The following is a 72,089-nucleotide window of genomic DNA, read 5'->3' as shown; positions in this document are numbered from 1 at the left end:
GGGCTGAAGGCAGGGGGAGTGATGCATTTTATTAGGCTACTTTCACACTTGCGTTCAGAGCGGGTCCGTCTGATGTCTGCCCAGACGGATCCGCTCCTATAATGCAGACTTGGGGTCCGTTCAGAACGGATCCGTCTGCATTATATTGTAGAAAAAATTGTAAGTGTGAAAGTAGCTTCAGTAGCTTAGTCTCATCTTCAAGCGGATCCGTCCCCATTGACTTACATTGTAAGTCTGGACGGATCCGTTTGCCTCCGCACGGCCAGGCGGACACCCGAACGCTGCAAGCAGCGTTCAGGGGTCCGCCTGCTGAGCGGAGCGGAGGCTGAACGCTGCCAGACTGATGCATTCTCAGCGGATCCGCGTCCACTCAGAATGCATTAGGGCTGGACGGATGCGTTCGGGGCCGCTTGTGAGCCCCTTCAAACGGAATTCACAAGCGGAGCCCCGAACGCAAGTGTGAAAGTAGCTGGGACTGTGCAAGGAGGGCTGGAAGGCAGGGGTGTGATATTATTTACATAGGACTGTATGTTGGAGGGGCTGAAGGCGGGGAGTGATGTATTTTACATGAGACTGTATGCTGGAGGGGCTGAAGGCAGGAGAGTGATGTGTCTTACATGGGACTGTATGTTGGAGGGGCTGAAGGCAGGAGAATGATCTATCTTACATGAGACTGTATGCTGGAGGGGCTGAAGGCAGGAGAGTGATGTGTCTTACATGGGACTGTATGCTGGAGAGGCTGAAGGCAGGAGAGTGATGTGTCTTACATGGGACTGTATGCTGGAGAGGCTGAAGGCAGGAGAGTGATGTGTCTTACATGGGACTGTATGCTGGAGAGGCTGAAGGCAGGGGGAAGGTTGTATCTTACTTGGGACTGTATGCTGAAGGGGGGCATAATTATTATTATAATGCTACAGAGGGGGCCATTTTAATATTAATAATATTAATACAGAGGAGGAAATAATAATAATAATATAGAGGGGCCAGTATATATTATAATTATACAGAGGGCATTATAGTTATGGGAACTACGGGGGAGATCTGTTATCTGAGGATGATAGTAAAGTGAGAAATCCCAAACATTTTCTGTGAAACTCTACAGAGACGAGAGGCGGCTGAAAGAAGGTGTCATGGCGGTCCTATCTCCGAATGAAGATGCTGAGGAAAGTCTACATCACAGGAGAGGTCACTGGATGTAAGAGGTATGGTGCGGTCTTCTCCTGTATTTTTCATAGCAATGTATGTTATGTCCATACAAATATCTGTTTGGGAAGGGGGGGGGGGGTGGATATAGAATTTGGGCCACACTGCCGACGCCTGTCCCCAGACTTCAGGTCACACTGCGTGTCCTGAATTCTGGGGCTCACACCCATCTACTACATCATCTGTACTCAGAGTTATCCCTGTGTTACCTGTGGTGTTACATAAGACTGCAGATGACATCTACTGCATTATTTGTAAAAAGGGGTGTGGTCACAGCTTGGGGGTGCAATACTTGGCTTGCCCCGGGTGCTGGCAACCTACGCTACGCCACTGGGCTGGCAGGTGGGCGGCCGCGCAGCCATATCGCGCCGCTCAAGCTGCTTGTAAATTGTCCATCATGCGCCTGCTGCCCCGTCTGTCTGCTCCTTCCACTTTATGAATGAAGCAGGCAGGCGGGGCAGGAGGCATGACGGAGGGAGAGATGTCACGCTGCGCACAGCAGCAGAAGAGCGGGCAGCGCGGCTCTAGTTCGGCTGCCCACTGTGAGGAGGGGTGGAGTGGTGAAGAGGCTGCCGCTCAGGAGGAACGAAATGTCCTGCAGCAGAAAGGTAGGAGCTGCCCCCGGTGTGTGCACTGCACCGGCCCCGCCGCAAGTGTCCCTGCCCCCTTCCTTCCCCCCACTAATACATTACTTACTGGAAGGCACTTATGGGGGATATCTGTGGATGGCTCACTTATGGGGGATATCTGTGGATGGCTCACTTATGGGGGATATCTGTGGATGGCTCTTATGGGGGATATCTGTGGAGGGCACTTGTGGGGGATATCTGTGGAGGGCACTTGTGGGGGATATCTGTGGAGGGCACTTGTGGGGGATATCTGTGGAGGGCACTTGTGGGGGATATCTGTGGATGACACATATATAGCATCTTATGCTATATATGTGTCATCCACAGATATCCCCCATAAGTGCATCATCCACAGATATCCCCCATAAGTGCGTCATCCACAGATATCCCCCATAAGTGCGTCATCCACAGATATCCCCCATAAGTGCGTCATCCACAGATATCCCCCATAAGTGCGTCATCCACAGATATCCCCCATAAGTGCGTCATCCACAGATATCCCCCATAAGTGCGTCATCCACAGATATCCCCCATAAGTGCGTCATCCACAGATATCCCCCATAAGTGCGTCATCCACAGATATCCCCCATAAGTGCGTCATCCACAGATATCCCCCATAAGTGCGTCATCCACAGATATCCCCCATAAGTGCGTCATCCACAGCTATCCCCCATAAGTGCGTCATCCACAGATATCCCCCATAAGTGCGTCATCCACAGATATCCCCCATAAGTGCGTCATCCACAGATATCCCCCATAAGTGCGTCATCCACAGATATCCCCCATAAGTGCGTCATCCACAGATATCCCCCATAAGTGCGTCATCCACAGATATCCCCCATAAGTGCGTCATCCACAGATATCCCCCATAAGTGCGTCATCCACAGATATCCCCCATAAGTGCGTCATCCACAGATATCCCCCATAAGTGCGTCATCCACATTACATCCACATCTGCAGACAAGTTTAAGAAAAGTAAAAAATGATAAAGATAAAATGAAATAATAATCAAGATCCAAATAAAAGAAAGTACATATAAAAGTATTCAAAAACACACTCTGGGCCCATGCCCACGAATGTAAGGGCGCCGTGCCTGTGCTGCGGACCGCAAATAGCGGTCCGTAATGCACGGACACAGACCATGGGGCAGCTGCATGAGGATCGCGGACCCATTCACTTGAATGGGGTTCGCGATCCGCATCCGACTGCCCGCACCGCAAAAAAGTAGCACATGCAGAAGTGAATGGGTCCATGATGCGGGCTGCACACGGCCGTGTGCAGCCCGCATCATGGACCCATTCACTCCAATGGGTCCAGGATCGGGGATATGAGTGCTGCAGTGTGCTTCCGTGGTGCTTCTGGCTGTGCCTCCGCACCGCAAAAAAGTAGTGCATGCGCCCGGATCCTGGACCCATTGTAGTGAATGGGTCCTTGATGCTGGCTGCACACGGCCGTGTGCAGCACTCATCATGGACCCATTCACTTGAGCATGCGCTACTTTTTTGCGGGCACAAGGTCGTGTGCATGAGCATAATAGTCCTCACTGGTACTGTTGATGCAATATTTTAGGTTTTAAAAATGTGGCTCTCGAAAGAAATTCCAATCGGGGTTTTGGCGATATTTGGCTCAGTTGACAAAAAAGGTTGCCCACCACTGGCTTAGGCCAATGATAGAAGAATTCCTACAAAAGGGAATCCTGGAAGAGGTGATTTCACCCTACAGCACGCCCGTGAATCCAGTGACAAAGGCAGATGGTGCTGCCCGCTTTGTACAGGATTTAAGGGCCATCAACAACATCATTGTGCCTATAGCCCCTGTTGTACCTGATGTCACTTAATTATTATCTGCCATTCCAGCAGACGCTGTTTGGTTCAGTGTGATAGATCTGAAAAATGCTTTCTTTTCTATCCCAGTTGATAAGATAACCAGACTACTTTTTGCTTTTTCCTTTGACAGACGCCAACTGACCTGGTGCAGAAATGCCCCAGGGATATGCTGATTCACCTGTAGTGTACAGCATAGTCCTCCGAGCGATGTTAGAGTCATGGTACATCCCCCCAAGGTTCTGTGCTGCTACAATATGTCGATGATTTATTACTGTGTAGCATGTCAGCGGAGGCCAGCATTCAGGATGGTTTATCACTGTTATAATGGTTGTCAGGATGTGGTCACAAAGTGACACTTAAGCAAATGCAATGGTGTAAAATGCAGGTTGAATACTTGGGCTTTGTCCTCACAAAAGGTGAACGGAGAATCAGCACAGAAAGAGTCCAGTCTATTGCGGGTTTGGTCGCCCCGCACACCAGGAAAGAAATGTTATCTTTCCTTGGTATGATAAACGGTAGACAATGGATTACTGATTGCTCCCACTATTGACAATGTTTTGAGGCAAGCCACTCTGGATGGAAATCCAGATTTGATTAAATGGTCTTCTGAAATGTACAATGCATTTGATTATCTGAAATGTTCGCTCATGTCGAGTCCAGGGCTGGGCCTCCCTGACTATAATATGCCCTTCCACATGTTTGCACGCCAAAATTGTAAAACCATGGCGGGTGTACTGACACAAGAAAACGGAGGCAAGTTGCGTCCTTGTGTGTTTTTCTCAAAGGTAATGCCCACCTCTGTCCAGGGGATGCCGGCATGTCTGCGTTCTCTTGCAGCCTGTGCTATGATGGTAGAGTCGGCAAATTCTTTCACAATGTGACATTACACCATTTTGCACACCACTCATGATGTTGTAGGCCTACTCAAGGACATCCGCACTCAACACAGCAGGCAGCTGAGCTTATTGCACTCACTAGGACATGTATTCTACATGCTGATAGACCTGTCACCATTTATACTGAGAGTAGGTACACACATGGGGTAGTGTGGGACCATGGTATGATCTGGCAGAGGAGAGGATTTACGGCAGCAGATGGTAAGGATCATGTCTCACAGGGCAATGCACTGGCAGTTAAGATGGCAAAATGAGTGGCCAAAAGCAACCTCACAGGTTTGTATAACCATTGGGAGATGCCATGTTTGGCACCTCCAACCCCTGAGATGTTGCAAATGCTTACTGATCTTCAGTGGTATGCCACTGAACAGGAACAGCAAGACTGGTGTTATCCAGTATTGCAGAAAAATCCTAAGACAGGATTAGAATTAGTCTGCAAAGAGGGGAAGTTATGCATTTCCCCAATACAGTGCTTCCATCTTAAGTAGCACATTTCCACAGAGTAGGACATAAACAGCATTGAGATACTCATGGGTAGGCCTTTCCCCACACCATGGGCAAGACGCCCCCTGGTAGTACAGGAAGGGGACTTGGACCTGATCAGGGAGGAGTATGTTACTAATCTGATCAAAGTCCTCAGTAAAACTGAAGAATAAGTTGCTTGTAAGTCTCCTTCTCTTTCACAGGAATCAACCCGTCCATTCCGGATAGGCGACCAGGTGATGATCAAGATCTTAAAGAAGGGAAAGGAACCAGGAAGCTTCACCTACGGACCACCCACCGAGGTAGTCGTGATCACCAGAACAGCAGTCCTCACTGAACAATCGCCCACGTGGATCCACGCCACAAGGATTAAGTTGGTGAAGAAAAGAGAGGTACTAACGGGGGCAGATAGCCCTGACCTCCAACGAGGCCCAGAGGTACTAACGGAGGCAGACAGCCTTGACCTCGAAGAAGATACAGAAGGGGTACTAACGGAGGCAGACAGCCTTGACCCCCAACAAGATGACGCAGTCGGGAAATTCCTCGAGATGGCTGAGATGTAGTGCCTTAATAATTGTAATTTTGTGTCTCCTACTTACTGTCCCATGGCTGTGGAACAGACAGATATACCTGGAAACAGAATGCAGAGGGGAAGACAGTCTATGCAAGACAAAGGAGAACTTATGGCTGTACCTGGCCAAAACTCTGAACTTAACTGACTTTTGTCTCCAAACCACTTTATCGGCATCTAACATTTTGGAGACATGTCTGGTAGCGGTCCCCACCCCAGTAGCTGTATGGACGGGGCTCCTACGTTCCCAATGGAATGACGCAGATATGGAGGATCATGATGTTAAATATGGATATGTAAATCCTTATCATGCTTGTTATGACTGTCCTACATATGAGACTCTGCAAAGTAATATGATAGAAGTAATTACAGGTCTTGTCACAGCAGCAGAAATATGTTATAACTTCTCCTGTAATGAGACACTATTGCCCCCCTGCATACAAGCAAAAATGCAGAACAAGACTAAACCAAATATTTGTGATAGAGATTTAGGTAGTTGTAAAAAGATAATATCAGGAAAGAATATGCAATGTAATATTACAAAAACAGTACCATCCCTAGACAAACATGTACCTCTACCAACAGGATGGGTATTGGCCTGTGGGAATACTAGTCACACATATATACCGGCCAATATTACAGAGGGACCCTGTACAATAGCCAGGTTGACATTAGCAATGATACCACTATTCCCAGCAATGCAGACACGACACACGAGAGACACTTCCCTACAGTTACCAGAAAATTGTGATTATAATGTGAATCTCCTCTCTAGATCAGAATATATGAGTTTAGGGGTATCTATGATAGGAGTACCAGGTTTGGCCATATATAACCACAGGACAATATCAAAACTTGCCTGTTTTATGGTAAAACAGATAAATGTCACTAGTACAATTCTGCAAGATATGCTGCTGGATATACAATCGTATGAAAAGGCTATCTTGCAGAATAGGGCAACTATTGACTATTTATTGCTCCAGCATGGTATAGGATGCTCAGCGTTCGCAGGGATGTGTTGTTTCAATTTATCAGATCACTGGAATAAAAGATAAAATAGGCCAATTAGAAGAGATGATAAAACATATAAAACAGGATGTTGACCAAGGTTGGTGGGACTGGCTTTTTGGCTGAATACCTGACTTTGGTCAAATAAGATATGTTTTAGGAGTGGCATTTGCCGTGGTCGCTGCAATAGTAGGTCTCTGCTGTTGTCTGCAGTGTGTGCCCTCCCTTCTAGCCATATGTCAAAAAGGTGGCCGAAAGAGGGGTACACTCGACATTCCTCTATACTCCGGTAGAGGTAGAAGAGGTAAACCCAACCTCAACAAAGCCTGAGGATTATACTCCTGAAGGGTATATGGAATACCTAAAGGCTTATAAGCAAACCAAGGAAGAGCAGAGAAAGAACCATATAGTATATATATATATATATAAGGTTCTAAGAGGGGATTTGATGGGATATATGTGACTCCATTTTGTCTCATTTAGCCACGTGTATTACATTTGGTTAGTGCACTACAAAACCTCCCTTCCCCCTATGGAATGTGAGACACTTCCTTAAACTGTTTCAGGAAATCCATACATGTTGAAAGTATGAACAGTCCAAGCCATAAAAGGACATCTGGCTCAAGTGTCTGCTAGCTTATGTGTATATACCTGATTGGTCAAATGCTGTTACTAGGAGTCATCTATTATGTTAATGCAGAGCTTATGTGTGACCATACTATAGGTCAAATACTAATGCTAACATATGATTGGATGTAAAGGAAGCTCAAGCCCCTCTATTAAAACTGTTTGCCAGCTGTGAATAAACCAGAATTGATTGGAAATAGACATGTGTTCATCTGGTCAATCTAGTTCATTCTCCCGGTACCGGTAAGACTTAATTCAAGCTGGCCACTGAAATCATGCGTCAGGGACACACCGTTAGGCAAGAGAGTAAATTTTCCTAACAGTGATCTCATGGAAACTGAATTACCGGTAAGAGCAATTCCATTTTTTTGAATTACTATAAACTTCAGCTGCCTTCTAATGAAGGCCTTCTAATTTTTTTTATTCTTTAGGGAAGGGAATTAGCCGGGTGCTGTCATAGGCTCAAAGAAAACCGATTACTCATTTTTCCCCCTTGCCAATGACAGCACCCATGGAGATATAAGCGAGATCTATCTAGGGTGGGACAACGGCCTGAAGCACTTTGCGGCTAAAACTCAGGCCTTCATTAGAAGGCAGCTGAAGTTTATAGTGCTTAAAGGGCTTCTGTCACCCCCCATTGTGCAATTTTAATTAGCCGACATTAGCTATTTGCTAATGTCAGCTGAGTGCAATCATACATGTCCTACCTTTGTCTGTGGCTTGTTTCTTGTAAAAATCATACTTTTATCATATGCAAATTTCTTCACTACCAGCAAGTTGGACATGTACTTGCTGGTAGCCGCCGCATCTGCCCCTTCTAGACACGCCCCATCTCCTCTTAATAGACAAGGCCAGCGAGCGCTCTCATCCTCCCGCTGGCCTGTCTGCTGCTGAATTCCCGCGCCTGCGCCGTAACGTTCCTCGATCGGCACAGGCGTACTGAGTGAAGGACGCGCGCTTGCCAGCTCCTTCCTCGGTGCGCCTGCACCAATTACGTCACACTACACCCGGAAGAGAAGACTGCCGGCATCAGCAATAATCGACAGTCTTCTCTTCCGGTGTAGTGTGACGTAATCGGTGCAGGCGCACTGAGGAAGGATCTGGCAAGCGCGCGTCCTTCACTCAGAACGCCTGCGCCAATCGAGGAATGTTACGGATCAGGCGTGGGAATTCAGCAGCAGACGGGCCAATGGGAGGAGGAGAGCGCTCGCTGGCCCTGTCTATCAAGAGGAGATTGGGCGTGTCTAGAAGCAGCAGATGCGGCGGCTACCAGCAAGTACACGCCCAACTTGCTGGTAGTGAAGAAATTTGCATATGATAAAAGTTAGATTTTTACAAGAAATAGGCCACAGACAAAGGTAGGACATGTATGATTGCACTCAGCTGACATTAGCAAATAGCTAATATCGGCTAATGAAAATTGCACAATGGGGGGGTGACAGAAGCCCTTTAAAAAAGTTCTTGGAAAAGGACTTGAGGTGAAGAGGGTGGTCCCTCTTTTAAAGCGGTTTATGGTTCCTGTTTACTGTCCTGAGGACTAGGAGGCAGTCTCTCAATGGGTGCTGTCATAGGCTCAAGGAAAACCGATTACCGGTAAGTGTAATCTCATTTTTCTGATTTTAACTTTACATTATATATACATGATTTTACATTACATGATATCTTCTCTTGGTCAATATGATTACAGCAATACCAAATACTTCTTGCATCATCACATCCCAAGGCCCCAGTTGTGTGAGGGCTTGAGTTCTTTTATTTTCTTCAGGATGACTTGTAGGTTTCATTGGTATCATTTTGGGGGTAAGTAACACTTTTATATCACTTAAAGGGGTCTTCCCATCTCAGACAATGCAGGCATATCGTTAGGATATGCCCCTTTGTCTATCAGGTGTGGGTCCTACACCTACACTGGAAAGGTGGTTGTCGGAGGACCGTTTCTGGGGTACGGCCACAGCCAAGCGCTATCCTAGCGATATGCCCCCATTGTCCAGCCCGGGCATGCGCACTGCAATGTGTATATACTTACCTTTCTCTTGCTCCGCTTGCCTCCAGTCTCCCTGCTTGCTTCTGGTCCGCCGGCGCCTGCGCACAACATGAAGCGATGCCGCTCCCCACAATGGGCATCGCAGTGCGCATGCCCGGGCCGGCGGTGAACTGCGCACGCGCCGGATCTCGGCCGGTACTTGGGATGATGAAACAGACTTATAGGGTGGGACCAGCAAGAGGCTGGGGAGGGGTAATATGAAAAGAAGGCAGAGCAGCCTGGGCACCTACAACAAGAACCCCGCCCCTGGGCACTTGCGAGCCCTCATTTGCATATAGATAAAACTACATTTTTTCAGCCGGTGAAAGTCAGAAGAATACAACAAAGGTACCATTGAAATCTTGTGTAGTTGTGCTAGAGCGCCATGTACGGTAAGCAGTTTATATTGTCAAATTGTCAAGGAAACTGATCTTGGTCCCTTGACCTGATGGAGCGTAGTAGAAGTTGAGTCTTTTCGGACGGAAAAAGAAAAGTCGAACCTACATCCTCAGAAGAGGAAACCTCCTCGACTGACATAACCTCCTCAGACATAGAGACAGGACCAGGAGAGGCCTGTCTAGGTCTCTTACCAGGATTAGTAGAACTACAGGTAACAGCAGTCTCCTAGTCAATTGCACAAAGATATAAGCAAACACTGAAAGAATAAATGCTTGGTGGTCATACTTACTGCAAATGCAGCTAGAAGCTCTTTGCAAATATAATTGATCAAAAATATTTCGGGCCCATCTACCGGTCGTCAAGGTCGCTTCTAATCAGATGGGTCCTACTCTAACATGCCAGAGACCGCATATTTTATCTCCGAAATGGAAGTGTCCATAAATTCCTTCATCCAGGAGAACATCTCACAGACTGTAGGCTCCATACTAGGAGGCATGGGCCGACACCCAGGGCAACCGTGGAATTCATATGAATCTGGCAGTGGAGTGCCACAACTAGAGCACGCAAGATGCCTCTGTTTTTGAGTGGATTTTCCATGTCCGGAACCTGGAGATGTCATGATGACGCAAGTGTAGCACACTAGCAGAATTTCGGCTGACCACCTGAAGTGCAGCTCCGAATGTGACTGGAGTAACACAAGATACCTCTGTTATTAATACTGCCACACTGAGCTAGGCAGACTGGCTTAAATAGCCAGAGGGCGGAGCTAACCTCCTACCCAGAAGTTAGGTCAGAATGCAAGGCCTTACACAGCTGGGGCGGCCTTCTAGAAACTTACTACTAAGTAAAAATCAAATATAATACAACTAGTCGGCCCCGTCTCCTGTCCTCAGACACACAAGAGGACAGGAGGTGCAGAAAAAACTCTAGCGGCAAAAGAAGGCTGCGCGCCCGACCGGAAGTCGTCAGATGACGCACTTCCGGTACGCCACTAGAGCGCTGGCCGCCCGAAGTATTAGAACTCTGGAGCGGTCGGCAGAGGAACCGGATGCCCCTATCCCCTGTCCTAAGACATCGAGGACAGGATCGAACCTACCCAGACGCTCTCGAGCTTCCCCACAGAAAAAAACAGCGGCCGCAAACGCCGCACGTCCACCCGGAAGTCGTCAGATGACGTCCTCCCGGACAAAGCAGGAGCGCCGGCCACGGGGTTTATGGAGAAGCAAGAAAAATCCCAGATGCCGAATGGCATCACACGAACAGGGGCCTGGACCCAAGGGCATCTCAGCAGGTATTTAAAAAGGCAGTAACTTAGTAAATTTAAGAGACTCCAGCTTGGGAGTCTCGCCTGTCCCAAGCTCACAGGACAGAAAAAAAGCACCTCCTGCTAGTGTGGGGAATCGAATATAGGGGTGGGTTTAATTAATTAATTATTGATACTTGGCAGTAACTTTCTTTCAACAAAAATTCCGCCTGTCCTGACAGGGGAGGAATCCCCACTTGCTGCTGGTTAGGACGACAGGAAAAGTTCTATATCCTCCAGGATAAGACATCTGTCTCTTCTGAACCTAAGAGAAAGAAAAAATACAAGGAGGCTTCACTGGTGTCAGGGTTTTAGGGGTGGACCTGGCATGTGATTGGTTGATTAATTTAGTTTTTTAATTAAGCTTGTTAACCTGTTTTTTCTGGTTGTACCTAGGGGAATAAAACCCATATGTAGTTTGTGCTGCCGTAGGACAGATAACAACAATCCCTAAATAGAGCACAGATAAAAGATCAAACATCTCTATTAAAAACCATCAAAAACAAGAAAAAAACTGAATAAATGCTTACCTTCTCCTTCCAATATAGCCCCATGTCTGATGCTGTCAGAGCCTCTATCAGAAAAAATTGGCATGTAGTAGAGAATGACCCCCTATTAGTCAAAGTTGCAAATCAACAACCACTTATCTCCTTTAGACCTAGGAAAAATGTGCCTGACCTCCTGGTAAAATGACAATATGACAACAAATTAGCAAAGGGACACAACTGGCTCCGGGGGTACATTGGCGGTCGTTAGAGATGAGCAAATTTCTTGTTATGAAATTCATTCAAGCTTTGTTTGGTGGTAAAAGCAGAATTGCGTTACCACAGACCATAACGCAATTCTATGACGGAATATTCCGTCATAATAGAAGTCTATGGGCTGCAAAATGGATCAGTCCCGTTTCTATTATGCAGGGAAGTCTCTACCGGTCGTCTTTGCGGTCTGATGCGTCTGTAAAATGCACGGAGAGATGGTAATACGGAGAGAACACGCCTACAGAAGGAGGCAGAGATCATCATAAAAACTAAAGCCCTGGGACCTTTGGGTCTGTACGACAGGAATGACATAAGTGCGTTCCTGTAAATATGGAGTAGACACGTGAAAAAAGAAAAAAATGATGTATACAGAAGTATTTGTCTTTCTGAAAAAAGTCGCACATTTTTAACCCTTACTGTCCATTCACACGTCCATAGTGTATTGTGGATCCGCAATACACCCAGCCGACACCCCCATAGAACTGCCTATTCTTGTCTACAATTGCGGACAAGAAGAGAACATGTTCTATTTTTTTCCAGAGCCGCGGACCAGAAGATCGGGGGCGCGCTCCGGAAATGTGGATGCAGACAGCACACTGTGTGCATCCATTCCTGCCCTATAGAGAATGAATGGGTCCGCACCCGTTCTGCAATTTGCGGAACGGATAACGACCCATTCTACGGACGTGGTGTGAATGGACCCTTATTTGAAGTATTGTAGGAAAGGGTGTGTTTTCGTGCGTTTTATAATTGCGTCTTAATGAAGTGCTTATAAGGGATGTGACACACGTGTTTGTGTGTCTGTAGATCAGACGAACTGCACGCCAGCACGAAACAGCCGTCACCTATATGTCCATGTCTCCATGTACCTGCATTATGAAATAAAGGAAAGATTTTAACTCTCGGGGTGAGTGCCATGTGACCTTTGTCTTCTGTACATGGACTGACAGTATCCGTGTTTTGCGTATCCGCAATTTGCAGACCGCAAAATACATACGTTCATGTGCATGAAGCTTAATACTGAACTACGGGCGTTGCCTGACATACCATGTGTACATGCAGTTTCATTCTCATGTGATTTTGAATTACAAAAAATCCAACATATTTCAAAAGTTCTGTAACTGAAAACAGTTATATTGTGATTTCACTTGGAGGATTCAAGTTCTTTCTGTTGCTGTTTTGGTGGTTGGATCACTTTTTCTTACAATGACGTCTGATTCTCTATACAAATGTCTTTTGATATATCTTCTGCAAAAATAACAATATACAAAAAAATGAAACTTGAGATTTGAGAGTCTGAGATTTAAGGGAGTGACTCATAAGCCCATGAGCAGGGACGCTGGCTCCTTTAGGCCTCATGCACACGACCGTTGTGTGTTTTGCGATCCGCAAAACACGGATGGCATCTGTGTGCGTTCCGTAATTTGCGGAACGGCACGGACAACCATTAATATAACTGCCTATTCTTGTCCGCAAAACGCAGACAAGGAATAGGACAGGTTCTATATTTTTTTGTGGACTACGGAATGGAGCAACAGATGCGGACAACACATGGAGTGCTGTCCGCATCTTTTGCGGCCCCATTGAAGTGAATGGGTCTGCATCCAAGCCGCAAAAACTGCGGCTCGGATGCAGACCAAAACAACGGCTGTGTGCATGAGGCCTTACTTGAAGTCAGCCATCTTTCCCTAATTCCATCACATGATGGGCCTGCAGGCTTTTCATAAACAGGAGGAGGGATCATGGGGACTGACTGCTATTTAGTGCAGCTGTGACTTGTTGAGCCCAGTTTAAATGCTGGTGCACAGGTCCCTGCCCAGCTCATTCCCCTTCCAGGATGTTGCCAGTAGTAGTGGAAGGTTTGGTGGTGCTCTGCCTGGTCTCCAGCATTCAGGCAGGAAAACGTGAGTGAGGGTCTAACATGGTCATTGTCATGTGTCAGTGTATACAGTGGGGGGTTAGCAGCAGTAGAGCTACAAGATCCAGACTGTACAGATGTAGCAGAGCTAAAAGGAGCTGATGATGCCACTGAAAACTTTTGGAAAAAGTCTAAATAGTTTACCATGTTTACTTAATGGGGTAACTATCCCTTTTAGCTCTGCTACATCTGTATATTGATGACCTACACATTCAGACTGTGTAACTGATATATATGTTGTGTAACACCTGTGCTTGCTAAATGCTAATATACTGTGAAGTGTTAAGTCCTCTGTTTTAAACTATGTCTAAGTATTCAACTTCTACAGAATGTTAGTGTGTACCGTGTGTATCTGCTGCAGGATTTCTGTTACATCAAAATCTCTGCTGAAAAGGCTTTAATTTTGTTGCATAACTTTTCAGTGCAAATGCTGTGGGTTTGTTACAATGCAGAAGGTGAAACTGGTAAATGGTGTAAACTTATAACTTGCAGCACAGGTTATATACAGGTTCTGCTGCGGAAATGTTATGCAGCATTTGGATTGGTTTTTTTTTTTTTTTTTTTTTTTTTGGTGAACAGAACCAATGCTTCTCTTTACTAGTGCTGTGAGTCTGAATATTCTCCCCTTGCTGATTTAATAGCAGGTGGAGTCCAGCAATCTTACTACATGGCCATGCACATTGATTGGTTGAACAATTCCTTAGCTGCAGCTATACATGTGTGGCTCCATCTGGTATCTGCACAGACGGATCCGCACCTATAATGCAAACGCTTGTATCCGTTAGACTTTTTTTTTAAAGAATGCAAGATCAAACTGATCTGTCCTGACTTACATTGGAAGTCAATGGGGGACGGATCTGTTTTCAATTACACCATATTGTCAGTGAAAACGGATCCGTCCCCATTGACTTGCATTGTAAGTCAGGATGGATCCGTTTGGCTCCGCATCGACAGTCGGACAAACTCTGCAAGCAGCATTTTGGTGTCCGCATCCAGAGCGGAACGGAGCCAAACTGATGCATTCTGAACGGATTATCCTTATCCATTCAGAATGCATTCGGGCACAACTGATCCGTTTTTAACTGTTTGTGAGCCCTGAAACGGAATTCAAAACGCCAGTGTGAAAGTAGCCTTAGTCCATATTGGATGTTCAAAATAGTCATAAATGTTCTATGAAACCAGACAATGGCTGAAAAATCTTTCTGGGATCATTATTGGACTTCAAATCTTTGGCCAGACATTGCAGATAAGGAAGTTGCACAAAATGGCAGTCTGTTTCACTACTTGTGGTCAGACCTATGATGGGGAAACTGAACACTATTATTCGATGGGGTTCATCTGATGGATCTGATACTTCATTTTCATTCGGTTTCAAAGATGGAGCTGACCATAGATGAGCAGAGCTGTGGTAGCATTGTGAAGGGCCCCTAACACGTACATGGTTAGTGTTGCACCACGTGTAGTATTAGGACAAGTAGCTTTACTGTCCAGTATCTGAGCTATAGGGGTAGTATACAGGACATGGAAGCTGCAGCTCCCTCCATAGAACTGCTAACTACATAACATGCTGAACTCGCAATGTCTTACTGGCAAAGAACATGGGGAACATCTAAGTCCATGCATGGATCCAGCTATCATCTACTTTGTAGAACACATTGGTTTTGCAATCAATATCTATTAAATCCCAATATGTAACTTAACAGGGTTTCAGGATGTAATGGAGTTTGGAAGGAAATCTGGCTCTAGAGGTCCCGGCAACCACATAAATGGCTGGTCTCCTGATACCAACTCGTGGAATGAGAAACTGTACCCTGCCTGGAAGTCTGGGGATACAAGATGGGAAAACTGCTGGAAAGGTATTACTTCAGATATAACTGTAATAAAGTGCATGTGACTTAAAATCTTGCTGACTTCATATGTTTGTCTAGGTGGCAAGGTTGTGGCATTGTTGACCAGTGACAGTCCTGCGCTGATAGGGTCAAACATCACTTTTGCTGTCAACCTGCAGTTCCCCAGATGTCAGAAGGAAAATGAAGATGGAGACATTGTCTATGAAAGAGGGTGTGGAAATGGTAAATACAGTGAGACTACAGAATGTTGTAGATGTGTAGATGACATCTTACAAGGTTGTCTATTTAGTTTCCTCCAGCTTCCCAGACCAATATGTGTATAACTGGACCAAGTGGATAGATTTCTGTAACGAAGGAAACTGCAGCTTTGCTAACGGCTTTCCAGATGGCAGACCATTTCCACATTCCCCTCGCTGGAGGCGACACAACTTCATTTACATTTTCTCCACTCAAGGTATGTTTCTTGTGTAGTGCCTGTAATCTACTTGGGGTGCTTTACACCTACAGGTATCTGACCATCTTCTGTCCAATGAGGACTATTACAGTAAAGATCAAGGCATGAACAGATAACCTATCCATGGCTGTAACTTAAACTGTACTGGAGTGTCTTACTTGTTGGGGATCAAGCAGAGATCTTTATCTTGCTCTATGGCAGAAAGTAAATACTCAATGCATTCCCTATGGGCGGTACTTTTGTGCAGTAAAGTGTAGGTGTAGCCTCAGTGTTTAATAAGACCTTCTGCCTGTATTTTGATACAGTTCTTGAAGCAAAAACCAGGATTAGTGATGAGCAAACTTGTGTTTTTTCAAGTTCTGCGTACAGGTTTGGGTTATCTAAGAATCCCGTTATGGATTCCACTACCACGGACCATACTGGAATTCGATGACTGCATACACTACGGAAGCCTGTAGGCGGGGTCTATAGCAGGGATGAGCAACGTTTTGGTACTCCCGTTGCTGTGAAACTGCAACTCCCAGCATGCAAACATGACTGGCTTGTTAGAACTCCACAGAAGTGACACTCATTCTGCGGTTATAGTTTCTAAACGGATGGAGTGCCCGAGGTTGATCCCTGGTCTATAGGTTCATTCACTACAAGCTTGCACTAATATATAAATTATAATGACTTTATTCACACTAAAGTGTTTTGATTGGAGCTTCTATGGACTTCAGGCATAAAAAGATCATCCCCTGTTCTGTTTAGAGCCACACCTGGTTTTGGCTCGCATCACATTTCTGCCTCTGTTTTGGTCAAAATGGTGACTTCCAGTTCACTGTATTCTGGGGGCTTCAATGGGGTTGTCCATCCATGACAAATCGCTTATCTACAGTATAGGTGAGTATAGCGGGGTCTGACCACTGGGAATCCCCCTGATCACAAGAATGGGATGAATCCCAGGGTCGTCTAAGGTGCATGGGTGACTGTCTGAATGGAGAGCTGATCACTATGGATGAGTGAGTTGACTTCTGATGCGTCATCTGAAGTCTATTCCCATAAAACTTTGTAATACTGTGCGGAGCGGGAGCTCCATACAGTATTAGAATGTATTTTCTCCAATAAGCCCAAGTTATTACTTCACAAATTCTTGCAAGACTTTGATAACTTGGTGAATTACTGTAAAAACCTTGACGCTTAACTCTGGTTCAGTTCCAAGGTATCACTTAGAACCAAACCAGAGTTCGATATCTACTTTTACAGTAATCAATTCAGTCATTGCAAATAGTCTTGCAAGACTTCATGAAGTAATAACTTTGGCTCATTGGAGCAAATATAAAGATTTGTGCAGGTTGACTCCAGATGAAAAATCCAAAATCCATCCCTACAGTCCATGAGTGGTGCTTTAAGTCAACAGGTTCTCCAGCAGACTCTGACCAGAATGAGGTCCAATGTCCTGTGGACAGGTGAAGTTATGGTGGGGATACCTTTTAAGTTGGATAACCATTAAGGACTGAAAACAGCTTTGATTATGCGTTTATGAAATGTGCAAGCCATTGCACATGTAGATTGAAAAATGGTGTTCTCTCTTGTCAGGCCAATATTATGGAATGATTGGGAGATCGTTTACTACTCTGTCCATTAAAACTACAAACATCACTGCTGGAACGCAAATGATGGAGGTCAAGGTTTTTAGAAGAGGTTCTCATAACCACTACCCAGTTGCTACAGCAAGCAGCATTTATGTTGTAACTGGTAAGCTATGAAATCTATGTAAAGGCACCAAAGATTCAGCATTTGAACAGTGGCGTGTGTTGGTGGCTGCTAGAGATGACTGAATTAGATTTTTGAAATTCGTTCACACTTCGTTTACTGGTAAAAGGTGAATTGTGTTATAGATTCCGTTAACACGGACCATAATGCAATTCTATGCCTTTAGAGGTATTCTGTTAATTATTCCGTCATAATAAGTCTATGGGGGCTGCAAAACAGATCTGTCCCGTTTATGCAGGAGGGGACTCCCCTGCATAACTGAAACGGGGATGGATCCGTTTTGCAGCCCGTAGAATTCTAATATGATGGAATCCCTGCACGTTCTGAGTTTAGCTGTTAATTACTGATAGGACTGCCTCCTTGACTCCAATGTCCAGGATGAGAAATAATTTAATTATTCATCATAACTTGGTTATTATCCAACATTCATATGCTGATAAGCTCACACAACTATCATTGACTTCCCTTTTATGCTCTTCCTATGCTTGACTCATCTGCTTAGGTCAATTGGTGACCGGCAGCTAATTCTATACGAGTAAGCATACAGGGAAGACTTACTGATGGGACCACCCAAATGACACCTGAACAGAAGTTTAAATGCACAAATTATAGGCGTCACTTATTAACATGCTCCTTTTTTGGCATAAAGGTCATTTGTGCAGCAAACTGACTATTCCCTGCTCATGCCAGGTCTAAAAGGGGGATGGGGTAGAGGGAGGACTGGCAGGCCCATCTCATTAATTTTCTATGCCTGTTTTAGGGATAGAAAATGGTCTAAATCTAAGCCATCAAGGGAGCTGGCATAGATTTAGACAGATGGTGGATACACATACTATGTAGAGGCCAGCACCTACATGCATTAGGCATATCCACTGCCAGTGCAAGGGGTATTAAGACCAGTGTCTAAAATGCCAGTCTTAAACACCCTGCATGTTTTGCTAAATAGTGTCCCACAATCTGCTTGGCTCTAACGTGCTGCCTGCAGACTTTCATGGTGACACGTTCCCTCTAAACTTGACTACTTTTTATTTTTTAATAGATCAAGTTCCATTTTATGTGAACCTTACACAGAAGAATGACAAGAATTCCTCAGACAGCATCTTTATTAAAGATTCACCAATCAAATTTGACATCCACATCCATGATCCAAGCAATTATCTCAAGAATTCTGAATTGACATTTGATTGGGACTATGGTGATGGGAATGGTTCATCTGTTTCCAATAACCCTGTCTCTAGTCATATTTATACCATGCTTGGAAGCTTTAGGGCTAACTTGACCATCAAAGCTGCCATTCCTGATCCGTGTAAACCTGTTACACCCACTCCAATCTCTACACAACCTCTACCAACCACCACCAGTACTTTCACCACTTCCAATTCTACAGGTGAGTTGTATAAAAACAAATGTATCTAAGCTTGATATTTTATGATTAAAGGTGTTTCCTGGCCCCTGATATTAATAACCTACCTCAGGATAGGTCATTAATATTAAATCTGTGAGGGTCTGACACCCTACCCCAAGCACTGAATGGTACAGGAATAGTAGTTGTGCCAGGTTACTGCAGCCCTGCTCCTACTTACTTCAGTGGTAGCTGAGTTGCAGTAATCCAGCATAGCCACTACAGAGCTGTGCTTGTTCTATTCAAAGTATTGGCTCTAGGGCCAGAGGCTGCCGGGAACAGCTGATTGGCAGAGTGGGGTGTTGGAAACTCAACGACTGGATGTTGATGACCTATCCTGAGGATATGTCATCACTGTAAGGAGCCTGTAAAACCAATTTAAGCGTTGACCCATCCTCAGGTCATTAATAGCCAATCAGCTGTTCCCTGCAGCCTCTGGCGCTAGCACTCTGAAAGGAATGTGAAGCATGGCTGAGTGTAGTGGCTGCGTGGTATTACTGCAGCTCAGCTACCACTGAAGTAACTTGGCACAACCACTAAGCTTCCTGTTCCATTTACAGTGCTAGTTCTAGCACGGGGGTGGGGGGTGCAGGGTGTTGGACCCTCCCTGATCTATCCAGAAGTAGATCAATAATATCAGGAGCCTGGAAACCCCTTAAGGTTTGCTTAGGAGATGCACAAATAGTATCAGGCAGTGGGGTTGATCTTGTGTCCATAATGTGTGTGGGAGGGGGGGCGGTTTGACGGTGCTGTGGGTAATCCTCTGTACAAAAGTAAAGTAAGCCATATGTGCAGGGGGACTTATTTTTATTTTTTACACCCCCCCCCCCCCCTCCCCTTGCAGATAACTCAACAGAACTACCACAGTTTGACTCTGAAACTTTACCACTGACAACTGAAATGCCAAACATTACCACTGTTTATACAGCCATTCCATACACCACTTCTACTCCTGGTTGCTTCATATATAGATATGGTTATTACAGCACTAAGATTACAGTTGTAGGTAAGTTGTCGGTCACTTATACAGCTAGGCTTAGAATGTACTGTGCCTAGAATCTGACTTGCTCTTTCCAACTTCAGATGGTATCCTTGAGGTCAACATTGTTGAAATGACAAGCATCCAAGTACCCACATATCAGACTGAAGGCTCTCTTGTTGACTTTGTGGTGACTTGCGAAGGAAGGTATGTCTTGGCAAACAGAAGACAAACTCCCTGTAAAACTGATGTTCCCTGTGTTTGATAACCTTGTTCCTTCAGTCTGCCTACAGATGCCTGCACGGTAGTCTCGGATGCTAGTTGCATGATTCCCCAGGACATGGTTTGTGATGAAGTTCCATCTTCTGATCAATGCTTGCTGATCCTAAGAAGAGCATTTGAGCCAGGATCTTACTGTGTAAATATCACACTAAGTGATGGTGCAAGTTTGGCTCTTGCTAGTACGCTGGTGTTTATAGATGGTGGTAAGTGACACCCTATTGGTTTTCAGTGTCCATAGGATTGACAGCCTGAAGTAGCTCACACTGTAAAAGCTTCCAATATATGTTAACCCCTATCGGGCACATTTCAGGGTTCTACAAATTTAATACAGCAAATTGCTGTCTCAACTGTTATGACCTCTTCTACACATGCAGATAATCATCTTTGATATAAGGGATGAGCATTTGTAGAAACTCTTGATCCCAATAATTGCCCTGTGCAAAAGCTATTGGCGTTCAGGTCTTTCAGCTAGCTCCTAGGATCAGTTTCTGTGCAGCAGATCAGCCTGTGTAAACTGGATCTGCTGCCAAAAAATGAATGTATGCTACAGCCAGTGTTTGTGCCCAATCACTTGTCCCCCATACAGCAGAGGTGGTTGCTGTATGTAAATGCATCTTACCTCCACTGATTATTGGGTAATGATCAGGAACATCTGGCTCATTCAATTACCTGAAACATGGGTCTATGTGAAAGGGTTCTCTGGGAATGATTTTAAAATGGCAGCCTGCAACCTGTCCTAGAATGTCAGGTAGACTGGTTGCCTGGTGGGTGAAGGGCGGGGGCCTTACTACACCCTTCACCTTTGTACAATAGATGGTAATGATGTGATCCTGCCTATATGCTATCATGTCCGACAGAAGAACTCACTAATACTTAGTATAAGTAAGTGCCAGAGCGTAGTGTAGTGAAACCCCCCCCCCCCCCCCCCCGTAAGTGGAGGCAACCAGTGCTCCTCACATTCTAGGACATGATGCTGCTAGCCATTTTGGAGAACCCTTTCAAGTGAGTTTCCCCTCTTCATATTCTAGACAAACATTCACAACAAGGAGTGACAGTGCAGCTTGTTAGTCCAATCTGCTTCCTCTGACTACCCTCTCCCAACCATAAATTTTATCCTTAACTTTCAAAAGCTTGACTTGAAGATGGTCACTTGCATCCAACTATTACAGTTGTGCAACAGAACTCAAATAAGGTATCAAGACATAATGTAGACTTCCTTTTTTCCCCCTGTAGGTTCTAAAATGCAGCAGACTGTTTCCGCAGTACTTGTTCCTCTTGCTTTGGTTGCACTTGTTGCTGTGGTGATTGGTATTACCCTTTACAGGTAAGTTAGTACTCCTGCATTCATTTAAAACATGGTTTTGGCTTTTCCATTTGACATCTTAGTATCTCTTTACAGCTCAAACTCTTTCTTCCAACCAGCATTGTGGCTGGTGGCAATATTTTACTTCTCTGGCCAGGAATCCTGGGGCGATAACCAGAATTTTATTGAGGTGTTCTAGAGATTAGCCTGCACAGTGTAAACTTGGATTAAAACATCTAAACAAATCACACTAGTGGACAATTCTGGGTAGTCTGGCCCACCTTTTAGTCTAAGTTTATACCACTTAAAGTTGACTAACTTTCCACTGTTTTTTGTTTGACAAGGGGGCATAGCCTTCCAATGTGGTGCAAAGCATGTATGCCAGTCTGATTTGGTGGATACTGCACCAAAATATTTCTAAACCTAATGAGCCAAATTATCTTTTTTATTTTATAGAACAAGGTCTAGGTGCACTCACATTAGTAAATACAGGACAGTTCTTTCATGTGGGGAGCCCATACGTTATAACTGGCTATAATCTAGCAAAACTTCTGGGCACAACTGCTGCATGTAATATTTTTGATCCTATCAATTTAAGGAAGAACTTGGTATTAAGTAAACTGCCTTTTATCATCTAGGAAATACAAGGAATATAAACCAATTGCAAATGCTTCAGATGGAAGAAGTGATCAAGGAATCATTGTGTACTTCAGTCAGATCAAAGATGTTCTCTTCAAAAAAAGCAACGAGCGTGATCCTCTTCTGAAAAGCAAGGCTGCAATAATATAATTCTTAAAACTGTCTGCCATGTCTTGGTATGCTGCTGCTTGGTCCTTCATCTAAGTCCTAAACCTGTAGTAGAAATACTTGTTAATAAAGTGTTTCCTTTAACTGGTGTCGTGTCTAAAATGGGTAATGGTTACAACCTGGTCATTCTTGCAGTCAGAGGCTGTCTGGAACACAATGTTAATATACATTCATCCCTCCTCCAATTCTTTTTGATCATGGGTCTTGTGCTGCATGTGACCAGCAGAACTGTAGATTTGATAAAAAAATGTTTATTACCCAAGAGTAATGGATTTGTTTGCAGCACCCTCATGATTCAAATCTTCTGCTCTATAGGACAGTCTACTTCAAAGAACGGGAAACGCTTGTATTAAAGTGCCTAATTTGTACTAAGAACGTTCCTCACACATGTGCAACCAGTAGCCTTAAATGCTGCAGCAGGATGGGATTGATTCACTTAGTTTACTGAGGAAATCTTCCCAACATTTTACTGTGGAGCTTGTTTGTGGGAATAACCAGCTCTGTCTGTCACAAGAGGGTTTTGAATTTTGTATAAAACTGTCTTTAGGAGTTGCAGTAATTCATAGATCCATTTATTTAACATAGCTATATTTATAGCTTGTATATGACTTTGCAATATTAACCCCTTAGTGACCATCCCTTCTCCAATTCATGGGTCTTGTGCTGCATGTGACCAGCCCCTAACCCCTTAAGGTTAGCATTTTTTGCAGATCTGACAGATCCACAAAAACGCTAGTGTGAAAGTAGCCTTCGTGACCAGCCTATTTTGGGCCTTGCTGACCAATATTTTATTTTTTTGGCGGTTTAAGTTGTAGTTCTTAATGGTGTTTTAGGTTACACATCTTTCCCCCTCACCTATGACAGCACCCATGGACCGCTCTAAAAGATGGACCACCCTCTCCACCTCAAGTCCTTTTTTCCATAGCATCACCATGACTGCATACAAGGAGATTGACCTCTGTAGGGGCAGGAACAGAGGTTTAGATTCCCCCCCTCCCTTGAACACCAGTGTTTCCTGTCCCTACAGAGCACATGGCAGAGAAAGGTCTCCCTGTATGCAGGAAGATGAAGTTTCCTTTTTACCTGGATTCTTGGACTGTGTTGCACCATTTGGAATCATGGTGTCCTTCCGCGGTCCAGTATGAACACTGGACAGGGGGTGGATCAGGAGGGCTCACTCCAGTAGATCTAGAGCCTGCTCCTGGGGCAACATCTCCTGCCTTGCCTCTGGTAGGTTAAGCCGGGTTTTGCGCGCCTGGCACTTCATGTGCATAATGATGACGTCACTTCCAGCGGACAGTGACGCAGGGCAACATGCAGAATTCTGGCTGACATAAAGGGGGCTGTTCTCTTAAGGAGCCGGATGCTCAATTGCAGCCATCGGGAAGTTCACTTATTGACTTTTCATAATGTGTGTTGGTCAGGGAGTCTGCTTGCTTCCCCCCCCCCCCCCCCCTCTCCTTAAACCATGTTATATTATAAAATGGGGTAGATCCCTATTTATATGAAGTGCCTCCTGACTTATTTTTACTTTTAGGTCTTCCAAGGAGGCACAAAAGAAGGTTAAGTAGTCGCTCAAATGCATTTCTTGTAACATACGGCTTCAGGATAATTTCAGGTTTGCATTACTAGTATCGTTCGTGAGGAAACTCCCTCACTAAGGAAAGCATTTTGAATGATACAGGAAGAAGCAAAATCTTCCTTGTCTCAATTGTCTACTACTCCTGGGAATCCTCCTCCCAAAAGGAAAAAGGTTATCTCCTTCATCCTCAGATTCTGAGGACCTTGTCGATGATGCTTCCTCTTTTAAAACTGTGGAAGACGAGGGGGCTTCTGAAGCAGAATCCTCTAATAGAAGATTTTGTTTTTCTATGGGCGATATGGCAGATCTGTTGAAAGCAATCATATCTATTATGGGGGTAGAGGAAGTGCAGAAATCTCGCTCCATTCAAGATGAAATGTTTTGGGGTCTATGAGTAAAAAAAACTTGTGTATTTCCTATCAACGAGTATATGAAGGATATGGTTTTAGAGGAATGGTCAGACCCTGAAAGACGCTTGGGGCTATCTAAAGCCTTCAAAAATTGTCTACTATTTGATCTGGTGGAATCTAATCTTCAATGAGATTCCTAAAATAGACACACGTGGAAAAATTGAATAAAAAAAAAATCATTACATGGGATGCCTCCCAGTTAAGAGATTCTATGGACAGGAAGGCCGACATTCTGTTGCGAAAGTCAGGGGAAGCAGCAATGTTCAACCTTAAGTCCAACATCGCAGCAACGTCTGTGGTCAGGTCTATGTTCTTTTGGCTAAACGAGCTGGAGGATCATATCAGGGATAAAACATTGCGAGAGGAAATTTTAAATTCTATACCCCTACTAAAATCTTTTCTAGCAGATGCTTTGGCCGAATCAGTGAGGTTCTCTGCCAGAGACGCAGGTCTCTCCAATGCGGCCTGTAGAGCACTCTGGATGACGTGTTGGTCAGGTGACAAAACATCAAAAATTAAGCTCTGCTCCATTCCATTTTTGGGAGAATTTGTCTTTGGTCGAGTGCTGTTATTAACTGCCTGAATAAAGTACGTTTAAAAGCATTTTTATTAAATATCGAATAAAAATTGGTTCTCCACCACATTCAAAAATCATGCTGGTGGTGCGAGTTAGAGTCTGGAATCTGGTATAAATATGTACCAGCTCTGCAAATCTCACATCCCCACAAATATCTGTGAAGAGTATAGGGGCTGAAAAAAAAGCCCACACATAAAGTGGTGTGATGGGAGTCCAGGCCACTATACTGGGTCTGTACTACTACAGTATGTGACTCCAATGTAGATTTGAGTAAAAGGTACAACCACTGGTGGTATGATTTAAATGGACCCCCACCCCCACTCAGTTAGCGGCTCAATGCTGGTTTATTAAACTACTACTGAACATAAGGTGCTCTGTATTGCTCAACGCGTTTCTCTGCAGCTATTAAGCGGTATTTTTGAATTTTTTTGGAATGTGGTGGACAACCAAATTTTATTCGATATTTAATAAAATTCTTTTAAACGTACTCTATTCAGGCAGTTAATAGTGTCATACACCTAGTACGCCAAATAGTTATCCATTTAACAGTTAATCACTTTGGTTCAGTGCTGGACAATTTGTACAAAACAAAGAGCAAGGATTTAACAAGGTAAAAAAAATCTCATTTTATTAATTATAAATCACATGAACATTACAGGTGAGACTCAAAAGGGACAGAACAGGGAGACTGGGCCACAAAAGGGCTCTGCAATGTGGAGAATCACAATGGGGGATAATGTGACCATATACAGCAGGTAACAGACAATTAACAGAAGCTGTGAATATTGGAGTAGTTGCTGGTGCAATTGCTGTCCCCTAGTGTTGAACAACTACCTAGCTCTTATTCACAGCGTCCAAGCAATGGATGCTGTAGGGTGTAATTGGACAGTGCAATACTACTCATAAAGATGGCATATAACAATAACTGTAAATCACTAGTCCCACCCTAATCCAGATACCATGTTACCTACCCATGTTGCTGCTGAAAAATGGTGACACGGTTTCCCCACTGCTTCGACCTCAACACGTGTTTCGCCACGTAGGCTTCGACCAGGAGGTCTCCCAGTGCTGGACAATATCTTAGAGAAGGCCTCAGACAAGAAAAAGAGTTTTCCTGAAATCAGAATCTGTAAGCGTAGGTACCCCTTTCATTCCTCCACAAGTTAAGACAGGTCATATAGGGGAAAAGGAAAGTCGGGGGCGCTGGAGCTACCCTAAGGCTGTTAGAGGAAGGGGTTTCCTCCCCTCCTCTCATTCGAAACCTGGCGAAAAACAATGATGCCAGAGTGGGAGGGAGATTGCTAAATGTCCTTACGTCTTGGGAATCAATCTCCCAGAATCCCTGGACCAAGGAAATTGTAGGCACGGGATACAAGATCGAATTCTCTTCAAAACCCCCAAACAGATTCTTATCAACCCGGCACCAGGAAAAGATCTGGTAGGGAGTACAGAATCTTTTAAAGATAAATGTCATAGTCCAAGTTCCTTCCCCAGAGCAGGGAAAGGGTGTCTACTGAAATCTCTTTCTAGTAAAAAAAAAAGAGGAAGGGCTCTTTCCGTACAATAATAAACCTAAAGTCTCTAAACAGATTTATCACTTCTAAAAAATTGAGGATGGAGTCCCTAGCGTCCACAATACCATTGATGGGGAAAGACGCCTTGATGTGTACAGTGGACTTGAAAGATGCTTATTATCACGTCCCAATCCATGTAAGATCCCAAAAATTCCTGCTATTTGGCATCAAAGACAGCAGAGGTCTGGTTCCTCATTATAAGTTCACAGCCATTCCATTTGGAATTGCTTCCGCTCCAAGGATTTTCACCAATTTAGGGCTCTTTCACACCTGCGTTATTGTCTTCCGGCATAGAGTTCCGTCGTCGGGGCTCTATGCCGGAAGAATCCTGATCAGGATTATCCTAATGCATTCTGAATGGAGAGAAATCTGTTCAGGATGCATCAGGATGTCTTCAGTTCCGGAACGGAACGTTTTTTGGCCGGAGAAAATACTGCAGCATGCTGCGCTTTTTGCTCCGGCTAAAAATCAGGAACACTTGCCGCAAGGCCTGATCCGGAATTAATGCCCATTGTAAGGCATTGATCCGGATCCGGCCTTAAGCTAAACGTCGTTTCGGCGCATTGCCGGAGCCGACATTTAGCTTTTTCTGAATGATTACCATGGCTGCCGGGACGCTAAAGTCCTGACAGCCATGGTAAAGTGCAGGGGGGAGCAGTATACTTACCGTCCGTGCGGCTCCCCGGGCGCTCCAGAGTGACGTCAGGGCGCCCCAAGCGCATGGATCATGTGATCGCATGGATCACGTCATTCTGGAGCGCCCCGGGAGCCGCACGGACTGTAAGTATACCGCTCCCCCGATCCCCGCTCCTACTATGGCAACCAGGACTTTAATAGCATCCTGGGTGCCATAGTAACACTGAAAGCATTTGGAAGACGGTTCCGTCTTCAAATGCTTTCAGTACACTTGCGTTTTTCCGGATCCGGCGGGCACCTCCGGCAACGGAAGTGCATGCCGGATCCCAACAACGCAAGTGTGAAAGAGGACTTATTATTTTTTTTTTATAGTATCTTTTTTATTAAAGTTTAACAAAAAGCATAATAAACACTCCAATTGCAGGCAAACTACAAATAAGTCAAGTACATTGATTTACATGGGATTAATCACAACAGCTTCCTTTAGCCTTTACTCAGGTCAGAAGCTGATATCAACTTAATAATGTGAATAACACCCAATAGATTGTCTTGGAATAATAAAGAGTACTGCATTCATACACACCTTCATCGATCAGAACAAACATCACTGCCTCTTAGGGTATCAGTGTTTGAGCTCCAATCCAAGGATCCTATATCTTCATGAAACGCTCAGGGGTCCCGCGTCTCTCATATATAAACTTATATGATTCAAGGTCGGCATGGACTAGTTGTATCCATTGTTGCACCGTAGGACTCTTAGGGGGTTTCCAATTAAGGAGGATAGTTTTCCTAGCATAAAACAAAAGTATTCTGTATAATTTCCTACCAAATTTGGTGGGAACAACCTCATTAGCTATCCCCAACAGACTCGTCAGCTCAGTGCAGACATTAGGAAAGCCTAGTTTATCATTAATATAAGCATGAATCCCCTCCTAGAAGCTATAAATGACTGGACACTGACAAATCATATGTATTAGGCAACCCTTTTCATATCCACATCTCGTACATTGAGGGCCTGGTAATTTACCCATTTTAAATAATCTCTCAGGGGTGTAGTATATCCTGTGAAGCCACTTTGCTTGAATTAATTGATCTCTAGCGCTTACCACTGTGGATCTGCATGTATGGCTAAATTCTTTGATATGCGTATCTTCTAAGTTTTCTACATCCCTTCTCCACTTGACAAATGAGTTATCAAGGGGAGAATCTTGTAACATCATCAGCGATGCATAGAGAGCCGACACTGGTTTGACCAAAGGAACCCTCCTGACCACTGCTTCCACAGGGCCACATTCCAGCTTTAGTGGTTCTCTGCCAAACTGAGCATGACAGGCATGTCTAAGCTGAAAGTATATGTATAGACTGTGTTGGGGCAGATTCAATTCCTGTTTAACCGACTCCATTTACTGCCGCAGCCATCGATTAGGTGTAGTGTTCTGCAGAACCAGCCACTTTCCTATAAGCCAAATTCGTAAGTGCTTCATAGGACCCCATCAACGCTGCCTCCAACACTACCGCCGGATTACTCGAATCTGCCCGCACCCACCCGCCACATAGCTTAATTGGACAGCTACATAATATATGTATAGGTTGGGTAAAGCAAGACCCCCCGCAGGTAAGAAGCCTGAAGGGTGCGTCTCCCTATTCTGGGAGAGGATTTGTTTCATAGAAAGGGAGTGATTACTCTATCCATGGTAGTAAAGTGCTTCCTAGGAAGCAGCGTTGGGGCAGCCCTATATAGGTATAACAGTTTTGGGAGAAGAATCATTTTTAGAATATTGATACGCCCAATGAGATTTAAGGGTAAGTTTTCCCATGCTTCTAATTTTTGAGTAATGTATTGCATTGTAGGAACAAGATTTAAGTCGTAAAACTTTGCCACTTCTTTGTGAACAATAATCTCCAAATATGTAAATTGCTCTACAATCTGAAGCTTAGTGTTCAATAAAATTCGAGTTGGGTTAAAGCCATCAATTAAGCTTAGACTTGACTTGGCCCAGTTCACGCGAAGACCCGAGAAGCTCCCAAAATAATCCACCACACTCAAAAGGGTATCTAAGGACTTCCTTGGATCAGCTAGGTATACCAACATATCATCAGCATATAATGAAAGCTTTTCTGTTGTTCCAGCTATTTCCCAGCCTTCTATACCTGAGTTAGAGGAAATGAGTATCGATTGAGGTTCCATTATTAATGCAAATAATAAGGGGGAGAGAGGGCAGCCCTGCCTAGTGCCTCTACCTAAGGGGAAGGAATCCGATGTGTATCCATTTACCCTGACTCTCTCCGAGGGGGATTTATAAAGCATCTGTAGCCAGCGTATAAATTTCACGGGGAATCCCATTAGGTGTAACACCGCCCACATAAATTCCCACTCTACTGAATCGAAGGCTTTTTCATTGTCTAGGGAAGCGAGAGCCCTCATACCTCGATTATCATGTTTGACCTGAAAATTAGTGAACAAGCACCTTAGATTAATATCGGTAGTCTTCCCCGACATGAACCCCGACTGATCTACCCCAACCAAGGAAAGAATTACCACAATCTTAGAGCCAGTATCTTGGCAAAGATTTTGACATCAAGATTCAGAACTGAGATAGGTTGATAAGAGCTACACTGGTCAGATGGTTTTCCCTGCTTATGAATTACTACTATTGTTGCCTCCAAGAAAGAAGGAGGTAGCGAACCTTGCTCCAGCGCATATCTCAACAGCTCCCCTATTCTGTTGACAAGGTCCTTAGAAAAGCGCCTATACCATTCAGCTGGAAATCCATCGGGTTTTTTTGGTTGCTAAAGAATTAATGGCTGCTTCAATCTCTGGGTCTGATATATCGGCCGCTAGGGCCTTCCTGTCGTCCCTATCCAGAGAGGGAATATTAATATCTGCTAGAAATTTGGTAATCTCTCCCGAAGTGCATGTGGTCTTGGGGGCATACAAGTTCGCATAGTAGGAGGCAAACTGCCGGCAGACATCTCTAGGCTCCCTGAACAATATCCCTTGATCATTCAGGACTCCTGCTACTACCGTTTGCTGGGTCTCAGATCAAGCCAGATATGCCAAAGCTCTACTACACTTATCACCATCTGAGAAGATGGATAGTATCTGATTCAAGAGTTTCTTCTGAGTATTCTCAGTTAAATGTAGAGTAAACCTACGTTGTGCATCTAGCCACATATTTTGTTTCTCACTACACGGATCTAGTATAAATAGCCTTTCTCTATCTGCTAGTTTCATCTCCAATTTCGACTGCTTGATATTCAATTCCTTTCTGTGTGTTGCTATTGCAGCAATCAGCGCCCCCCTCATTACTGACTTAAAAGCATCCCATTCGACCAGGAGATTCGTAGGTCCTTTATTTTCTATCCAATAGTTTCCCATAACATCTAGGCTATCACTCACCACCGGTAAGACCTCGAGCCACATGGGATTCAACCGCCATTGCTTATCAGCCGAAGCCAACTGCTGGGACAGAATCAGAAGGAGGGGGGCATGATCCAAAACACCTCTCGGCAGATACTCACAAGACCTGATGTACGGAGATAAATCTCCACTGACAAAGGCCAAATCTATACAGGATAGTGAGCCAGTGGAGGCCGAATAGCACGAGAATTGTGTATCTGTGGGATGAAAATAACGCCACGTCTCTATCAGACCATAGGCATTAGCCCAACATAAAAGCATATTGTTGTGAGAGGCCTGGGGAATCAATCTGTCTCGTACTGGATCTAGAGTGGCGTTGTAGTCGCCCATAATAATGCAGGGCGTTGCTGGAAACATTGCTATTTTATCTATAATTAAATCTAGGACTTCTGCGGAATGGCGGAGGGATATAGAGACCCACAATTAAATACTGCAGCCCTCTAACACTAGCATGTAGAATCACATATCTACCATAAGGGTCTAACTGTACGGAGAGTATTTGAAACGGAAGACTCTTAAAACATAAACTCCTCTAGCGTGATTTGAGTATACTGCATGATATGTGGGGCCTATCCAAGGACGTTGCAAAGCAAGTACTTTCTGACCCTGAAGGTGCGTTTCTTGCAATAACACTATATCTGGGTTATACTTCTTCAGATAATTAAGAACTAGAGACCTTTTAATCTTATTATTAAGACCCCTAACGTTCCAGGAGAGTAGCTTAATTAACGCCATTTTTACCACCAGAAAAAGAATATCCAAAATCTCAGTCCAATGAAGGTACACTCACACACACATACATACCACATCAAAGATCCTTCCAATACAAACGCCCACTTTAACCCACCCCTCCCAAACCTTCCCAACCCACCCTTCCCAATCCTTCCTAACATGGTTGAGCCTGAAACCCTTAACTAGCAAACTCTCGGGTATGATAGCCCTACCCTAACCCATTAGATGAACATGTATACCATATAGGTACTTTAGTGTGAAAAAGTAAATAGACAGTTCCTCTAATTACAGTGCATGTCAGTTCAGGGTATTGCCACCCAGCACACATATATAGGGTTAAAATCTTATCAATAGACAAAAACTAAAGATTAGGGATTATAACAGGAATACTAGTGGCGCGGTGAAACACTCCCGCCCCCCCTTAACATTAGCAGTAATTAGCTCTTTCAGTTGTCACCGCCAGAGTTCAGTTCATCAGCGGTGAGGCCTTGCATTTAGATTCCTGTCGATCCAATCTGTTGCTTCTTCAGGAGTATTAAAGAAACGGACAGTTTCTCCATTTTGCACCCGCAAGCGGGAAGGGTAGATCATTGCATATTTCACATTTTTATCTCTCAGTCGTGCTCGGACCTCAGTGAACTGCTTCCTTTTCTTCTGGACCTCCGCAGTAAAGTCCGGGTAGAATGACAAGCGGACATTTTCATAGGTGATGTTACCCTTCTGTCTGGCAGCTAACAAAATAGCGTCTCTATCCCTGTAATTTAGGATTCTTATAATGAAAGGCCTTGCAGGGGATCCCGGTGGTAAGGGCCTGGTTGGAACCCGGTGTGCCCTCTCTATAACAAAGCAACTGGAGAGGGTGATAGGATGTAGTACCTCTTTTATGAGTTGTTCCGCAAATAATTCTGGGGTAGGCCCCTCTGCTCGCTCCGGCAGGCCCAGAATACGGATGTTGTTACGCCTGCTACAGTTTTCAGCATCTTCCGCTCTGGCTTGTAGCATCCGGACCTGCTGTAACAGCTGCCTGGTATTATTTCCAACTGTTCTAGATGCATCTTCCACGTCGCTTAGTCTTTGCTCCACTGCAGCCGTTCTCTCACGTATTTTGTCAAAGTCGTGCCGTAAACAGCTAAGATCAGACTGGAGATGGTCAATTTTGGATGTAAGAGCAGCTTGACAAGTTGCTATAGCTTTTATAATTTGGGAGGATTCAGCAGAGGCAAAAGGGAAATGGGACCCCTCACCTTCTTGCTCTGTCTGACTCATGGCATCCATGTATTGTTTAACCGTTGATGGAGCCACAGAAGAGGTTTTGCGGACCATAGAAATAGTCCACAAAAACTTGAAAAGTCAGCTTAGGTATGGCACTCCTGCAGTATATCAGATAGTTACTTTATCGACTCCAGCAAGTCCTGAATATCAGTCAGTCAGACTGTCATTAACTTTTACACTGTATAGGGGGGTAGGTATGTCGGTCCCACCATCAAGTAATACTGTATACTTCAAAGGGGTCTTCTAGCAGCCACTATAACGTTTATGAAGAGACCGCAATAGGGCTTACACTGACAGTGTTCTCAGGGGGGAGACGTTCAGACACTCTGCCCTGCAGCCACACTCCACTACCTCCGCTGTCAAGATGGCGCCAACCACGCGGCTCCCTTCCCGCTACAGCCGCAGGTCGCGTGGGTCTAGCAGGCACCGGCAGTAGCCTAAGGTAGCATGTCAGCCACTGTCGGGATGTCGTACCTGCAGTGCGCTTTCTATACTCCGTAGCTACTTATCACAGTGCCGTTTCTCACTTTCTTCTGGCAGCATCCCCCTGCTCTCTCCTTTGCGCCGTCAGCGTTGTCAGTATGGCCATCAAACTGCGGCATTTAAGTCCTTGTGGCGTGTCCCTAATGCTTAAGGGACTTGATGCTGCCGATGTGGGCTCAAATAACCCCGATTTTGCCAGGTGTATGTAGGGTTCTTCTCAGGATTTTGGAGGAGCACTGTGTCTCTGCTTCCTCACGCCATGCAGGTTCGGCCATGCCCCGGATTTTCACCAAGTTAATAGTGGAAATTGTGGCATTCTTGAGGAAGGAGGGGTTGACGATAATCCCCTACTTGGATGATTTTCTCCTGATTGGCGACAACCCTAAACAAACCGAAGACGACTTAAACACCTTACTATCAGTACTGAGCAGATTGGGGTGGATAGTAAACATAAACAAATCCAACTTCAAACCTTCCACCAAAACACGGTTTCTGGGGATGATCCTAGACTCCCACATTCAATCCACATATCTTCCCCAGGACAAGATGGTATCACTGCAGCAAAATATCAGGGCTTTTCAGAGAAAGAAGACGTGCTCCATAAGAGAAGCCATGAGCCTACTATCTTCTTGCATACCATCGGTACCCTTGAGTCAGAATCATTTCCGACCCACTACAGGTTTGGATCCTCAGAGTCTGGAACAGACAGCAGATCTCATTAGACTGCACAATTTTTATACCCCTGTTGATAAAAAAGTCCCTAAACTGGTAGACGGAATCAACAAATCTTTCCAGGGGTGTACTGTGGAAAAAGACTCCTTACATACAGATTGTGACAGACGCAAGTCAGTCGGGCTGGGGAGCAAAAGTGGGAAAACTCTTGTACCAGGGATCCTGGTCCCAATCAGGCAGGACTCAGTCGTCGAACTTCAGAGAACTGAGGGCGGTCTTGGAAACCCTAAAAGTAGCAGGAAAGAGCCTGCAAGGTTACCACATAAAAGTCTTCTCAGACAACACGACGGCTGTTGCTTACCTCTCGCATCAGGGAGGGACAAGGTCAGACGCTCTTCTGTCACTGTCATCCAAGATCTTTGATTGAGCAGAGCACAATGTAAGCTCCATTTCAGCAATCCATCTCAGAGGAGCTTTAAACCTAGAGGCAGACTTCCTCAGTCGCAAACAATTAGACCAGACAGAATGTCCTGTTGTGCATTTTTATAAGTACACAGTATGCGTGTGTATCTCACTGAATGGATATAGTCTTAGAAGGTATAGAAAACTCTAAGGTTTTCTACTAATGGAAGTTTCTCAGAAACGCTAATGTTATTCCAGGCGTCGTTACTCAATAGCTTGGACAGTTAGAAATACAAACACACAGTGCGAGTGTAAGGCCCATTGTATTTCTTATCAAGCCCATAAATTCAAGAGTCTGGGAGAATCATGATGGTCCCAGTAAGTCTTGAAAGATTACTTCAAAGTGTCAAAGAAGCATCCCTCCTCTTTGATATACGCTGAGAAAGGTCAAAGGTATAATATGTAGCAAAAATCTGAAGTCTGATGTTACAACAGTGCCATCTGGAGACAGATGGACAATATTATATTATTTTACTATTTGTTTTATACCATGTCAAGGATTAATATGACATCATTGTGTTATTAGCATACGAATACACCCACCTTACCTGATTGGAAATGCTTAAAGGGAGTCTGTCACCACAATTTGACAATATAAACTGCTTACATGGCGCTCTAGCACAACTACACAAGATTATTTTACTATTTGTTTTATACCATGTCAAGGATTAATATGACATCATTGTGTTATTAGCATACGAATACACCCACCTTACCTGCTTGGAAATGCTTAAAGGGAGTCTGTCACCACAATTTGACAATATAAACTGCTTACATGGCGCTCTAGCACAACTACACAAGATTCCAATGGTACCTTTGCTGTATTCTTCTGACTTTCACCGGCTGAAAAAACGTAGTTTTATCTATATGCAAATGAGGGCTCGCAAGTGCCCAGGGGCGGGGTTCTTGTTGTAGGTGCCCAGGCTGCTCTGCCTTCTTTTCATATTACCCCTCCCCAGCCTCTTCCTGGTCCCACCCTATAAGGCTGTTTCATCATCCCAAGTACCGGCCGAGATCCAGCGCGTGCGCAGTTCACCGCCGGCCCGGGCATGCGCACTGCAATGTGTATATACTTACCTTTCTCTTGCTCCGCTTGCCTCCAGTCTCCCTGCTTGCTTCCGGTCTGCCGGCGCCTGCGCACAACATGAAGCGATGCCGCTCCCCACAATGGGCATCGTAGTGCGCATGCCCGGGCCGGCGGTGAACTGCGCACGCGCCGGATCTCGGCCGGTACTTGGGATGATGAAACAGACTTATAGGGCGGGACCAGCAAGAGGCTGGGGAGGGGTAATATGAAAAGAAGGCAGTTGTGCTAGAGCGCCATGTACGGTAAGCAGTTTATATTGTCAAATTGTCAAGGAAACTGATCACAAGAAAGATACCAAAAAGAAAATTTTTTTGACTACTAGGAAGGTTCTTGAGAACTGGTCCCATCTGAAACTCTGTCTACCTCTGACCCGGTAACGTATACTGTGCTTATTGCTTGTGATATTAATAAGATATTTCTCTCGGTATATAGCCAAAAGCCCCCATACTGTGGGAATATATAGTGTTAGGCGCCTCCATAATGCTGATTATTCTCTTAGCAAAGATGCATATTGCTAATGGAAGATCTGACATAATTTGAAAAGAGGAAGTTATATTCCATAGTCTGATTGCCGAGCTGGACATTTTATCATATTAATCAAATTAAGATACTCGACAAAAGAACTTAGAGGCGATTATGTCCGCCTGAAGGATCATATCATTTTTTTAATTTATTTTTTATCCTCTCTTTTATATGAAGATTCTTTTTTTATAGAAGATATTCGACAGTCCCTGAATTTAGAAGTTTTTCAGATGATAGTAGACAAATGGGGAGTGCCCGAAGTGGATCTCTTCGCCTCCAAAGCAAATACAAAGGTGAAAAAATTCTGTTCCCTAAACCCCAGGGACAATCCCTGGGCATTAGATGCTTTCTCTCTAAGATGGAACTGGAGTCTATGCTACGCTTTTCCCCCTCTCTCATTGATCCCAAGAGTGATTCAAAAAATATGTCAAGACAGAACAACATTATTTCTGACAACCCCTTTTTGGCCAAAGAGTAGCTGTTTTTCTTCCATCAAAAAGCTCTCCATCTCGGAACCTTGGCTTCCCTTTCGTCCTAACCAGCAGCACAAGTGGGATATTTGCCCCTGTGAAGCTGGTCAGGACAGGCGGAATTTTTGTTGAATAAAATTCTGCATCATCAATAATTAATTAGTTAATTAATTCCCCCCCTTATATAGACCGTCCCCCACAGGACTAGTTGCTTTTTTTCTGTCCTGTGGGTTCGGTCAGACAGGCATGACTCTACCCCAAGAGTCTCTCCCCCTGTGTTTTGGGGGAGAAATTATTAATTCTTTCTGTTTGTTGTTAATTCTGCGATTTTCTTTCAACAGGTTCGGGCAGGGGACTGGCTCTGTCTCCTGCCTGTCATCTGGGGCAACGTGAAAATGAGGAGCGTCCTGGCTATGTACTAGCCTGTAAGTCGGAACAAATTTATGTAGACAGAATGGAAACATCCGGAGAAAGGTCCGGTTTTAACCAAAAGGTTTAAACTTATGTTTCCCCTACAGGACGGGGACTCCCTGGATTGGGTCCCACCACCTAAGGTGGATATGGCAATAGCCAAGCTTTCCAGGAGAACCTTGGTGCCTTCTGATGACGGGAGTCATCTGAAGGATCCCCTTGACAGACGCGCAGAATGTTCGCTTAGGCGCAATTATTCAGCGGCATCCGCCTCTGCCTCCGTAGCCATAGCCTGTACCAAAGTGTCTGACTTCATTCGCGCCCGCATGCTCAAGATCCAGTCAGATATAGATTCGGGAGTCGCCAGAGATAATATTCTTGACCAGTTCAAGACTCTACTGTTGGGCATAGATTTCATGGCGGATGCGTCTCAGCAGCAACTAAAGCTAGCTGCTAAATCAATGCCTTTGTCTGCTGCTAGCAGACGTCCTCTATGGCTGAAGCCCTCGGTAGTGGACAATATCTCCAAATTCAATCTGTGCACTCTTCCTTATGAGCCAGGCAGATTGTTTGGCTCCGAACTTGATCGCTTGATGGAAAATCTAGCTGACAAGAAGGGGAAGTCACTTCCTCAACAATCCTTTCGAGGACGTGGAAGAGGCAGAGGAGGAAAATTCCAGGGAAGAGAGAGGAAGCAGAGACGTTCCGAAGGTTACAAGAGGGGTAGAGGTCGGGGTCGCGGGAACCGCAGGGCTGATCAATGACTTTCGGCAGCCCACCACCTCCCCATCCCCACCCCCCACACTTCTGCACAAATCTCCCTGTTTGAATCCCCCAGTAGGAGGTCGTTTATTTTTGTTCAAAATTTTTTGGAAGCAAACAATTCCAGATCCTTGGGTGCTGCAGGTCATCACAGCCGGATACAGGATCGATTTTATTTCCCAACCTCAGGAGAGGTTCGTCCTTACAGGGCGTTTAACACCCAGCAGACAGCTGATCCTGGAGGACTCTGTACTCCAGTACATAGTCAAGGGGGCCTTAGAGGAGGTTCCCCCTCGCGAGCTCGGTCAGGGAGTATATTCTCCCATTTTTCTTGTTCCAAAACCGTCAGGAGATTGGCGCATGATTATCGATCTGCGTTACCTAAATCGGTTTATCAGAAAGAAGCGTTTCCGGATGGAAACCATTTGCTCAGTCCTAAACATCCTGAGCCGGCAGACGTGATGGTAACGATAGATCTGAAGGATGCTTACCTTCATGTTCCTATCTATCCGGCCCACAGGAAATATCTCAGAGTTGCTGTCTTCATAAAAGAGGTAGTGAAGCACTACCAGTTTGCTGTGTTGCCCTTTGGCATCTCCTCTGCGCCACACACCTTCACAAAGGTTGTGGCTAGAGTTGAGCGAACACCTGGATGTTCGGGTTCAAGAAGTTCGGCCGAACTTCCCGGAAATGTTCGGGTTCGGGATCCGAACCCGACCCGAACTTCGTCCCGAACCCGAACCCCATTGAAGTCAATGGGGACCCGAACTTTTCGGCACTAAAAAGGCTGTAAAACAGCCCAGGAAAGAGCTAGAGGGCTGCAAAAGGCAGCAACATGTAGGTAAATCCCCTGCAAACAAATGTGGATAGGAAAATGAATTAAAATAAATAAAAAAATTAAAAAAAATTTACCAATAACAATTGGACAGAGGTCCCATAGCAGAGAATCTGGCTTCATGTCAGCAGAGAATCAGTCTCTTCATGCCATAGCAGAGAATCTGGCTTCATGTCAGCAGAGAATCAGTCTTCATGTCATAGCAGAGAATCAGGCTTCACGTCACCCACCACTGGAACAGGCCACTGTCACATATTTAGGCCCAGGCACCCAGGCAGAGGAGAGAGGTCCCGTAACAGAGATTCAGGCTTCATGTCAGCAGAGAATCAGTCTTCATGTCATAGCAGAGAATCAGGCTTCACGTCACCCACCACTAGAACAGGCCACTGTCACATATTTAGGCCCATGTACCCAGGCAGAGGAGAGAGGTCCCATAACAGAGATTCAGGCTTCATGTCAGCAGAGAATCAGTCTTCATGTCATAGCAGAGAATCAGGCTTCACGTCACCCACCACTGGAACAGGCCACTGTCACATATTTAGGCCCAGGCACCCAGGCAGAGGAGAGAGGTCCCATAACAGAGATTCAGGCTTCATGTCAGCAGAGAATCAGTCTTCATGTCATAGCAAAGAATCAGGCTTCACGTCAGCCACCACTGGAACAGGCCACTGTCACATATTTAGGCCCAGGCAGAGGAGAGAGGTCCCATAACAGAGATTCAGTCTTCATGTCATAGCAGAGAATCAGGCTTCACGTCACCCACCACTGGAACAGGCCACTGTCACATATTTAGGCCCAGGCACCCAGGCAGAGGAGAGAGGTCCCATAACAGAGATTCAGGCTTCATGTCAGCACAGAATCAGTCTTCATGTCATAGCAGAGAATCAGGCTTCACGTCACCCACCACTGGAACAGGCCACTGTCACATATTTAGGCCCAGGCAGAGGAGAGAGGCCACATAACAGAGATTCAGGCTTCATGTCAGCAGAGAATCAGTCTTCATGTCATAGCAGAGAATCAGGCTTCACGTCACCCACCACTGGAACAGGCCACTGTCACATATTTAGGCCCAGGCACCCAGGCAGAGGAGAGAGGTCCCATAACAGAGATTCAGGCTTCATGTCAGCAGAGAATCAGTCTTCAGGTCAGAGCAGAGAATCAGGCTTCACGTCACCCACCACTGGAACAGACCACTGTCACATATTTAGGCCCAGGCACCCAGGCAGAGGAGAGAGGTCCCGTAACAGAGATTCAGGCTTCATGTCAGCAGAGAATCAGTCTTCATGTCATAGCAGAGAATCAGGCTTCACGTCACCCACCACTGGAACAGGCCACTGTCACATATTTAGGCCCCGGCACCCAGACAGAGGAGAGAGGTCCCGTAACAGAGAATCTGGCTTCATGTCAGCACAGAATCAGTCTTCATGTCATAGCAGAGAATCAGGCTTCACGTCACCCACCACTGGAACAGGCCACTGTCACATATTTAGGCCCAGGCACCCAGGCAGAGGAGAGAGGTCCCATAACAGAGATTCAGGCTTCATGTCAGCAGAGAATCAGTCTTCATGTCATAGCAGAGAATCAGGCTTCACGTCACCCACCACTGGAACAGGCCACTGTCACATATTTAGGCCCAGGCACCCAGGCAGAGGAGAGAGGTCCCATAACAGAGATTCAGGCTTCATGTCAGCAGAGAATCAGTCTTCATGTCATAGCAGAGAATCAGGCTTCACGTCACCCACCACTGGAACAGGCCACTGTCACATATTTAGGCCCAGGCACCCAGGCAGAGGAGAGAGGTCCCGTAACAGAGATTCAGGCTTCATGTCAGCAGAGAATCAGTCTTCATGTCATAGCAGAGAATCAGGCTTCACGTCACCCACCACTGGAACAGGCCACTGTCACATATTTAGGCCCAGGCACCCAGGCAGAGGAGAGAGGTCCCGTAACAGAGATTCAGGCTTCATGTCAGCAGAGAATCAGTCTTCATGTCATAGCAGAGAATCAGGCTTCACGTCACCCACCACTAGAACAGGCCACTGTCACATATTTAGGCCCATGTACCCAGGCAGAGGAGAGAGGTCCCATAACAGAGATTCAGGCTTCATGTCAGCAGAGAATCAGTCTTCATGTCATAGCAGAGAATCAGGCTTCACGTCACCCACCACTGGAACAGGCCACTGTCACATATTTAGGCCCAGGCACCCAGGCAGAGGAGAGAGGTCCCATAACAGAGATTCAGGCTTCATGTCAGCAGAGAATCAGTCTTCATGTCATAGCAAAGAATCAGGCTTCACGTCACCCACCACTGGAACAGGCCACTGTCACATATTTAGGCCCAGGCAGAGGAGAGAGGTCCCATAACAGAGATTCAGGCTTCATGTCAGCAGAGAATCAGTCTTCATGTCATAGCAGAGAATCAGGCTTCACGTCACCCACCACTGGAACAGGCCACTGTCACATATTTAGGCCCAGGCACCCAGGCAGAGGAGAGAGGTCCCATAACAGAGATTCAGGCTTCATGTCAGCACAGAATCAGTCTTCATGTCATAGCAGAGAATCAGGCTTCACGTCACCCACCACTGGAACAGGCCACTGTCACATATTTAGGCCCAGGCAGAGGAGAGAGGCCACATAACAGAGATTCAGGCTTCATGTCAGCAGAGAATCAGTCTTCATGTCATAGCAGAGAATCAGGCTTCACGTCACCCACCACTGGAACAGGCCACTGTCACATATTTAGGCCCAGGCACCCAGGCAGAGGAGAGAGGTCCCATAACAGAGATTCAGGCTTCATGTCAGCAGAGAATCAGTCTTCAGGTCAGAGCAGAGAATCAGGCTTCACGTCACCCACCACTGTAACAGGCCACTGTCACATATTTAGGCCCAGGCACCCAGGCAGAGGAGAGAGGTCCCGTAACAGAGATTCAGGCTTCATGTCAGCAGAGAATCAGTCTTCATGTCATAGCAGAGAATCAGGCTTCACGTCACCCACCACTGGAACAGGCCACTGTCACATATTTAGGCCCCGGCACCCAGACAGAGGAGAGAGGTCCCGTAACAGAGAATCTGGCTTCATGTCAGCACAGAATCAGTCTTCATGTCATAGCAGAGAATCAGGCTTCACGTCACCCACCACTGGAACAGGCCACTGTCACATATTTAGGCCCAGGCACCCAGGCAGAGGAGAGAGGTCCCATAACAGAGATTCAGGCTTCATGTCAGCAGAGAATCAGTCTTCATGTCATAGCAGAGAATCAGGCTTCACGTCACCCACCACTGGAACAGGCCACTGTCACATATTTAGACCCAGGCAGAGGAGAGAGGTCCCATAACAGAGATTCAGGCTTCATGTCAGCAGAGAATCAGTCTTCATGTCATAGCAGAGAATCAGGCTTCACGTCACCCACCACTGGAACAGGCCACTGTCACATATTTAGGCCCAGGCACCCAGGCAGAGGAGAGAGGTCCCGTAACAGAGATTCAGGCTTCATGTCAGCAGAGAATCAGTCTTCATGTCATAGCAGAGAATCAGGCTTCACGTCACCCACCACTGGAACAGGCCACTGTCACATATTTAGGCCCAGGCACCCAGGCAGAGGAGAGAGGTCCCGTAACAGAGATTCAGGCTTCATGTCAGCAGAGAATCAGTCTTCATGTCATAACAGAGAATCAGGCTTCACGTCACCCACCACTGGAACAGGCTACTGTCACATATTTAGGCCCCGGCACCCAGACAGAGGAGAGAGGTCCCGTAACAGAGAATCTGGCTTCATGTCAGCACAGAATCAGTCTTCATGTCATAGCAGAGAATCAGGCTTCACGTCACCCACCACTGGAACAGGCCACTGTCACATATTTAGGCCCAGGCACCCAGGCAGAGGAGAGAGGTCCCATAACAGAGATTCAGGCTTCATGTCAGCACAGAATCAGTCTTCATGTCATAGCAGAGAATCAGGCTTCACGTCACCCACCACTGGAACAGGCCACTGTCACATATTTAGGCCCAGGCACCCAGGCAGAGGAGAGAGGTCCCATAACAGAGATTCAGGCTTCATGTCAGCAGAGAATCAGTCTTCATGTCATAGCAGAGAATCAGGCTTCACGTCACCCACCACTGGAACAGGCCACTGTCACATATTTAGGCCCAGGCACCCAGGCAGAGGAGAGAGGTCCCGTAACAGAGATTCAGGCTTCATGTCAGCAGAGAATCAGTCTTCATGTCATAGCAGAGAATTAGGCTTCACGTCACCCACCACTGGAACAGGCCACTGTCACATATTTAGGCCCAGGCACCCAGGCAGAGGAGAGAGGTCCCATAACAGAGATTCAGGCTTCATGTCAGCAGAGAATCAGTCTTCATGTCATAGCAAAGAATCAGGCTTCACGTCACCCACCACTGGAACAGGCCACTGTCACATATTTAGGCCCAGGCACCCAGGCAGAGGAGAGAGGTCCCATAACAGAGATTCAGGCTTCATGTCAGCAGAGAATCAGTCTTCATGTCATAGCAGAGAATCAGGCTTCACGTCACCCACCACTGGAACAGGCCACTGTCACATATTTAGGCCCAGGCACCCACGCAGAGGAGAGAGGTCCCATAACAGAGATTCAGGCTTCATTTCAGCACAGAATCAGTCTTCATGTCATAGCAGAGAATCAGGCTTCACGTCACCCACCACTGGAACAGGCCACTGTCACATATTTAGGCCCAGGCAGAGAAGAGAGGCCACATAACAGAGATTCAGGCTTCATGTCAGCAGAGAATCAGTCTTCATGTCATAGCAGAGAATCAGGCTTCACGTCACCCACCACTGGAACAGGCCACTGTCACATATTTAGGCCCAGGCACCCAGGCAGAGGAGAGAGGTCCCATAACAGAGATTCAGGCTTCATGTCAGCAGAGAATCAGTCTTCATGTCAGAGCAGAGAATCAGGCTTCACGTCACCCACCACTGTAACAGGCCACTGTCACATATTTAGGCCCAGGCACCCAGGCAGAGGAGAGAGGTCCCGTAACAGAGATTCAGGCTTCATGTCAGCAGAGAATCAGTCTTCATGTCATAGCAGAGAATCAGGCTTCACGTCACCCACCACTGGAACAGGCCACTGTCACATATTTAGGCCCCGGCACCCAGACAGAGGAGAGAGGTCCGGTAGCAGAGAATCTGGCTTCATGTCAGCACAGAATCAGTCTTCATGTCATAGCAGAGAATCAGGCTTCACGTCACCCACCACTGTAACAGGCCACTGTCACATATTTAGGCCCAGGCACCCAGGCAGAGGAGAGAGGTCCCATAACAGAGATTCAGGATTCATGTCAGCAGAGAATCAGTCTTCATGTCATAGCAGAGAATCAGGCTTCACGTCACCCACCACTGGAACAGGCCACTGTCACATATTTAGGCCCAGGCACCCAGGCAGAGGAGAGAGGTCCCATAACAGAGATTCAGGCTTCATGTCAGCAGAGAATCAGTCTTCATGTCATAGCAGAGAATCAGGCTTCACGTCACCCACCACTGGAACAGGCCACTGTCACATATTTAGGCCCAGGCACCCAGGCAGAGGAGAGAGGTCCGTAACAGAGATTCAGGCTTCATGTCAGCAGAGAATCAGTCTTCATGTCATAGCAGAGAATCAGGCTTCACGTCACCCACCACTGGAACAGGCCACTGTCACATATTTAGGCCCAGGCACCCAGGCAGAGGAGAGAGGTCCCGTAACAGAGATTCAGGCTTCATGTCAGCAGAGAATCAGTCTTCATGTCATAACAGAGAATCAGGCTTCACGTCACCCACCACTGGAACAGGCCACTGTCACATATTTAGGCCCAGGCACCCAGGCAGAGGAGAGAGGTCCCGTAACAGAGATTCAGGCTTCATGTCAGCAGAGAATCAGTCTTCATGTCATAACAGAGAATCAGGCTTCACGTCACCCACCACTGGAACAGGCCACTGTCACATATTTAGGCCCAGGCAGAGGAGAGAGGTCCCATAACAGAGATTCAGGCTTCATGTCAGCACAGAATCAGTCTTCATGTCATAGCAGAGAATCAGGCTTCACGTCACCCACCACTGGAACAGGCCACTGTCACATATTTAGGCCCAGGCACCCAGGCAGAGGAGAGAGGTCCCATAACAGAGATTCAGGCTTCATGTCAGCAGAGAATCAGTCTTCATGTCATAGCAGAGAATCAGGCTTCACGTCACCCACCACTGGAACAGGCCACTGTCACATATTTAGGCCCAGGCACCCAGGCAGAGGAGAGAGGTCCCGTAACAGAGATTCAGGCTTCATGTCAGCAGAGAATCAGTCTTCATGTCATAGCAGAGAATTAGGCTTCACGTCACCCACCACTGGAACAGGCCACTGTCACATATTTAGGCCCAGGCACCCAGGCAGAGGAGAGAGGTCCCATAACAGAGATTCTGGCTTCATGTCAGCAGAGAATCAGTCTTCATGTCATAGCAAAGAATCAGGCTTCACGTCACCCACCACTGGAACAGGCCACTGTCACATATTTAGGCCCAGGCACCCAGGCAGAGGAGAGAGGTCCCATAACAGAGATTCAGGCTTCATGTCAGCAGAGAATCAGTCTTCATGTCATAGCAGAGAATCAGGCTTCACGTCACCCACCACTGGAACAGGCCACTGTCACATATTTAGGCCCAGGCACCCACGCAGAGGAGAGAGGTCCCATAACAGAGATTCAGGCTTCATTTCAGCACAGAATCAGTCTTCATGTCATAGCAGAGAATCAGGCTTCACGTCACCCACCACTGGAACAGGCCACTGTCACATATTTAGGCCCAGGCAGAGGAGAGAGGCCACATAACAGAGATTCAGGCTTCATGTCAGCAGAGAATCAGTCTTCATGTCATAGCAGAGAATCAGGCTTCACGTCACCCACCACTGGAACAGGCCACTGTCACATATTTAGGCCCAGGCACCCAGGCAGAGGAGAGAGGTCCCATAACAGAGATTCAGGCTTCATGTCAGCAGAGAATCAGTCTTCATGTCAGAGCAGAGAATCAGGCTTCACGTCACCCACCACTGTAACAGGCCACTGTCACATATTTAGGCCCAGGCACCCAGGCAGAGGAGAGAGGTCCCGTAACAGAGATTCAGGCTTCATGTCAGCAGAGAATCAGTCTTCATGTCATAGCAGAGAATCAGGCTTCACGTCACCCACCACTGGAACAGGCCACTGTCACATATTTAGGCCCCGGCACCCAGACAGAGGAGAGAGGTCCGGTAGCAGAGAATCTGGCTTCATGTCAGCACAGAATCAGTCTTCATGTCATAGCAGAGAATCAGGCTTCACGTCACCCACCACTGTAACAGGCCACTGTCACATATTTAGGCCCAGGCACCCAGGCAGAGGAGAGAGGTCCCATAACAGAGATTCAGGCTTCATGTCAGCAGAGAATCAGTCTTCATGTCATAGCAGAGAATCAGGCTTCACATCACCCACCACTGGAACAGGCCACTGTCACATATTTAGGCCCAGGCACCCAGGCAGAGGAGAGAGGTCCCATAACAGAGATTCAGGCTTCATGTCAGCAGAGAATCAGTCTTCATGTCATAGCAGAGAATCAGGCTTCACGTCACCCACCACTGGAACAGGCCACTGTCACATATTTAGGCCCAGGCACCCAGGCAGAGGAGAGAGGTCCCGTAACAGAGATTCAGGCTTCATGTCAGCAGAGAATCAGTCTTCATGTCATAGCAGAGAATCAGGCTTCACGTCACCCACCACTGGAACAGGCCACTGTCACATATTTAGGCCCAGGCACCCAGGCAGAGGAGAGAGGTCCCGTAACAGAGATTCAGGCTTCATGTCAGCAGAGAATCAGTCTTCATGTCATAACAGAGAATCAGGCTTCACGTCACCCACCACTGGAACAGGCCACTGTCACATATTTAGGCCCAGGCACCCAGGCAGAGGAGAGAGGTCCCGTAACAGAGATTCAGGCTTCATGTCAGCAGAGAATCAGTCTTCATGTCATAACAGAGAATCAGGCTTCACGTCACCCACCACTGGAACAGGCCACTGTCACATATTTAGGCCCAGGCAGAGGAGAGAGGTCCCATAACAGAGATTCAGGCTTCATGTCAGCACAGAATCAGTCTTCATGTCATAGCAGAGAATCAGGCTTCACGTCACCCACCACTGTAACAGGCCACTGTCACATATTTAGGCCCAGGCACCCAGGCAGAGGAGAGAGGTCCCATAACAGAGATTCAGGCTTCATGTCAGCAGAGAATCAGTCTTCATGTCATAGCAGAGAATCAGGCTTCACGTCACCCACCACTGGAACAGGCCACTGTCACATATTTAGGCCCAGGCACCCAGGCAGAGGAGAGAGGTCCCGTAACAGAGATTCAGGCTTCATGTCAGCAGAGAATCAGTCTTCATGTCATAGCAGAGAATTAGGCTTTACGTCACCCACCACTGGAACAGGCCACTGTCACATATTTAGGCCCAGGCACCCAGACAGAGAAGAGAGGTCCCGTAACAGAGAATCTGGCTTCATGTCAGCACAGAATCAGTCTTGATGTCATAGCAGAGAATCAGGCTTCACGTCACCCACCACTGGAACAAGCCACTGTCACATATTTAGGCCCAGGCACCCAGGCAGAGGAGAGAGGTCGCGTAACAGAGAATCTGGCTTCATGTCAGCACAGAATCAGTCTTCATGTCATAGCAGAGAATCAGGCTTCACGTCACCCACCACTGGAACAGGCCACTGTCACACATTTAGGCCCCGGCACCCAGACAGAGGAGAGGTTCATTCAACTTTGGGTTGCCCCGCAATATAATGGTAAAATGAAAATAAAAATAGGATTGAATGAGGAAGTGCCCTGGAGTACAATAATATATTGTTAAGGGGAGGTAGTTAATGTCTAATCTGCACAAGGGATGGACAGGTCCTGTGGGATCCATGCCTGGTTCATTTTTATGAACGTCAGCTTGTCCACATTGGCTGTAGACAGGCGGCTGCGTTTGTCTGTAATGACGCCCCCTGCCGTGCTGAATACACGTTCAGACAAAACGCTGGCCGCCGGGCAGGCCAGCACCTCCAAGGCATAAAAGGCTAGCTCTGGCCACGTGGACAATTTGGAGACCCAGAAGTTGAATGGGGCCGAACCATCAGTCAGTACGTGGAAGGGTGTGCACAGGTACTGTTCCACCATGTTAGTGAAATGTTGCCTCCTGCTAACACGTTCCGTATCAGGTGGTGGTGCAGTTAGGTGTGGCGTGGTGACAAAACTTTTCCACATCTCTGCCATGCTAACCCTGCCCTCAGAGGAGCTGGCCGTGACACAGCTGCGTTGGCGACCTCTTGCTCCTCCTCTGCCTTCGCCTTGGGCTTCCACTGGTTCCCCTGTGACATTTGGGAATGCTCTCAGTAGCGCGTCTACCAACGTGCGCTTGTACTCGCGCATCTTCCTATCACGCTCCAGTGTAGGAAGTAAGGTGGGCACATTGTCTTTGTACCGGGGATCCAGCAGGGTGGCAACCCAGTAGTCCGCACACGTTAAAATGTGGGCAACTCTGCTGTCGTTGCGCAGGCACTGCAGCATGTAGTCGCTCATGTGTGCCAGGCTGCCCAGAGGTAAGGACAAGCTGTCCTCTGTGGGAGGCGTATCGTCATCGTCCTGTGTTTCCCCCCAGCCACGCACCAGTGATGGGCCCGAGCTGCTTTGGGTGCCACCCCGCTGTGAACATGCTTCATCCTCATCCTCCTCCACCTCCTCCTCATCCTCGTCCTCCTCGTCCTCCAGTAGTGGGCCCTGTCTGGTCACATTTGTACCTGGCCTCTGCTGTTGCAAAAAACCTCCCTCTGAGTCACTTCGAAGAGACTGGCCTGAAAGTGCTAAAAATGACCCCTCTTCCTCCTCTTCCTCCTGGGCCACCTCCTTTTCCATCATCGCCTTAAGTGTTTTCTCAAGGAGACATAGAAGTGGTATTGTAACACTGATAACGGCGTCATCGCCACTGGCCATGTTGGTGGAGTACTCGAAACAGCGCAACAGGGCACACAGGTCTCGCATGGAGGCCCAGTCATTGGTGGTGAAGTGGTGCTGTTCCGCAGTGCGACTGACCCGTGCGTGCTGCAGCTGAAACTCCACTATGGCCTGCTGCTGCTCGCACAGTCTGTCCAGCATGTGCAAGGTGGAGTTCCACCTGGTGGGCACATCGCATATGAGGCGGTGAGCGGGAAGGCCGAAGTTACGCTGTAGCGCAGACAGGCGTGCAGCAGCAGGGTGTGAACGCCGGAAGCGCGAACAGACGGCCCGCACTTTATGCAGCAGCTCTGACATGTCGGGGTAGTTGCGAATGAACTTCTGCACCACCAAATTCAGCACATGCGCCAGGCAAGGGATGTGCGTCAAACCGGCTAGTCCCAGAGCTGCAACGAGATTTCGCCCATTATCGCACACCACCAGGCCGTGCTTGAGGCTCACCGGCAGCAGCCACTCGTCGGTCTGTTGTTCTATACCCCGCCACAACTCCTGTGCGGTGTGGGGCCTGTCCCCCAAACATATGAGTTTCAGAACGGCCTGCTGACGTTTACCCCGGGCTGTGCTGAAGTTGGTGGTGAAGGTGTGTGGCTGACTGGATGAGCTGGTGGAAGAAGAGGAGGAGGAAGCTGAGTAGAAGGAGGAGACAGGAGACAGGAGGCAAAGAATGTTGCCCTGCGATCCTTGGCGGCGGAAGGACGTGCGCCAAACAGCTCTCCGACCTGGGGCCCAGCCGCCACTACATTTACCCAGTGTGCAGTTAGAGAGATATAGCGTCCCTGGCCGTGCTTACTGGTCCACGTATCTGTGGTTAGGTGGACCTTGCCACAGATGGCGTTGCGCAGTGCACACTTGATTTTATCGGACACTTGGTTGTGCAGGGAAGGCACGGCTCTCTTGGAGAAGTAGTGGCGGCTGGGAACAACATACTGTGGGACAGCAAGCGACATAAGCTGTTTGAAGCTGTCTGTGTCCACCAGCCTAAATGACAGCATTTCATAGGCCAGTAGTTTAGAAATGCTGGCATTCAGGGCAGGGATCGAGGGTGGCTAGGTGGGAATTTAAGCTTTCTCTCAAATGTTTGTGAGATGGAGAGCTGAACGCTGCCGTGTGACATGGTTGAGATGCTTGGTGACGCAGGTGGTGGTGTTGGTGGTACATCCCATGTTTGCTGGGCGGCAGGTGCCAACGTTCCTCCAGAGGCGGAGGCCGAGGCGGCGGCAGCAGCAGAAGAGGCCGAGGCGGCAGCAGAAGAGGTAGCAGGGGGAGCCTGAGTGACTTCTTTGTTTTTAAGGTGTTTACTCCACTGCAGTTCATGCTTTGCATGCAGGTGCCTGGTCATGCAGGTTGTGCTAAGGTTCAGAACGTTAATGCCTCGCTTCAGGCTCTGATGGCACAGCGTGCAAACCACTCGGGTCTTGTCGTCAGCACATTGTTTAAAGAAGTGCCATGCCAGGGAACTCCTTGTAGCTGCCTTTGGGGTGCTCGGTCCTAGATGGCGGCGGTCAGTAGCAGGCGGAGTCTCTTGGCGGCGGGTGTTCTGATTTTGCCCACTGCTCCCTCTTTGTCTTTTGCTACGCTGTTGGCTCGGTCTCACCACTGCCTCTTCCTCCGAATTCTGAAAGTCAGTGGCACGACCTTCATTCCATGTGGGGTCTAGGACCTCATCGTCCCCTGAATCGTCTTCCACCCAGTCTTCCTCCCTGACCTCCTGTTCAGTCTGCACACTGCAGAAAGACGCAGCAGTTGGCACCTGTGTTTCGTCATCATCGTGCTGAGGTGGTTTTCCCATGTCCTCATCATCAGGAAACATAAGTGGTTGTGCGTTAGTGCATTCTATCTCTTCCACCCCTGGGGAAGGGCTAGGTGGATGCCCTTGGGAAACCCTGGCAGCAGAGTCTTCAAACAGCATAAGAGACTGCTGCATAACTTGAGGCTCAGACAGTTTCCCTGATATGCATGGGGGTGATGTGACAGACTGAAGGGCTTGGTTTTCATGCGCCATCTGTGCGCTTTCTGCAGAAGACTGGGTGGGAGATAATGTGAACGTGCTGGATGCACTGTCGGCCACCCAATTGACTAATGCCTGTACCTGCTCAGGCCTTACCATCCTTAGAACGGCATTGGGCCCCACCAAATATCGCTGTAAATTCTGCTGGCTACTGGGACCTGAGGTAGTTGGTTCACTAGGACGTGTGGCTGTGGCAGAACGGCCACGTCCTCTCCCAGCACCAGAGGGTCCACTAACACCACCATCACGACCATGTCCACGTCCGCGTCCCTTATTAGATGTTTTCCTCATTGTTCCCGTTCACCACAATTTAGAAAATTGTGCTTTTACGGTCACTACAAATAATTTGACCAGCTAAAACAGTACAGATTTGGTTGAATAGAAATGTGAGGCCTATTTTTTTCGCACTGTGTGACAGATATACCTTTAATCACAGAATTAGACCTGTATCTGCACGGTAGCGTGTGTGTTAAGTTTTTCAGAATGACACTATCAGCACCTTGAATCTAAGATATCCTTTTTGGGATAGATTTAAAGTAGGCCTGATAGAGCAGAAACTACTTATTTTGAGAATGGCAAATTTGGGAATAGTTTTTCAACCCAGAACAAAAACTGTGCTTTTACGGTCACTACAAATAATTTGACCAGCTAAAACAGTACAGATTTGGTTGAATAGAAATGTGAGGCCTATTTTTTACGCGCTGTGTGACAGATATACCTTTAATCACAGAATTAGACTTGTATCTGCACGGTAGCACGTGTGTTAAGTTTTTCAGAATGACACTATCAGCACTTTGAATCTAAGATATCCTTTTTGGGATAGATTTAAAGTAGGCCTGATATAGCAGAAACTACTCATTTTGAGAATGGCAAATTTGGGAATAGTTTTTCAACCCAGAACAAAAACTGTGCTTTTACGGTCACTACAAATAATTTGACCAGCTAAAACAGTACAGATTTGGTTGAATAGAAATGTGAGGCCTATTTTTTACGCGCTGTGTGACAGATATACCTTTAATCACAGAATTAGACTTGTATCTGCACGGTAGCACGTGTGTTAAGTTTTTCAGAATGACACTATCAGCACCTTGAATCTAAGATATCCTTTTTGGGATAGATTTAAAGTAGGCCTGATATAGCAGAAACTACTAATTTTGAGAATGGCAAATTTGGGAATAGTTTTTCAACCCAGAACAAAAACTGTGCTTTTACGGTCACTACAAATAACTTGACCAGCTAAAACAGTACTGATTTGGAGGAATATAAATGTCAGGTCTATTTTTTAGGCGCTGGGTGACAGGCTCAACTTGCCCCTGATGTAGTATATGGCCAAAAAATAACCACACTGTTGATGGTTAAATGCACTTGGGTGACACAGGCTCAGCCTGCACCTGAAGTAGTATATGGCCAAAAATTAACCACACTGTTGATGGTTAAATGCACTTGGGTGACACAGGCTCAGCCTGCACCTGATGTAGTATATGGCCAAAAAATAACCACACTGTTGATGGTTAAATGCACTTGGGTGACACAGGCTCAGCCTGCACCTGATGTAGTATATGGCCAAAAAATAACCACACTGTTGATGGTTAAATGCACTTCGGTGACACAGGCTCAGCCTGCAGCTGATGTAGGATATAGCAAAAAATAACCACACTATTGATGGTTAAATGCACTTGGTGGTAGCTTGTGCTGGCGCACCACAAGCCACAAAATGGCCGCCGATCACCCCAGAAAAAAGTGATATAAAAACGCTCTGGGCAGCCTAAAAAAAGTGAGCAATTCAATATTAGCACTTCAATGATCCACAGCTGGAGATCGATCACTGAATTAAGTCTTTTGGAGGAGTTAATCTGCCTAATCTCGCCCTAACGTCGCAGCAGCAACCTCTCCCTATGCTTGAATCAGCAGAGTGACGTGCAGTGCTACGTGACCCAAGCTTATATAGAGGCTGGGTCACATGCTGCACTGGCCAATCACAGCCATGCCAATAGTAGGCAAGGCTGTGATGGCCTCTTGGGGCAAGTAGTATGACGCTTGTTGATTGGCTGCTTTGCAGCCTTTCAAAAAGCGCCAAGAAAGCGCCGAACACCGAACCCGAACCCGGACTTTTATGAAAATGTTCGGGTTCGGGTCTGTGTCACGGACACCCCAAAATTCGGTACGAACCCAAACTATACAGTTCGGGTTCGCTCATCCCTAGTTGTGGCTCCTGTGGTCGCCCACTTAAGACTTCTAGGCTTAGAAGTCATCCCTTATTTAGACGATTGGCTTTTAAAAGCCGCGTCCGCAGACATCTTACAAATCCAGCTTCAACAAGCTCTCCAAACTCTGCAGAACCTGGGATGGCTCGTAAATTGGGACAAATCAGAGTTGGTCCCCTCTACCACAAGGCGGTTTCTGGGGTTTGTGATAGATTCACAACTAATGACCCTATATCTGTCTCCACAGAGGAAGGACAAAGTAATAAAAGCTGCAGAGTTCCTCCTATCCCCCAGACGGGTGTCTATTCGGGTTCTCATGAGGATGTTAGGCCACATGTCAGCGTCTGCAGAGGCAGTACCTTGGGCCTTGTGGCATCTTCGCCCACTGCAAGAAGAGGTCTTAGCGGTTTGGAGTCGCAAACCCAGGGACCTAAATCGGAATCACTCCCTGTCTGTAGAAATCCGTTCCTCCCTCAGGTGGTGGAAGAACCTAGTGGATGGAAAGCCTTTATCCCAACCTACTTGGGTGATTTTGACCACGGACGCCTCCCTTCTAGGCTGGGGAGCCCTTCTGGGACACAATATAGTTCAGAATACCTGGAATCCTCAGGAGAGACTCCTCTCATCCAATCTGAGGGAGTTGAGGGCGGTCAGGTTAGCCCTTAATCACTTCTCTCCTCTCATCCAAAATCAGGCTGTGAGAGTACGGAACGACAACACAACTGTGGTTGCTTATCTAAACAGACAGGGAGGAACGAGATCCCGGACCCTCCTGAGGGAGGTGGGATTAATTCTATCTTGGGCAGAGAGCAATCTATCTCATCTAGTGGCAGTTCACATCAGAGGGGATCTCAACATAGTAGCAGATCGTCTAAGTCGGGGCCTTCCGGTACCGGGAGAGTGGTCCCTGAATGACAACATCTTCTCCAGGATAGTCCAGCGCTGGGGGACTCCCGAGATCGATTTGATGGCAACTCGTTTGAACGCCAAAGTAAGCAGGTTCTGCTCCCTGTACAAAGAGGACAATCCGGTAGCGATAGATGCTCTGTCCATAACATGGAGGTTCAGGCTGGCTTATGTGTTCCCTCCAATTTCCATGATACCATGGGTATTGATGAAGATCAAGCAAGACCAGACCTCAGTGATAGCCATCATTCCATTCTGGCCGAAGAGGTCTTGGTTCACCCAGCTCGATGCAGATGAGTCAAGGCAATTATTGGAGACTTCCCCTAATACAGAACCTAGTGTACCAGAACACAGGTCCCTGTCTAGATCTGAGGAGGCTGAGTCTGACAGCCTGGAGACTGACCGGTCCCTTCTAGAAGCTAGAGGGCTTTCGGTGGAGGTCCTGAGAACAATCTCTCACTCCAGGGCGGATTCTACGAACCAGAAATATTCCCGCATATACAAGATATTTATGCGATGGTGCACGAATAGAGAGGTAGTTTCCTCAGATCCTCCTCTCTCTGATATCTCATCTACACTGAGAGCTCATGTTGCTGCCCTGTCAGCATGCCTTGGTAAACCAATTTCTCAGGACCCCCTAATCAAGAGGTTCCTTAAAGGTGCTCAGAGGCTTAGGCCCAGCATCCAGAGACCAATCCCTGAGTGGGAGCTGCCAGTGGTCTTAAGGGGGTTGTGCTCCCCTCCCCCCCTTCGAGCCTTTGGAACAGGTAGACTTAAAATACATTTCCCTCAAAGTTACCTTTCTCTTGGCCAAACCTCAGCCAAGAGGGTTGGGGAGCTCCAGGCTCTGGGGGCAGCGGAACCATATTTAAGTTTTCTGCAGGACAAGGTCCTGTTAAGATTTCTGCCTACCTTTCTACCAAAGGTTCCTTCGTTTGTAAATACCAATCAGACGATAACACTACCTGTGTTTTCTCCTACTTCTAACACTCCTGAGGAGGAGAGATTACTTCCCTTGGACATCCCAAGGGTCCTCAGAATATATTTAAACAGAACTGAAGAGTTCAGGAGATCGGAGAATCTGCTGATTGCTTATTCGGGGAACAACAGAGGGCTCAAGGTAGGTTTCCAATCCCACCTTGAGCAGATGGATCAAAGAGGCTATTAAGCTGGCTTTTATGTCCCAAGACCTACCACCGCCATCCTTCTTATCTGCCCATTCTACAAGGGCAGTTTCTACGTCATATGCAGAAAGGAAACGAATCCCTTTAGAGCAAATTTGTGCTGCTGCCTCGTGGAGTACGCAAAATACCTTTATTTCCCATTACCGCCTTTGGACGGTCTGTGTTAAATGCTGCTCTTCCATAGGTCAGCTCTCTAACTCCTGTGGGATAGTTCAACTACTTAGTAGGAAGTCCTTTAGCCCTCCCAAAATTTGTGTGAGGTTCCTTGCTACTTCCCCACTTGTGCTGCTGGTTAGGACGAAAGGGAAGCGTCAATTTTGACGTAAATTTGTTTTCCCTTAGTCCTAACAGCAGCACACAAATATCCCTCCCTCTATGCTGTTATGATTACTTATTAAAAAAAAAAGCAACTAGTCCTGTGGAGGATGGTCTATATAAGGGGGGGAATTAATTAACTAATTAATTATTGATGATGCAGAATTTTATTCAACAAAAATTCTGCCTGTCCTGACCAGCTTCACAGGGGCAAATACCCCACTTGTGCTGCTGTTAGGACTAAGGGAAAACAAATTTACGTCAAAATTGACGCCTCTCCCTCTCAGAAGGGATCTTCTGCATCAGGGACCAGTTCTGTATCCCAATCCTCAGTTCCTGAAACTAATGGCCTGGATCCTGAGATTCAAATACTGAAGTTCCAGGGTCTTTCGGACTATGTGATAGATACACTTAGAGCCTCCAGGAAATAAGTAACTTTGGCAATCTACCTGAAAATATAGAAAAAAATTCTGTTCCTGGTCAGGTGAAACGTCCCCGAATTTAGAGAAACCAAACATTTAGAAAATACTAGATTTCTTACAAGGGCTTGATCTAGGACTAAGACCGTTTACTCTTAAGGTCCAGGTGTCAGCACTTGGCTGTTTCTTTGACCAGTATATCGCAAACCATCGTTGAATTAAAAGGTTCATGAGAGCAGCCTCCAGACATCGGCAGACTGTAAAATCTTGGATCCACTCCTGGGATCTAAATATCGTACACTGAGGACTGACTCTACCTCCTTTTGAGCCTATGGACAATTGTTCTATAAAGTTGTTATCACAAAAAATGGCTTTTCTAATAACAATCACATCTGCCTGTAGATTAGGTGAGATACAGGCAATTTCCATCAGAGAACCGTACCTACGTGTTATGGACGATAGAATAATCCTCAAGTTAGATCCGGGTTTCCTTCCAAAGGTAGTATCCGATTTTCATCGTAGTCAAGAAATCATCCCGCCTTCATTATGTGAAAATCCCTCAAATAATAAAGAATTCGTTTTCCATTACCTGGATGTCAGACATTCTGTCCTGAATTACATTGAATCTACCAAGTATTTCAGGAAATCTGACAGTCTGCTAATTCAATTTGCAGGGAAAAACAAGGTCCAAAAAATTTCCAAATCTTCTTTAGCCAGATGGATCAAGAATACTATCTCTTTTGCTATGAGATTCAGAACCATCCTTGTCCTGACAACCTGAAGGCCCATTCAACCAGGGCCATGTCCTCCTCTCAAGCTGAGAGGGCAGGTGCATCCCTCAAAGACATCTGCAGAGCAGCTACATGGTCAAGTGTGCATACATTTGTGAAACACTATAGACTTAATTTTTCCAAAAAATCGGACTTGTCTTTTGGACGGAAAGTCCTTCAGGCAGTTGCCCCCCCTTGATATAATATTTTGTATATCTCCTTGTATGCCGTTGTGGTGATGCTATGGAAAAAACGGCATTAGTCTTATCAGTAATTCATTTTCCATGAGATCACCACGACAGCACATTATTCCCTCCCTTTTATTAGTTTATTTGTTACGTTCGGAAGGGCCTCCTGATGGGTATAAGGTAATGCCTTCCTATTTTGGTTCTTGTGTGATTCACCACCTTTTTTCTGTTGCTCTGCGTGATTTTGAAAACACTGGTATTCGTGGTGGGAGGGGGGGATTTAAACCTTTCTCTGTTCCTGCCCCTACAGAGGTCAGAGGTCAATCTCCTTGTATGCCGTTGTGGTGATCTCATAGAAACTGAATTACCGGTAAGAGCAATTCCATTTTTTTGAATTACTATAAACTTCAGCTGCCTTCTAATGAAGGCCTTCTAATTTTTTTTATTCTTTAGAGAAGGGAATTAGCCGGGTGCTGTCATAGGCTCAAAGAAAACCGATTACTCATTTTTCCCCCTTGCCAATGACAGCACCCATGGAGATATAAGCGAGATCTATCTAGGGTGGGACAACGGCCTGAAGCACTTTGCGGCTAAAACTCAGGCCTTCATTAGAAGGCAGCTGAAGTTTATAGTGCTTAAAGGGCTTCTGTCACCCCCTATTGTGCAATTTTAATTAGCCGACATTAGCTATTTGCTAATGTCAGCTGAGTGCAATCATACATGTCCTACCTTTGTCTGTGGCTTATTTCTTGTAAAAATCATACTTTTATCATATGCAAATTTCTTCACTACCAGCAAGTTGGACGTGTACTTGCTGGTAGCCGCCGCATCTGCCGCTTCTAGATACGCCCCATCTCCTCTTAATAGACAAGGCCAGCGAGCGCTCTCATCCTCCCGCTGGCCTGTCTGCTGCTGAATTCCCGCGCCTGCGCCGTAACGTTCCTCGATCGGAAGAGAAGACTGCCGGCATCAGCAATAATCGACAGTCTTCTCTTCCGGTTTAGTGTGACGTAATCGATGCAGGCGCACTGAGGAAGGATCTGGCAAGCGCGCGTCCCTAACTCAGAACGCCTGCGCCAATCGAGGAATGTTACGGATTAGGCGTGGGAATTCAGCATCAGACGGGCCAATGGGAGGAGGAGAGCGCTCGCTGGCCCTGTCTATCAAGAGGAGATTGGGCGTGTCTAGAAGCGGCAGATGCGGCGGCTACCAGCAAGTACACGCCCAACTTGCTGGTAGTGAAGAAATTTGCATATGATAAAAGTTAGATTTTTACAAGAATCAGGCCACAGACAAAGGTAGGACATGTATGATTGCACTCAGCTGACATTAGCAAATAGCTAATATCGGCTAATGAAAATTGCACAATGGGGGGGGTGACAGAAGCCCTTTAAAAAAGTTCTTGGAAAAGGACTTGAGGTGAAGAGGGTGGTCCCTCTTTTAAAGCGGTTTATGGTTCCTGTTTACTGTCCTGAGGACTAGGAGGCAGTCTCTCAATGGGTGCTGTCATAGGCTCAAGGAAAACCGATTACCGGTAAGTGTAATCTCATTTTTCTGATTTTAACTTTTATTAATGCCACTGAGATTTTACATTACATGATATCTTCTCTTGGTCAATATGATTACAGCAATACCAAATACTTCTTGCATCATCACATCCCAAGGCCCCAGTTGTGTGAGGGCTTGATTTCTTTTATTTTCTTCAGGATGACTTATAGGTTTCATTGGTATCATTTTGGGGGTAAGTAACACTTTTATATCACTTAAAGGGGTCTTCCTATCTCAGACAATGCAGGCATATCGTTAGGATATGCCCCTTTGTCTATCAGGTGTGGGTCCTACACCTACACTGGAAAGGTGGTTGTCGGAGGACCGTTTCTGGGGTACGGCCACAGCCAAGCGCTATCCTAGCGATATGCCCCCATTGTCCGGCCCGGGCATGCGCACTGCAATGTGTATATACTTACCTTTCTCTTGCTCCGCTTGCCTCCAGTCTCCCTGCTTGCTTCCGGTCCGCCGGCGCCTGCGCACAACATGAAGCGATGCCGCTCCCCACAATGGGCATCGCAGTGCGCATGCCCGGGCCGGCGGTGAACTGCGCACGCGCCGGATCTCGGCCGGTACTTGGGATGATGAAACAGACTTATAGGGTGGGACCAGCAAGAGGCTGGGGAGCGGTAATATGAAAAGAAGGCAGAGCAGCCTGGGCACCTACAACAAGAACCCCGCCCCTGGGCACTTGCGAGCCCTCATTTGCATATAGATAAAACTACATTTTTTCAGCCGGTGAAAGTCAGAAGAATATAACAAAGGTACCATTGAAATCTTGTGTAGTTGTGCTAGAGCGCCATGTACGGTAAGCAGTTTATATTGTCAAATTGTCAAGGAAACTGATCTTGGTCCCTTGACCTGATGGAGCGTAGTAGAAGTTGAGTCTTTTCGGCCGGAAAAAGAAAAGTCGAACCTACATCCTCAGAAGAGGAAACCTCCTCGACTGACATAACCTCCTCAGACATAGAGACAGGACCAGGAGAGGCTTGTCTAGGTCTCTTACCAGGATTAGTAGAACTACAGGTAACAGCAGTCTCCTAGTCAATTGCACAAAGATATAAGCAAACACTGAAAGAATAAATACTTGGTGGTCATACTTACTGCAAATGCAGCTAGAAGCTCTTTGCGAATATAATTGATCAAAAATATTTCGGGCCCATCTACCGGTCGTCAAGGTCGCTTCTAATCAGATGGGCCCTACTCTAACATGCCAGAGACCGCATATTTTATCTCCGAAATGGAAGTGTCCATAAATTCCTTCATCCAGGAGAACATCTCACAGACTGTAGGCTCCGTACTGGAAGGCATGGGCCGACACCCAGGGCAACCGTGGAATTCATATGAATCTGGCAGTGAAGTGCCACAACTAGAGCACGCAAGATGCCTCTGTTTTTGAGTGGATTTAACATGTCCGGAACCTGGAGATGTCATGATGACGCAAGTGTAGCACACTAGCAGAATTTCGGCTGACCACCTGAAGTGCAGCTCCGAATGTGACTGGAGTAACACAAGATACCTCTGTTATTAATACTGCCACACTGAGCTAGGCAGACTGGCTTAAATAGCCAGAGGGCGGAGCTAACCTCCTACCCGGAAGTTAGGTCAGAATGCAAGGCCTTACACAGCTGGGGCGGCCTTCTAGAAACTTACTACTAAGTAAAAATCAAATATAATACAACTAGTCGGCCCCCGTCTCCTGTCCTCAGACACACAAGAGGACAGGAGGTGCAGAAAAAACTCTAGCGGCAAAAGAACGCTGCGCGCCCGACCGGAAGTCGTCAGATGACGCACTTCCGGTACGCCACTAGAGCGCTGGCCGCCCGAAGTATTAGAACTCTGGAGTGGTCGGCAGAGGAACCGGATGCCCCTATCCCCTGTCCTAAGACATCGAGGACAGGATCGAACCTACCCAGACGCTCTGGAGCTTCCCCACAGAAAAAAATCAGCGGCCGCAAACGCCGCACGTCCACCCGGAAGTCGTCAGATGACGTCCTCCCGGACGAAGCAGGAGCGCCGGCCACGGGGCTTACGGAGAAGCAAGAAAAATCCCAGATGCCGAATGGCATCACACGAACAGGGGCCTGGACCCAAAGGCATCTCAGCAGGTATTTAAAAAGGCAGTAACTTAGTAAATTTAAGAGACTCCAGCTTGGGAGTCTCGCCTGTCCCAAGCTCACAGGACAGAAAAAAAGCACCTCCTGCTAGGGTGGGGAATCCAATATAGGGGTGGGTTTAATTAATTATTGATACTTGGCAGTAATTTTCTTTCAACAAAAATTCCGCCTGGCCTGACCGGCTTCACAGGGGAGGAATCCCCACTTGTGCTGCTGGTTAGGACGACAGGGAAAGTTCTATATCCTCCAGGATAAGACATCTGTCTCTTCTGAACCTAAGAGAAAGAAAAAATATAAGGAGGCTTCACTGGTGTCAGGGTTTTAGGGGTGGACCTGGCGTGTGATTGGTTGATTAATTTAGTTTTTTAATTTAGCTTGTTAACCTGTTTCTTCTGGTTGTACCTAGGGGAATAAAACCCATATGTAGTTTGTGCTGCCGTAGGACAGATAACAACAATCCCTAAATAGAGCACAGATAAAAGATCAAACATCTCTATTAAAAACCATCAAAAACAAGAAAAAAAACTGAATAAATGCTCACCTTCCCCTTCCAATATAGCCCCATGTCTGATGCTGTCAGAGCCTCTATCAGAAAAAATTGGCATGTAGTAGAGAATGACCCCCTATTAGTCAAAGTTGCAAATCAACAACCACTTATCTCCTTTAGACCTAGGAAAAATGTGCGTGACCTCCTGGTTAAATGACAATATGACAACAAATTAGAGATGAGCAAATTTCTTGTTATGAAATTCATTCAAGCTTTGTTTGGTGGTAAAATCAGAATTGCGTTACCACAGACCATAACGCAATTCTATGACGGAATATTCCGTCATAATAGAAGTCTATGGGCTGCAAAATGGATCAGTCCCGTTTCTATTATGCAGGGAAGTCTCTATCGGTCGTCTTTGCGGTCTGATGCGTCTGTAAAATGCACGGAGAGATGGTAATACGGAGAGAACACGCCTACAGAAGGAGGCAGAGATCATCATAAAAACTAAAGCCCTGGGACCTTTGGGTCTGTACGACAGGAATGACATAAGTGCGTTCCTGTAAATATGGAGTAGACACGTGAAAAAAGAAAAAAATGATGTATACAGAAGTATTTGTCTTTTTTGAAAAAAGTCGCACATTTTTAACCCTTACGGTCCATTCACACGTCCATAGTGTATTGTGGATCCGCAATACACCCGGCCGGCAGCCCCATAGAACTGCCTATTCTTGTCCACAATTGCGGACAAGAAGAGAACATGTTCTATTTTTTTCCAGAGCCGCGGACCAGAAGATCGGGGGCGCGCTCCGGAAATGTGGATGCAGACAGCACACTGTGTGCATCCATTCCTGCCCATAGAGAATAAATGGGTCCGCACCCGTTCTGCAATTTGCGGAACGGATGAGGACCCATTCTACGGACGTGGTGTGAATGGACCCTTATTTGAAGTATTGTAGGAAAGGATGTGTTTTCATGCGTTTTATAATTGCGTCTTAATGAAGAGCTTATAAGGGATGTGACACACGTGTTTGTGTGTCTGTAGATCAGACGAACTGCACGCCAGCACGAAACGGCCGTCACCTATATGTTCATGTCTCCATGTACCTGCATTATGAAATAAAGGAAAGATTTTAACTCTCGGGGTGAGTGCCATGTGACCTTTGTCTTCTGTACATGGACTGACAGTATCCGTGTTTTGCGTATCCGCAATTTGCAGACCGCAAAATACATACGTTCATGTGCATGAAGCTTAATACTGAACTACGGGCGTTGCCTGACATACCATGTGTACATGCAGTTTCATTCTCATGTGATTTTGAATTACAAAAAATCCAACATATTTCAAAAGTTCTGTAACTGAAAACAGTTATATTGTGATTTCACTTGGAGGATTCAAGTTCTTTCTGTTGCTGTTTTGGTGGTTGGATCACTTTTTCTTACAATGACGTCTGATTCTCTATACAAATGTCTTTTGATATATCTTCTGCAAAAATAACAATATACAAAAGAATGAAACTTGAAATTTGAGAGTCTGATATTCAAGGGAGTGACTCATAAGCCCATGAGCAGGGACGCTGGCTCCTTTAGGCCTCATGCACACGACCGTTGTGTGTTTTGCGATCCGCAAAACACGGATGGCATCTGTGTGCGTTCCGTAATTTGCGGAACGGCACGGACAACCATTAATATAACTGCCTATTCTTGTCCGCAAAACGCAGACAAGAATAGGACAGGTTCTATATTTTTTTGTGTACTACGGAATGGAGCAACAGATGCGGACAACACACGGAGTGCTGTCCGCATCTTTTGCGGCCCCATTGAAGTGAATGGGTCTGCATCCAAGCCGCAAAAACTGCGGCTCGGATGCAAACAAAAACAACGGCTGTGTGCATGAGGCCTTACTTGAAGTCAGCCATCTTTCCCTAATTCCATCACATGATGGGCCTGCAGGCTTTTCATAAACAGGAGGAGGGATCATGGGGACTGACTGCTATTTAGTGCAGCTGTGACTTGTTGAGCCCAGTTTAAATGCTGGTGCACAGGTCCCTGCCCAGCTCATTCCCCTTCCAGGATGTTGCCTGTAGTAGTGGAAGGTCTGGTGGTGCTCTGCCTGGTCTCCAGCATTCAGGCAGGAAAACGTGAGTGAGGGTCTAACATGGTCATTTTCATGTGTCAGTGTATACAGTGGGGGGTTAGCAGTAGAGCTACACGATCCAGACTGTACAGATGTAGCAGAGCTAAAAGGAGCTGATGATGCCACTGAAAACTTTTGGAAAAAGTCTAAATAGTTTACTATGTTTACTTAATGGGGTAACTATCCCTTTTAGCTCTGCTATATCTGTATATTGACCTACACATTCAGACTATAACTGATATATATGTTGTGTAACACCTGTGCTTGCTAAATGCTAATATACTGTGAAGTGTTAAGTCCTCTGTTTTAAACTATGTCTAAGTATTCAACTTCTACAGAATGTTAGTGTGTACCGTGTGTATCTGCTGCAGGATTTCTGTTACATCAAAATCTCTGCTGAAAAGGCTTTAATTTTGTTGCATAACTTTTCAGTGCAAATGCTGTGGGTTTGTTACAATGCAGAAGGTGAAACTGGTAAATGGTGTAAACTTATAACTTGCAGCACAGGTTATATACAGGTTCTGCTGCGGAAATGTTATGCAGCATTTGGATTGTTTTTTTTTTTTTGGTTAACAGAACCAATGCTTCTCTTTACTAGTGCTGTGAGTCTGAATATTCTCCCCTTGCTGATTTAATAGCAGGTGGAGTCCAGCAATCTTACTACATGGCCATGCACATTGATTGGTTGAACAATTCCTTAGCTGCAGCTATACATGTGTGGCTCCATCTGGTATCTGCACAGACGGATCCGCACCTATAATGCAAACGCTTGTATCCGTTAGACTTTTTTTTTTTTTTTTTAAAGAATGCAAGATCAAAACTGATCTGTCCTGACTTACATTGGAAGTCAATGGGGGATGGATCCGTTTTCAATTACACCATATTGTCAGTGAAAACGGATCCGTCCCCATTGACTTACATTGTAAGTCAGGATGGATCCGTTTGGCTCTGCATCGACAGTCGGACATAAACTCTGCAAGCAGCATTTTGGTGTCCGCATCCAGAGCGGAACGGAGCGAAAGTGATCCATACTGAACGGATTATCCTTATCCATTCAGAATGCATTGGGGCACAACTGATCCGTTTTTAACTGTTTGTGAGCCCTGAAACGGAATTCAAAACGCCAGTGTGAAAGTAGCCTTAGTCCATATTGGATGTTCAAAATAGTCATAAATGTTCTATGAAACCAGACAATGGCTGAAAAATCTTTCTGGGATCATTATTGGACTTCAAATCTTTGGCCAGACATTGCAGATAAGGAAGTTGCACAAAATGGCAGTCTGTTTCACTACTTGTGGTCAGACCTATGATGGGGAAACTGAACACTATTATTCGATGGGGTTCATCTGATGGATCTGATACTTCATTTTCATTCTGTTTCAAAGATGGAGCTGACCATAGATGAGCAGAGCTGTGGTAGCATTGTGAAGGGGCCCTGAAACGTACATGGTTAGTGTTGGACTACGTGTAGTATTAGGACAAGTAGCTTTACTGTCCAGTATTTGAGCTATAGGGGTAGTATACAGGACATGGCAGCTGCAGCTCCCTCCATAGAACTGCTAACTACATAACATGCTGAACTCTCAATGTCTTACTGGCAAAGAACATGGGGAACATCTAAGTCCATGCATGGATCCAGCTATCTACTTTGTAGAACACATTGGTTTTGCAATCAATATCTATTAAATCCAATGTTGTAACTTAACAGGGTTTCAGGATGTAATGGAGTTTGGAAGGAAATCTGGCTCTAGAGGTCCCGGCAACCACATAAATGGCTGGTCTCCTGATACCAACTCGTGGAATGAGAAACTGTACCCTGCCTGGAAGTCTGGGGATACAAGATGGGAAAACTGCTGGAAAGGTATTACTTCAGATATAACTGTAATAAAATGCATGTAACTTAAAATCCTGCTGACATCATATGTTTGTCTAGGTGGGAAGGTTGTGGCATTGTTGACCAGTGACAGTCCTGCGCTGATAGGGTCAAACATCACTTTTGCTGTCAACCTGCAGTTCCCCAGATGTCAGAAGGAAAATGAAGATGGAGACATTGTCTATGAAAGAGGGTGTGGAAATGGTAAATACAGTGAGACTACAGAATGTTGTAGATCTAGATGTGTAGATGACATCTTACAAGGTTGTCTATTTAGTTTCCTCCAGCTTCCCAGACCAATATGTGTATAACTGGACCAAGTGGATAGATTTCTGTAACGAAGGAAACTGCAGCTTTGCTAACGGCTTTCCAGATGGCAGACCATTTCCACATCCCCCTCGCTGGAGGCGACACAACTTCATTTACATTTTCTCCACTCAAGGTATGTTTCTTGTGTAGTGCCTGTAATCTACTTGGTGCTTTACACCTACAGGTATCTGACCATCTTCTGTCCAATGAGGACTATTACAGTAAAGATCAAGGCATGAACAGATAACCTATCCATGGCTGTAACTTAAACTGTACTGGAGTGTCTTACTTGTTGGGGATCAAGCAGAGATCTTTATCTTGCTCTATGGCAGAAAGTAAATACTCAATGCATTCCCTATGGGCAGTAATTTTGTGCAGTAAAGTGTAGGTGTAGCCTAAGTGTTTAATAAGACCTTCTGCCTGGTAAGGGTGCTGTCACATATTCAGTTTTTTTTTATACAGTTCTTGAAGCAAAAATCAGGATTAGTGATGAGCAAACTTGTGTTTTTTCAAGTTCTGCGTACAGGTTTGGGTTATCTAAGAATCCCGTTATGGATTCCACTACCACGGACCATACTGGAATTCGATGACTGCATACACTACGGAAGCCTGTAAGCGGGGTCATAGCAGGGATGAGCAACGTTTTGGTACTCCAGTTGCTGTGAAACTACAACTCCCAGCATGCAAACATGACTGGCTTGTTAGAACTCCACAGAAGTGACACTCATTCTGGGGTTGTAGTTTCTAAACGGATGGAGTGCCCGAGGTTGATCCCTGGTCTATAGGTTCATTCACTACAAGCTTGCACTAATATATAAATTAATGCCTTTATTCACACTAAAGTGTTTTGATCAGAGCCAAAACCAGGATTGGAGCTTCTATGGACTTCAGGCATAAAAAGATCATCCCCTGTTCTGTTTAGAGCCACACCTGGTTTTGGCTCGCATCACATTTCTGCCTCTGTTTTGGTCAAAATGGTGACTTCCAGTTTACTGTATTCTGGGGGCTTCAATGGGGTTGTCCAACCATGACAAATCGCTTATCTACAGTATAGGTGAGTATAGCGGGGTCTGACCACTGGGAATCCCCCTGATCACAAGAATGGGATGAATCCCAGGGTCGTCTAAGGTGCATGGGTGACTGTCTGAATGGAGAGCTGATCACTATGGATGAGTGAGTTGACTTCTGATGCGTCATCTGAAGTCTATTCCCATAAAACTTTGTAATACTGTGCGGAGCGGGAGCTCCATACAGTATTAGAATGTATTTTCTCCAATAAGCCCAAGTTATTACTTCACAAATTCTTGCAAGACTTTGATAACTTGGTGAATTACTGTAAAAACCTTGACGCTTAACTCTGGTTCAGTTCCAAGGTATCACTTAGAACCAAACCAGAGTTCGATATCTACTTTTACAGTAATCAATTCAGTCATTGCAAATAGTCTTGCAAGACTTCATGAAGTAATAACTTTGGCTCATTGGAGCAAATATAAAGATTTGTGCAGGTTGACTCCAGATGAAAAATCCAAAATCCATCCCTACAGTCCATGAGTGGTGCTTTAAGTCAACAGGTTCTCCAGCAGACTCTGACCAGAATGAGGTCCAATGTCCTGTGGACAGGTGAAGTTATGGTGGGGATACCTTTTAAGTTGGATAACCATTAAGGACTGAAAACAAAGCTTTGATTATGCTTTTATGAAATGTGCAAGCCATTGCACATGCAGATTGAAGAATGGTGTTCTCTCTTGACAGGCCAATATTACGGGATGATTGGGAGATCGTTTACTACTCTGTCCATTAATACTTCAAACATCACTACTGGAACGCAAATGATGGAGGTCAAGGTTTTTAGAAGAGGTTCTCATAACCACTACCCAGTTGCTACAGCAAGCAGCATTTATGTTGTAACTGGTAAGCTATGAAATCTATGTAAAGGCACCAAAGATTCAGCATTTAAACAGTGGCATGTGTTGGTGGCTGCTAGAGATGACTGAATTTGATTTTTGAAATTCGTTCACACTTCGTTTACTGGTAAAAGGTGAATTGTGTTATAGATTCCGTTAACACGGACCATAATGCAATTCTATGCCTTTAGAGGTATTCTGTTAATTATTCCGTCATAATAAGTCTATGGGGGCTGCAAAACAGATCTGTCCCGTTTATGCAGGAGGGGACTCCCCTGCATAACTGAAACTGGGATGGATCCGTTTTGCAGCCCGTAGAATTCTAATATGATGGAATCCCTGCACATTCTGAGTTTAGCTGTTAATTACTGATAGGACTGCCTCCTTGACTCCAATGTCCAGGATGAGAAATAATTTAATTATTCACCATAACTTGGTTATTATCCAACATTCATATGCTGATAAGCTCACACAACTATCATTGACTTCCCTTTTATGCTCTTCCTATGCTTGACTCATCTGCTTAGGTCAATTGGTGACCGGCAGCTAATTCTATACGAGTAAGCATACAGGGAAGACTGTTACTGATGGGACCACCCAAATGACACCTGAACAGAGGTTTAAATGTACAAATTATAGGCATCACTTATTAACATGCGCCTTTTTTGGCATAAAGGTGATTTGTGCAGCAAACTGACTTTTCCCTGCTCATGCCAGGTCTAAAAGAGGAGGGGTGGGAGAGGGAGGACTGGCAGGCCCATCTCATTAATTTTCTATGCCTGTTTTAGGGATAGAAAATGGTCTAAATCTAAGCCATCAAGGGAGCTGGCATAGATTTAGACGGTGGATACACATACTATGTAGAGGCCAGCACCTCTACATGTATTAGGCATATCCACTGCCAGCGCAAGGGGTATTAAGACCAGTGTCTAAAATGCCAGTCTTAAACACCCTGCATGTTTTGCTAAATAGTGTCCCACAATCTGCTTGGCTCTAACGTGCTGCCTGCAGACTTTCATGGTGACACGTTCCCTCTAAACTTGACTACTTTTTATTTTTTAATAGATCAAGTTCTATTTTATGTGAACCTTACACAGAAGAATGACAAGAATTCCTCAGACAGCATCTTTATTAAAGATTCACCAATCAAATTTGACATCCACATCCATGATCCAAGCAATTATCTCAAGAATTCTGAATTGACATTTGATTGGGACTATGGTGATGGGAATGGGTCATCTGTTTCCAATAACCCTGTCTCTAGTCATATTTATACCATGCTTGGAAGCTTTAGGGCTAACTTGACCATCAAAGCTGCCATTCCTGGTCCATGTAAACCTGTTACACCCACTCCAATCCCTACACAACCTCTACCAACCACCACCAGTTCTTTCACCACTTCCAATTCTACAGGTGAGTTGCATAAAAACAAATGTATCTAAGCTTGATATTTTATGATTAAAGGTGTTTCCTGGCCCCTGATATTAATAATGTACCTCAGGATAGGTCATTAATATTAAATCTGAGGGTCTGACACCCTACCCCAAGCACTGAATGGTACAGGAATAGTAGTTGTGCCAGGTTACTGCAGCCCTGCTCCTACTTACTTCAGTGGTAGCTGAGTTGCAGTAATCCAGCATAGCCACTACAGAGCTGTGCTTGTTCTATTCAAAGTATTGGCTCTAGGGCCAGAGGCTGCCAGGAACAGCTGATTGGCAGAGTGGGGTGTTGGAAACTCAACGACTGGATGTTGATGACCTAACCTGAGGATATGTCATCACTGTAAGGAGCCTGTAAAACCAATTTAAGCGTTGACCCATCCTCGGGTCATTAATGGCCAATCAGCTGTTCCCTGCAGCCTCTGGCGCTAGCACTCTGAAAGGAACGTGAAGCATGGCTGAGTGTAGTGGCTGCGTGGTATTACTGCAGCTCAGCTACCACTGAAGTAACTTGGCACAACCACTAAGCTTACTGTTCCATTTACAGTGCTGGTTCTAGCATGGGGGTGCAGGGTGTTGGACCCTCCCTGATCTATCCAGAAGTAGATCAATAATATCAGGAGCCTGGAAACCCCTTAAGGTTTGCTTAGGAGATGCACAAATGGTATCTGGCAGTGGGATTGATCTTGTGTCCATAATGTGTGTGGGAGGGGGGGGGGGGGGGTTGACGGTGCTGTGGTAATCCTCTGTACAAAAAAAGTACAGTAAGCCATATGTGCAGGAGATCTTTATTTTTATTTTTTCTCCTCCTCCCCTGGCAGATAACTCAACAGAACTACCACAGTTTGACACTGAAACTTTACCACTGACAACTGAAATGCCAAACGTTACCACTGTTTATACAGCCATTCCATACACCACTTCTACTCCTGGTTGCTTCATATATAGATATGGTTATTACAGCACTAAGATTACAGTTGTAGGTAAGTTGTTGGTCACTTATACAGCTAGGCTTACAATGTACTGTGCCTAGAATCTGACTTGCTCTTTCCAACTTCAGATGGTATCCTTGAGGTCAACATTGTTGAAATGACAAGCGTCCAAGTATCCACATATCAGACTGAAGGATCTCTTGTTGACTTTGTGGTGACTTGCGAAGGAAGGTATGTCTTGGCAAACAGAAGACAAACTCCCTGTAAAACTGATGTTCCCTGTGTTTGATAACCTTGTTCCTTCAGTCTGCCTACAGATGCCTGCACGGTAGTCTCGGATGCTAGTTGCATGATTCCCCAGGACATGGTTTGTGATGAAGTTCCATCTTCTGATCAATGCTTGCTGATCCTAAGAAGAGCATTTGAGCCAGGATCTTACTGTGTAAATATCACACTAAGTGATGGTGCAAGTTTGGCTCTTGCTAGTACACTGGTGTTTATAGATGGTGGTAAGTGACACCCTATTGGTTTTCAGTGTCCATAGGATTGACAGCCTGAAGTAGCTCACACTGTAAAAGCTTCCAATATATGTTAACCCCTATCGGGCACATTTCAGGGTTCTACAAATTTAATACAGCAAATTGCTGTCTCAACTGTTATGACCTCTTCTACACATGCAGATAATCATCCCTGATATCAGGGATGAGCATTTGTAGAAACTCTTGATCCCAATAATTGCCCTGTGCAAAAGCTATTGGCGTTCAGGTCTTTCAGCTAGCTCCTAGGATCAGTTTCTGTGCAGCAGATCAGCCTGTGTAAACTGGATCTGCTGCCAAAAAAATGAATGTATGCTACAGCCATTGTTTGTGCCCAATCACTTGTCCCCCATACAGCAGAGGTGGTTGCTGTATGTAAATGCTTCTCTTACCTCCACTGATTATTGGGTAATGATCAGGAACATCTGGCTCATTCAATTACCTGAAACATGGGTTTATGTGAAAGGGTTCTCTGGGAATGATTTTAAAATGGCTGCCTGCAACCTGTCCTAGAATGTGAGGAAGACTGGTTGCCTGGGGGGTGAGGGTTGGGGGCCTTACTACACCCTGCACTTTTGTACAATAGATGGTAATGATGTGATCCTGCCTATATGCTATCATGTCTGACAGAAGAACTTAGTATATGTAAGTGCCAGAGCGTAGTGTAGTGAGACCCCCCCCCCCCTCCCCCGTAAGTGGAGGCAACCAGTGCTCCTCACATTCTAGGACATGATGCTGCCAGCCATTTTGAATCTGTCCTGGAGAACCCTTTCAAGTGAGTTTCCCCTCTTCATATTCTAGACAAACATTCACAACAAGGAGTGACAGTGCAGCTTGTTAGTCCAATCTTCTTCCTCTGACTACCCTCTCCCAACCATAAATTTTATCCTTAACTTTCAAAAGCTTGACTTGAAGATGGTCACTTGCATCCAACTATTACATTTGTGCAACAGGACTCAAATAAGGTATCAAGACATAATGTAGACTTCCTTTTTTTCCCCTGTAGGTTCTAAAACGAGGCAGACTGTTTCCGCAGTACTTGTTCCTCTCGCTTTGGTTGCACTTGTTGCTATGGCGATTGGTATTACCCTTTACAGGTAAGTTAGTACTCCTACATTCATTTAAAACATGGTTTTGGCTTTTCCATTTGACATCTTAGTATCTCTTTACAGCTCAAACTCTTTCTTCCAACCAGCATTGTGGCTGGTGGCAATATTTTTACTTCTCTGGCCAGGAATCCTGGGGCGATAGCCAGAATTTTATTGAGGTGTTCTAGAGATTAGCATGCACAGTGTAAACTTGGATTAAAACATCTAAACAAATCGCACTAGTGGACAATTCTGGGTAGTCTGGTCCACCTTTAGTCTAAGTTTATACCACTTAAAGTTGACTAACTTTCCACTGTTTTGTTTGACCAGGGGGCATAGCCTTCCAATGTGGTGCAAAGCATGTTTGCCAGTCTGATTTGGTGGATACTGCACCAAAATATTTCTAAACCTAATGAGCCAAATGTAATCTTTTTTTTATAGAACAAGGTCTAGGTGCACTCACATTAGTAAATACAGGACAGTTTTTTTCATGTGGGGAGCCCATACATTATAACTGGCTATAATCTAGCAAAACTTCTGGGCACTGCTGCATGTAATATTTTTGATCCTATCAATTTAAGGAAGAACTTGGTATTCCACACTTAAGCAAACTGCCTTTTATCATCTAGGAAATGCAAGGAATACAAACTAATTGCAAATGCTTCAGATGGAAGAAATGATCAAGGCATCATTGTGTACTTCAGTCAGATCAAAGATGTTCTCTTCAAAAAAAGCAACGAGCGTGATCCTCTTCTGAAAAGCAAGGCTGCAATAATATAATTCTTAAAACTGTCTGCCATGTCTTGGTATGCTGCTGCTTGGTCCTTCATCTAAGTCCTAAACCTGTAGTAGAAATACTTGTTAATAAAGTGTTTCCTTTAACTGGTGTCGTGTCTAAAATGGGTAATGGTTACTACCTGGTCATTCTTGCAGTCAGAGGCCGTGTGGAACACAATGTTTATATACATTAATCCCTCCTCCAATTCTTTTTGATCATGGGTCTTGTGCTGCATGTGACCAGCCCCTAACCCCTTAAGGTTAGCATTTTTTGCAGATCTGACAGATCCACAAAAACGCTAGTGTGAAAGTAGCCTTCGTGACCAGCCTATTTTGGGCCTTGCTGACCAATATTTTATTTTTTTGGCGGTTCAAGTTGTAGTTCTTAATGGTGTTTTAGATTACACATCTTTCCCCCTCACCTATGACAGCACCCATGGAGAGACCGCCTCCTACTCCTCAGGACAGGGAACAGGAACCGCTCTAAAAGATGGACCACCCTCTCCACCTCAAGTCCTTTTTTTCCATAGCA

General features: G+C 45.8%; 2 protein-coding genes and 1 long non-coding RNA gene across 4 annotated transcripts; all 3 read left to right on the top strand.

Moving 5' to 3' along the window:
* Positions 1-13,548: 13,548 nt before the first annotated feature.
* Positions 13,549-22,520, top strand: LOC121002272 (protein QNR-71-like). 2 transcript variants are annotated; one of them, XM_040433659.1, is made up of 11 exons: positions 13,549-13,630; positions 15,348-15,500; positions 15,573-15,716; positions 15,784-15,948; positions 17,527-17,685; positions 18,743-19,090; positions 19,950-20,111; positions 20,189-20,291; positions 20,367-20,569; positions 21,600-21,690; positions 22,308-22,520. In XM_040433659.1, exons 1-11 carry the CDS (start codon positions 13,564-13,566, stop codon positions 22,456-22,458), a joined length of 1,746 nt encoding a protein of 581 aa, XP_040289593.1. In that variant the 5' UTR covers positions 13,549-13,563; the 3' UTR covers positions 22,459-22,520. The 2 variants fall into 2 exon arrangements, with proteins under 2 accessions (XP_040289593.1, XP_040289594.1); XM_040433660.1 differs by lacking the exon at positions 19,950-20,111.
* Positions 22,521-62,545: 40,025 nt separating this feature from the next.
* LOC121002273 lies at positions 62,546-64,465 on the top strand. The gene is made up of 2 exons (XR_005779269.1): positions 62,546-62,703; positions 64,408-64,465. It is a non-coding gene; the product is annotated as an uncharacterized LOC121002273 (long non-coding RNA).
* A 75-nt stretch (positions 64,466-64,540) lies between these two features.
* On the top strand, positions 64,541-71,560 carry LOC121002563 (protein QNR-71-like). The gene is made up of 10 exons (XM_040434005.1): positions 64,541-64,580; positions 64,633-64,776; positions 64,850-65,014; positions 66,634-66,792; positions 67,851-68,198; positions 69,046-69,207; positions 69,285-69,387; positions 69,463-69,665; positions 70,699-70,789; positions 71,410-71,560. Exons 1-10 carry the CDS (start codon positions 64,541-64,543, stop codon positions 71,558-71,560), a joined length of 1,566 nt encoding a protein of 521 aa, XP_040289939.1.
* Positions 71,561-72,089: the final 529 nt, after the last annotated feature.

The sequence above is a fragment of the Bufo bufo genome, chromosome 5, assembly GCF_905171765.1.
Source record: "Bufo bufo chromosome 5, aBufBuf1.1, whole genome shotgun sequence".
Taxonomy (NCBI): Eukaryota; Metazoa; Chordata; class Amphibia; order Anura; family Bufonidae; genus Bufo; species Bufo bufo.
Note: the sequence above shows the minus strand (reverse complement) of the source record. Positions and strands in the feature narration are given on the sequence as shown.

Excerpts from the sequence above, each read along its gene's own strand:
- LOC121002272 (XM_040433659.1), top strand. The coding sequence starts at position 13,564 with ATGTTGCCAGTAGTAGTGGAAGGTTTGGTGGTGCTCTGCCTGGTCTCC. Across the intron at positions 20,292-20,366 it reads GTGGTGACTTGCGAAGGAAG|TCTGCCTACAGATGCCTGCA; the intron begins GTATGTCTTGGC and ends TTGTTCCTTCAG. Across the intron at positions 20,570-21,599 it reads GCTGGTGTTTATAGATGGTG|GTTCTAAAATGCAGCAGACT; the intron begins GTAAGTGACACC and ends TTCCCCCTGTAG.
- LOC121002563 (XM_040434005.1), top strand. The coding sequence starts at position 64,541 with ATGGGAAAACTGCTGGAAAGGTATTACTTCAGATATAACT. Across the intron at positions 64,777-64,849 it reads TGAAAGAGGGTGTGGAAATG|TTTCCTCCAGCTTCCCAGAC; the intron begins GTAAATACAGTG and ends TTGTCTATTTAG. Across the intron at positions 65,015-66,633 it reads TTACATTTTCTCCACTCAAG|GCCAATATTACGGGATGATT; the intron begins GTATGTTTCTTG and ends CTCTCTTGACAG.